This window comes from Apteryx rowi, unplaced genomic scaffold (genome assembly GCF_003343035.1).
Source record: "Apteryx rowi isolate R43461 unplaced genomic scaffold, aptRow1 scaffold_283, whole genome shotgun sequence".
Classification (NCBI taxonomy): Eukaryota; Metazoa; Chordata; class Aves; order Apterygiformes; family Apterygidae; genus Apteryx; species Apteryx rowi.
In genome coordinates, this window is record NW_020449230.1 from 253,200 (window position 1) to 324,417 (window position 71,218).

At 40.3% G+C, this 71,218-nt stretch overlaps 2 protein-coding genes and 1 long non-coding RNA gene across 6 annotated transcripts in view; 2 read left to right on the forward strand and 1 right to left on the reverse strand.

The window, feature by feature from the left end:
* The first annotated feature begins 3,161 nt into the window (after positions 1-3,161).
* ELAVL1 (ELAV like RNA binding protein 1) lies at positions 3,162-40,210 on the forward strand. Of its 4 annotated transcripts, none has more exons than XM_026069002.1 (7): positions 3,162-3,393; positions 9,239-9,422; positions 20,443-20,546; positions 21,383-21,536; positions 24,998-25,223; positions 31,678-31,791; positions 33,082-40,210. In XM_026069002.1, exons 2-7 carry the CDS (start codon positions 9,251-9,253, stop codon positions 33,404-33,406), a joined length of 1,095 nt encoding a protein of 364 aa, XP_025924787.1. In that variant the 5' UTR covers positions 3,162-3,393; positions 9,239-9,250; the 3' UTR covers positions 33,407-40,210. The 4 variants fall into 4 exon arrangements, with proteins under 4 accessions (XP_025924787.1, XP_025924791.1, XP_025924788.1 ...); XM_026069003.1 differs by lacking the exon at positions 3,162-3,393 and adding an exon at positions 3,418-3,634; XM_026069005.1 differs by lacking the exon at positions 3,162-3,393 and adding an exon at positions 6,850-7,094.
* Positions 40,211-51,578: 11,368 nt separating this feature from the next.
* The window catches only part of LOC112967623 (excitatory amino acid transporter 5-like), a 20,391-nt gene continuing 751 nt past the window's right edge, over positions 51,579-71,218 (reverse strand). The window contains exons 2-11 of the mRNA XM_026068974.1: positions 69,231-69,310; positions 68,580-68,792; positions 67,534-67,576; positions 66,516-66,738; positions 62,581-62,680; positions 61,735-61,968; positions 59,313-59,507; positions 57,690-57,824; positions 55,509-55,608; positions 51,579-55,395 (exon numbers count right to left, since the gene is read on the reverse strand). Coding sequence (XP_025924759.1) covers positions 55,258-55,395; positions 55,509-55,608; positions 57,690-57,824; positions 59,313-59,507; positions 61,735-61,968; positions 62,581-62,680; positions 66,516-66,738; positions 67,534-67,576; positions 68,580-68,792; positions 69,231-69,310 — 1,461 coding nt within the window. The 3' untranslated portion in view covers positions 51,579-55,257. The remainder of the gene's footprint in view (positions 55,396-55,508; positions 55,609-57,689; positions 57,825-59,312; positions 59,508-61,734; positions 61,969-62,580; positions 62,681-66,515; positions 66,739-67,533; positions 67,577-68,579; positions 68,793-69,230; positions 69,311-71,218) is intronic.
* LOC112967625 lies at positions 55,523-61,033 on the forward strand. The gene is made up of 4 exons (XR_003254033.1): positions 55,523-56,197; positions 58,181-58,337; positions 59,474-59,524; positions 60,053-61,033. It is a non-coding gene; the product is annotated as an uncharacterized LOC112967625 (long non-coding RNA).

Consider the following 71,218-nt stretch of genomic DNA (forward strand, 5'->3'; position numbering starts at 1 on the left):
TAGTCCCAGCATAAGAGATGTGTTAAATTTTGCCTTCTACTAAAAACTAGTCAGGGCATTTCTCCTGTTTGAACTGCAGTTCTGTGATCTAGGCACCTGCAAGCTTCAAACTGCTGGCCTAAATGATGCATTTGATTATACAACCTTATTATACGTAGGTGATGTATGCAAAAAATAGTTTTTAAGCTTTTGTTTTTGTTTCTCTTTTTTTGAGGGGGAGTAGGGTGGAAATAAGCTATGCCAAGAAGACAGAGGATTTCCTTGTGTGTGTGCATACGCACAATTTTGTTTTTCTTTTTTGTTTTATTCATGTTGCTAGTAGCAGTGGCATAGTGAATATAAGTTATAATTTCCCTCTTACCCAGCAATTCCTTGGCCTCCTTGTAGGAGAGCAGCAGCAGGTTTTGGTCCCTCAGCAAGCCTTCAGAGAGAGATTTCCAGCTATTTGTGCTGTGCTGGTGCTACCAGTTTGATGCTGTCTCCTGCTTCCATTACTTCTCTTGCCTTCCTGTTCCATCAAAGTGGAAGTACCAGCTGCTAATCCAAGGATGGGTTGAATGGCAGTGGGGGAGGCCAGAATTTGTCTGGAAACCATAGTTCTCATGCCCTCTTCTTCTCATCTTCCACAAATATCCTGTGCATAGGAAAGGAGTTTTTCCCCAAGTGTTTTCTTTCCAGCACGGTTCTTGGTCTCCAGATTTTTTTGGAGGCAAAAAAACTAGCCAGAGGCAATGACTGAACAAACAGTCTGATGCTGTCTAGAACAAGGAAGGTGATTGTTTGCTTTTGTTTATATCAGTTTGTAGTAAAGCTGTCCTTTTTAAATACTGATAGAGAAGATAAGGTAGTCTCAGCCAGCAATAGTTGTCCAGCTCTCTTTTCTGCTCAAGAACTCCTTTATGTTAACTGTCAGCATCTTTGACCCGGTGACAGAACTGTGGAAAGTATTGAAGTGAAGCTCTGAGCATAGTTTTATAGCCTACTCTCTCTGTCATGTCTAACTATTAACCTTGAAAGATGGGGAAATCTCAGATCTAGCTGCAGTTTGTTTAGTATCTTAGTTGCATAATTTCAAGTTGGCCCTTGTTCACAGACATCAAGCAGAGATGATTTGGGAGGCCCTGAGCCTCCCCTTCGTGTTTAAGCAGAAGCGGCTGGTAATTATGGCCAGTTCTTATCTGAGTTCTGGCAGCACCCTAAATATGATTAATTTTTATTCCTCTGAATTGAGCACAGTTCATCAGACTGATGGTAAAATGGGGTCGTTCTTCAGCAAATGGTTCTAGCTTTCCAAACTGCAGTTTATTTTTTTGGCCTTGAATGCTTATATCTCTGAACAGCAGTATAAAGTGTTGACAAAAACACTTACCTTGATGTTGTCAGTTTCYGGACATGACTTTAAACACTTGTCTCCAATTTTTTTTTAAACTCTTTTAGAAACAATCTGATTGTTAAAAAATATGTAAAACTACTTTGTTAAAAATATTAAAATGATGGTAGTTATGATTTATTAGATAACTAATASATTTATTTCCGAAGTTATATATATTTWAAAAAAACCCTTAGTTTGTTGTAGTAGAAATTGTGCAGTTAGCATATGGAGATAAAGTTTGTTGACATTACACTAAATGATATATTTTAGTAGTAGCCTTTTCTGAGATTGCGGAGGCCCCTCCCTCCCCCTGGAACTGAGAAAACTCTTGGGACCTTAAACTTGGTCAGTCTAAGGGGAAAAAGGGAAATGTCTTTATCCCAGGAGCACAAAGGGGGAACAGAACTGATAAAAGATGAGATTCATTAATTCAAATTTTGAAGGATCGCCAAGTGGAAACAATCTATTCAGTTGCCTGATTCACAAACAGAACTTAAACATTAGTTAAAAGGAACATAACGTATACGTGCAAGTTAATATAAGCAACTATGTGGCTTAATACTTGGAATTTTAGTATACAAAAACCATTCTGGCTAGGGCAAATGCCAAAGTTATTTTAAAAAGGTGACCTATTTCAGGAGGCTGATCTTTATGATTTGGTTTATTTTCCCAAAGAATGAAAAAATACACGCCAAAGGAATAAAAGGGAATATTTAATTCCAGTTTTTCCTGGTTGCTGATTTAAAGTAATGCRGCTCAGGAGGAGAAGAGTTCAGATGAAACAGTTATCCAGGACAGAATAYTGCCCTTACTGAGCACTGTGGGACAATAAAAGGAGAATAAGGTAACTACAACTTGGGAAAGAAAGGACTTCACAATACCTTTCTTTACTTTTAACTTCTCATGTGTATGCAAACATGATTCAAAAGTCAGGAAAATGACTATCCCAAAGAAACATACGATTCATGCTCATTAAATGCAATGGCTGCTAATCGGCCTAAGCATTAGAAGTGAGAAAATGTGAGGTCTGGATTCTTTCTTAGTGATCATGGATTTTGCTTTTTAGTAACGGCATCAGGCATCTCTCAAACATAGGCACACAGTATCTCATTTCTAAATTACTTTTATTTTGACATATACATGACAAAAGCAGGGCATCAGGCTTAAGTTTTCCATATGAATAATCTGATAAGACTGAAGCATGTAACAGATCCAAGTTGAGGTTTTGAAGTTTGTGGCCCCCTCTCCATGTGCAAAGGAGATGGGTCTAGATCAAGAAATTGGAAGAGAGGTGTTCAGGCTGTGGAGCATTGGGAAACTTTTTTTCTTTTCTGGGAGATATGTAGGCCTAAAAGTTGTGTTTTACTGGTGTGGCTTCTGAGGTGAAAATTATTCTATTCCTTACAGTGATTTCTAAGGATACAACATGTTTTTTTTTCTCCAGTCTGTCTCTTTGCCTCTCAGTCTGTCCTGTTCTTGCTTCTCAGTCCTGTCCTGACAACTGGCTGTGAAACAGTCTTGCCATGCTAAAACTTGTTGGATTGTTCTTGCAAACAGTCTCCTGAAATAGTTAAAATGAGTAGAGGCTTTCTGAAGGCCTTTTAGGAAGGAAGGGCTTCAGCTGAAGTTACTATAATTGAGGCTTTTATTTCTTTTAGAATGTCTTGTCTTTTTTCTTTTAGTGTGTGCATGTGGCATTGCTTTTGGCATGTGTTCAAACCCGGGCATCTCAGCAGCTCTGCCTCTGGCAGCTGTGTGGATTGGTTTGGCACTTACCTGGATGTAGTGGTGTCCTCTTTGTTCCATTTCAGGTATGATCTCCAAGGAATACTGCTCAGCAGCCTCAAAACTTGACTGGTAGAACAGTGTCCAAGACAGATAGCCAAGTTTGTTGTTTGCTTCTGAGTCAACCATAACTTGTGGCATGTCAACAAATATCATCCATGCTTTGAAGAAACAAGAGGAGGTCTCTTTGTAGAGCCCTGAAGTTCTCCTTGAAGCACCTCAGCAAGATCCTTGAGGTCAGACAGTGTATTTAAAAACAAACACTTGAAACTGAAGTACAAGCTGGTCAAGACAGCTCACCAGCAGAACTCTGCCAGCATCATTTGTTGCAGTGGAGGATACCTTTCCACTCAGCAGTGTTAAATCTAATGGGCGACTTCATCAGTTTAGGGACTTTGCTAGACACTGTCTCTTGAGTGTTGTATGTCCTAAGTGATGCTAACCTGTACCTCATGGAAAAGAGAAGCTGAGGCATTGGTCAGTAATCTTTGCATCTTTCAGCTGTGTTTTGGGAACCATGCTGTACTCGCTGTGGTCTATTCCTGGTTTTCCAGGCATTCATCTGACTCTTTTTGGCCAAGTGTCAAACACTGGTGTAGTCTTTGTACTTCTGAATCCAAGTCAAGAAATATGTTCAGGGTAGCTCTGACCTTCTTGCATTCAGCACAGCCAGTGTTAGTGCTTACCTGTGCACCTGCAGTGCTGTATGGTCTTCCTCCAAGGCCAAGTTGTCTATATTGTTCTATATGTCTATATAGTTGTCTAACTACATTGCGTGAATGAGGATAGGTCAGTTGCTGGAGTGATTAAGATTTTAATGAAGCTGATAACTCCTGGCATGAAGGAGCACTGAGCTCATGACTCTTGAGAGAATTTCCTCTCCTCTTAGGTTCTGCAGTAGCTGAAGTGCTTGTATTTTCATCTATAATCTGTTCAGGTGTCTGCATTCTGGTTTGTGCCATCCCAGTAGTGGTCTAGTGCCTTTGAAGACCTATAGAGAAGGTGCTTGGTCTTGAGGGCAGGCAGTTATCTTTCTTGAGGACATTCCTATTTTGGGTTATTGCCTAAGGATCTTGTAGGAAGAAGAAAACATCTCACAATGAAAGACATTAATGGTACTGTATCCTAGAATCCTAGATGGAGCTGCTGAGTTTCATCTGGAAATAGCAGTTACAGGTCTGAAAGAACAATTTGTATCATTTCCTTTTAAACCTTCTGGACTAGRGATTTTGTGAAGCTTTGAGATGGTGATCTTCATGGTAAATGTAATGTTCCCTAAGAAAAGCACAGGGGAGCTTTTGAATCCAGTCCCTGACAATACAGACCCTGCTATTGAATGGGCGGTCTTTGCAGCAGGTAATGAAGTGCTGAGCTATGCGAGTTTGAGGACCTCCAAAATAATGGAATATATGGTTCCTGTTGGCTGCTGTATGCATTCTTGGCCTCTTAAGTTTGTGGGCATCTCGCATAAGGAAGAAAAAGAAAGCTGCCCTTTAAAACAAACTTCTAAGGGTTTGTTTTTTGTAGATRAATTCTCATTTTAGGAACTTTACCATGATAGAAGTTAGTTGTAAGATTTCCTATTTTTCAGGACCTGKAACAGAAGGTGTTTTTGGAAAGGTTATGAAGTACTTAGGCAACCTCATTACAAGTAGCCTTTCTAAATGGGGGTGTTAAACCTTCTTTCCTTCCCTGTCCCACCACTGAGAATGTAAGTGYATTCAGGCTTCTGATTTACCTGAAAGTGGATTGACAGATTTCATTTAATGAAGTTATAGGTGGAAGTTAGTTTCAAGGCTTGATTCTGAACTCTCTGGCATATCTATTGACCCTGTTTGATTATTCCTTCTTTGACAGATTAAGAAAGATCAGGAGGTTCCCTATATTTCACCCCTTAACATATTTTAGTGGGAGCAGAACTAAAAAATTGAGATTTCTATTGTAATTTTGCTGATTTTAGCCATACTGACCATTTGATACTCCCTTTTTCTTTTGGGGAATTCTTTTTAGTATGTAAATGATAGTAGTTCTTTAGGGGCTGTTTCTATTCTCACTGGCACAAGGTCTGTTAACCACCAGTGGAGGAAGTGGTGTCCCACTAACTTCCAGGATGACCAGAAAATGTGTCTATTCATCTTATAGTAGCTTCTCTAAGTGTTTGGTGAAAGAGGAGGAAGCAAGGAACATCTTCTCTTTCAGTGCTCTGTTCTTTTTCCTCTTCTCTACTACTCCTTTATCATTCCTCCATGCTTTGTTACTGGTATCCCACAAAAATGTTTGCCAGGCCTTTATGCAAGGGCTTCCTGTAATTTTTCTAATGTCTGAAGAAAAGCAGATGGAAGGCTTCCTTCACAGTTCTAATTGCTTCTGAATCAACAATGCCTTAGGCACTCCTTGTTTATCACAGGGAAATATAGATGGCAAGTATTGCAGACGGCTGAGATTAGAAACTGTGGTAAAATGATTTAAAGTTGATAGCCACTTGCCAAACTCCTGTCAATTTTGCTTAATGCCAGATGCAAGTCTGATAGCTTGCCATTATGGTGTGCCTTGGAATTTTCTATGCTTGGTATCTATGTGCGGTGCCGCCTCTTCCAGGCAGCTGTTGTGGATACCTTGTACTTGGAGGATAAGGAAAATAGATTTGAAAGTCTTTGTTTTTGGAAGAAATTAATATGTATAGCAACTTTAAACTTGGCAGGAAAAGAATCTTGGCATCAGCAAGGATTTGTGTTGAATCTTGGGCAAACTTGGTTGWGTGTGAAAGAAATTTGAGCCTTCATTATGCAGAGTTAGGAAAAAAAATCATCTTCCTTTGCTTACTAAATATTCTTACTGTACAGTTTTCAGACTCATCAGCCTGTTGGCCTATTGCACATATAGGGCTTGAGTCTTGCACAGAACAAGGGCAAAGTTGCTTTCCATTAAAACATTTTTGAGAACTTAAGTTGTGTGGTTTTATACCTCAGGTATGTTGAACAAAAAAAAGACTCAGCTGTTTGAGTGTTATTTAACAAAACAGGCGACTTTTTTTTTTGAGCTTGTGCTCAGACAGTTCTGACAGAGCTGGAAGGGAACCTGTATTTAATGGTGTAACTTCACAATACAGCTGAGTCAAGTTGACAGGTTGAAATTATCAAAATGGGGGAGTCTTCCTCTGCTCTTAACTTTGCAGTTTCTTCTCTTGCTCTCGTCTGGCATTAGCTCTGGTGCTTATCTTGCTGCAAGGTAAGCAGATTAAAACTGCTGACACATCAAAAAGTGATTCCCTCCCAGGGTAGTTTTTCCACTGCTTTCATGGTTCAAATTGGTTATCCTGTGGGCAGAAAGGCATGGGAGATTGTTTGCGTTGACACTTGGAACACCGAAATGGGGGGCAGAAGGCTAATTGGCAATGAGGGGGGAGCAAGACCTCTCCTTCCTCGAGCTGCCAGCTCTTAGTTTGAATCAAACCATATCCAAAACCAATAGATTCAGTTTAAGTCTATACTGTACAAAACCTCAAACAAAATAAGTCTAGTACTACTTTATTCTGAAACAATGTACTCTGGTATTTCCACTAATAAAAAATATTTGACATTCACAAAAAGAAAGTATTAAACAAATGTGAAACAATAGCTGCTGATGAAGGGACTAAAAGCTGGCATCCTAACTAAGGGCAGAATTCCCTTTCCAGAGTTAGGATTTCTAGTTGCTTTTTCTGACTTTCCATTATTCGGCTTCTAGGTGTCAGTAGTGGTGCAATCTCTGGCGAAGATTTATCCTCTAACAGGTCCTAACCCTCAAAAGAAAGCAGTATACTGTTGCTGCTCAGGCCCTTAGCATAGGGGACAGCGGAGGCTGTAGTTTCACGAAAATCTGCAGGCTGGTGCTGTACACTGCACTTGTGGTGTTACTGGTTGTACCTCAAAATCACCTTATTTAAGAAGCATACCTGGTAAGTGTGAATGCTTCCAGCCAGTCTTAATGCAAAACTAAACTGTCAAATGTAACTACTATTAACCACAAATGGTACTGTAAGGCTTGCTGGCTCACTCTGCATTGAAATGAGCTAGAAGCTTTTGCATATGCTGAACACCTCTTCTGATGTCATGCTTTTTTGGAAGCTGAGAAGCAGTAACATCTTAAACTGTTCTAATTCAGCTGGGGCTGATTGTTTCCTCAGGAGAGATCAACACTGACAGTGATACCTAGGTTAGATAGTCTTGTCAGCAAACTAAAACTAGAGGAATGTTAATAATAGTTGCTTAGTTATAGCATCTTACCTTATTCTTTTGGCCAAGTGAGTACATTGGAATCCTGTTAAAATAAATACAAAATGTCATCTTTGGGCCTATGGTAATTAATGCTTCTGTGGTGGCTTTGAGAGGCTCAACCAGAATCAGATTTTCTGTTGAACTTGAAAGGTTGACACTAATTTTTTTTAGAACTGTGTTAAGCAGTTGTAAGCCTGCTGCTTGAATTCATCATTAGGCTGAATGTATTTAATATTTTTCTTGTATATTAATGGATCAGTATACTTAACATTTGGATCTCTTGCATCAGGTGAAGCCTTCATTTACTTTTATTCTGGAAATATAGTGGTATGAATCTGAACTTGCAGAGTTGGTAAATGGARTTTAGCGAGCACTATCAATTTAGCTATATGCAGCCAAACTTCTCTGCATACTTCTGGATGATGTTCCTAGAGTGACCACTCTGGATTACAAAAAGATTTGGATTCTCTCAGGGATTAGCTTTAAAAATGAAAAGAAGAAAAAATATATCAGAAAAAATAAGTCTTCATAACATGAATGTAAAAAAGAAGAGACATTAAAATATCTGTTAAATAACCATCAATAGGAAGCAGCTGTGCTATGAGAGTTGCACTGGTTACACCATAAAAGGAGGAGTTCTGAACTGATCATCAGGATGGCCTGAATTCACTTCAGGTTTTTAGCAGCTTTTCTGTTGATTCTGTGCACTTCACAGCTGTTCTTAATGTAGCTTTGTTTAATGAATCTTGGTTTGGAGCAGGAGATGTTTAACCCTCTCTAAGTGAGAGGATGAACAAATCTGCTCTAAAAAACTTGAGAAGCAGAGTCTAGTACAACAYGTCAAATTAGATTCTTAATGGTGATGGTTTCCATAAAAAATATGCCAGCCTGGGCTTCCTGAATCTGCTAGACTTTATTTTTTTCCTCCCACAGGAATAAGGTTTAGGGATCCTGCTTTTGAATATTTCTAAGTGGTTGTAAAAGCACTTTAACGTCCCTACCATTCTGGCAGACCATGAAGAAAGAGCAGCTTGGGTCTGTTATGATTGAGATGAAATTGTAAATGTTCCGTGGATATGAAACTTCAGGATTTGGTCAGTGCTGATGGTTAATGCAGAGAGTATCTCCATGTGATGAGATTTCTGGATATTTTTTCAAGGCTTTCTTTAAAAAGGTGCTAAAATAAAAGTGGTAAGAAATACTCAGTAAGCACCAAAGTTAATGTTCGCTGCAGCTTGATCTGTTTCATCTATACAATTAAGTAGTCACTCAAAGACTACCATTTAACAGCAATGCCTTAAGTTGCAGAATAAGCAATGTGGAAAGGAGAAAACATTTGGAAAATAAATGGTCTGCAGTTGAGGTACTGAACTGGGTCAAGCAGATCTGGCTGCTGCTCCTCATTCTGCCTTTTAAGAGTTTTGAGCAGAAGGTCAGAATTAAGGTTGGGATGGCAATTTCAGTTCTGGCATTTGTCAAATCAAATGCTCAGGAATTGGAAACCTGATTTTTAGCTCGGCTCTTGTGAATACTTTGGTGTTTATGGGAATGTTACAAAATCTGTCTTGATTCTTCCTATTTACGTAAAAACTTGAGCTCTTTAACGGTACATGATTTTGTAAAATACCATGCTTGTTAGCTTGAAAGAGTGAATTGTTCTGGGATTTTCACAAACAATGTTTTGTTTTACAAGTGGAAAAATACATGCAGTTGAAATTCTTGTTCTCGGTTTTCTAAAATAAACATTCAAACTTATTTCAGGTGGAGAAAGTTTGGCTTACTGAAACAAAGATCTAGAACTTATTTGGGATTTTTCTCTTTGCAGATATAATATAAAATGTCTAATGGTTATGAAGATCACATGGCTGAAGATTGCAGGGATGATATTGGTAGAACAAATTTAATTGTGAACTACCTCCCTCAGAACATGACGCAAGATGAGTTACGGAGTCTATTTAGCAGTATTGGCGAAGTTGAATCTGCAAAACTTATTCGGGACAAAGTTGCAGGTATAATCTAGTATATAAGAAATTGTTTACTTTGTGGTAGACTACTCAACCAAACACTTGATTGTATGCAATTTAATGTAGAGTTATTCAATATTTATGTATGTGTAATCGAACTATTGATGAGAATGCATGTAACTAGAGTAATGTTAAGACTAGAAATCGAGTACCAGGAAGACAGGATACATAAGGTTGAATTCATGGCTCTTTTTGTCTGTGCTTAAGAAGTACAATAAGTAAATTTCTAAATTTGAACATCTGTATGCATGTTTAAATTAGTCTGAATTTGGTCCCCAACTGACTTATTTTTCCTGCAGCCTGAGCTTTTTTTGACACTACATAATCTCTGAATGTTCAAAAAAAATAAAATCCTTTGATCAGTAAAATAAATGTGTAGCATGTGTCTGAGATTGTTGTAGGCCTTATCATGCTTCAGGAATTTAACTTGTAAGCTCTTCAAACAGGACTGTTAGTAGTAGCATTAAAAATGAGGAATGAAGTCTTTAAGTTTGTGAAACTTAATGTTTCCTTGAAAACAAGCGCTGGTAGAGCGGGAGCTTTCATGAACTAAATGTATTTAGCAGTAGAAGCTTTTTATTTGCTCTGTAAAGGTGCTTTAATCCTTGCATTGTTAAAATCTTAAGTTACAGTTTCTTCTTGTTATTGTTCAGAATTCAGTGACCCTGGTTTAGCGGGACAGCATGGTTATTCCTGTAACTAAAAGTGTTTGCGCTGCTGTGCGTGCTTGTTTGTCCTGAGTGTGCAGGCAATTGCCTTGTGAAATCTTCTCCTGCATGTGCTCAATCTTGTATTTCAGAATCTAGCAATACTGATTGAGATCATTATCTAATCTATAATGAACAGGTCTGAAGCTACCTTAATGTCTGGGAAGAAAAAAAAAAGGCATGAAATTTGATGACCCATGTAAGAATTCTTTGTGTGTTATCTTTAGCGACTTTTGTAATTTTATTTTATATGTTTGAAGGTAGAAGTGAGAAGAGAGTAACCAAAAACTTTGAAATTTACTTCCAGGATGGCTTCTCCGATTCACATCTTTAGTTTTCTTCTCAAAGTTCTTTTGCTGAAGCTTCCCATAATAGCGCTCTAACTAAACATGCTTGTGGGCTGTGTGTATAAAATCATGATGAAATAGTTCCATAAAATACTGATTTGTTTCTGAGTGTTTTGATAGCTGAGTATTCAGCCGAGATATTGTTGTACAGTTTGAAATGCTTAAAGTAGAGGCTTCCTTTGGAGGCAACTTTTGCAAGTAAGTAAGGCCACCTGTTTTAATGACAGCAAACCATTCATCGAATGACACTGCTGATCCACACCTTAGACTTTCAGATAAGCATATAATTTTCTGTGTATGGTGGGGTGAAGATATTTTAAATGGGAAGCAAGACGCATCACTACCTGAAGTCTGTCCCCTGTGGCATCGTATACTCTGGTAAAGTTTGCCTAACTCTACTTAAAACTTGACAGAGCTGAGTAGTTTAAAGCCAAAATATGTGCCTGTGTACTTCAGGTTTTTCTTAACAACCCTCTGAAGAGTCAGAAGTAAAATTCCTGTTACGGTGTTGCCTACAAGTCTTGAGTGCGGTGTAAACTCTTTTCATGAAAGTGATCGGAAATTAGACCACTTAACATTTTATATTCTGCCTCACTAACTTTTCATTCACTTGCAACACTATTAGCAGCAATTCCCAGTCGTCTTCATGCTCGCTGGTAGTTTTGAAGTATCAGCAACTGAGAATCAGCTTCCACAGAAATCTTCTAAAAATACCAATTTACTGTTTTTTCCTTCATGATTGCATTAAGATATACCTGTACTGTAAAGCTGCATTCCAAGCCAATCCAATGTCTGGCTGCCTCTGGGAAAAAAACAGTCTTGTTGCAGAGTTCTGCTTTCCTCGTGCCACCAGTTGCATTTGTTTGACCCCATGGAGAGCCATGACAGGCTAGCAGGAAACAAAAACTAAGAAAAAATCTGTTTAGCTCCCTGACCTAGTTTTTGGTGAGGTCAGAAAGTTGTAGTATTAGCACATGGCGATAGTAGGACTGAGTGGCCTGGGCAGGAGGGAGGTAACCTCTCTTTTTGTTGGAATCAAGTTTTTAGATCAGTTTAATTCTTCTCAGACTGCAGCCTTGGAACCACTGTGATGTTTCAGTAAGTAAAAGTAGCCTGTCTTTGGAGTTGCCTTTATTGACTGTATTTGTAGAGATAAAGAACAATGTCATTTGATAATTCCTATTTTTCATGGAAAAAGTGACTGTGATTTTTCTTAATTCCCTATTAACAGAAAATGTAGAGCAGAGAATGTCATCTTCCTGGAATAGAGATTTTAACGATTTATTGAATTAACCTCTGCTTTCTGGAGACTGATCACATAGCTTTCAAGCAAGCGCTTGAATCAAAGTTCTTTCTGGAGCAAAATATTTCATTATAATTAAGAGATATATGCAGTCAGGTTTTGTTTTGAATACAGCATGACTACTGAACAATCTAATGTTCCATGACTGTCTTTATAAAATTCAGAGAAGGTATTTGAAAGTGCTAGATTCTGTATCCTTTACTGTGCTATTGATAATCAGTGAAGGAAATGAAAGCAGCAGCAAACTAGTGTCAGTTTGCATTCCTTACTATGAATTTTCTTTGTGTAAACATGAATGATAGCAGTTGGCAAAAGTTTGATTTATGTATTTGTTTTATTGTTTGAGACAGGATAACTCTTATTTTTGCAGAATCTATACAGAGAAGCTTGGGCACAGTAGCTGAACACTAGACAGGGTGCAGTGTTCCTGCTGCAGTTTCAGTTCTTCCTGATCGTACTGAAAGGACAGGGTGCTGTTCGCTTCATTCTCCAATTTATGTATTGCATTCCTAAGCGTTTTCAGACGTGGCTGTGCTTAACTTGTGGTGAGCGAGTCCTTTCAGCTGCATCTAGTAATTGGTGTATTCCCAGTGGCAGTAGGCAAATCCTGCACTGCTGCTCTGTTTGTGGGTCATTGTGCTTGTATTCATGGTAAGTCTGTCTTGAATATCTAGAACTTTCATATGAAGAAAGCTGTAAAACTGATACTGGATATTGTTCTTTCTGTCAGATCTTAAGACTAGCACCAGCCATATCTTAGGGCTCTGAGCCCCAGGGAAATGTTAGAAGGTCATTTCCCAATATAGTATGGCCCAGTGTCAAGTCTGAGATTTTGCTCTTCACTATTTCATCTCCTGTCCTTTTGCGGTAATCACTGAGGCTTGTGAGTAGCCATCAACCCAATTCAATCGATGAAATCTCCCTTCCTGTGATTCTGGCTCATGAGTCTGAGAGCAAGCAAAAGGACTGCGGTTTGTCTGATCTGTCTGCACTGACTTCAAACAGACACTGATGCTAAACTTGTGCTCTCCACTGATCTCCTACCCAGCAATGTTTATGGTGTTAAATGTCCTCTTTGTTGGAGCTATTGTCTCCTATCATAGAGTGAAAAGAAGAAACATGTCTTGTACCATATTGTGTGTCAAGGATGCTTGACTTCAGTGCTGGGATATAAAAACTCTGGGGTCTGGTTTTCCAGCATGTCTGCTGGGCTGGACTCCTCTTACAGGCCAAATGTTTTTGGGTGATTTTCCTCCTTCAGGATCTTCTGATACAGAACTCCAGTCTTGCTGAATTTCTCACAGCGTGGATGCAGGTGGTTCATTGCATCAGTATATCCGATCTTCCACGATGTGGATGCTTCTAATCTATACCTGGAAAGCTTCTGAAAGAACCTGGTCGTCTTTAGTGGTCTTCTGTTCATGGGGGTGTATTCAGACTTCAGTGCTAGTCCTCCTGGACTAACTGCTAAAGCTGAAAACTAGTCTCTCCTGAGTGTAAATTTTATTAAGAACATAACGTAACATGTATTTAGAACACTGTTCTATGATATGGCAGTTCCTTTTATAAGAGGTCTCCAAGTTTTTGAGGTTTCTTGTTCCCTTCCTCACCCCTTTTATAACGCTTGACAAGGGAATAGGGTATCCCTGTGATAACCATGCCAAATTATTTGGTTTTCTACTCTAGAAGATCTATCTGTCTTTATAACTGGCTGAATGTACCTGTTCCTAGTGGGGTTCTTCCTTCCACTGAAAGGATGTTATCCTTCAGACTCTGCCAGAGGCTCTTTCTGTAGCAAAAGGCTACAAAAATATGGCCATCTCTATGCAGAGACTGGAAGGAAGTAGAGGGCTGCCTCTCAGCTGCCTGAATATAGGGTCTTTTTTTTTAATTTACTTGTGTAAGTTTTGACCTTTGGAGCTCACTAACATTGATCTTGATCAGCAGGTATCAGGAAGAGAGATATCACTCCRCCATTGTTGGCAAATATGGAACAGATTGGATATTTTGGGGTGACTTCTTGTGCTTGTGCAGAAATCTGGGACCCACCTCAAATGAATGCTGCTGTTCTGCCTCATTCCCCCACACTGCGAGTGTGCATGTGGGGTGTTGCTTGCAGGTCCAAAAAGCAGCAACTTCTAGGTAGTTGGAGTTCTTCAGGAATCAATATGTATGTTTGCGTTTTACTGTCTTTTCCTTTCCATGAGATCTTCTCTAGAAGATCCTTTCACAGAAATTCTGCAGCTGAAAAAAAATGAATGGCTGTGTTTCCCTCTAAATTTTTAAACCATAAGCAGAAGGAAGACTTTATTGCACACCCTTCAGGTCCTGAAAGGTGGTAAATGGCGCTCTGGCTCACATGAGAGTATCTTTGTTCATTCCACTGGTGCAGTGGCCTCTGTTCTAGTAACAGAACTCTAAGTATTCTTATTTTGTGGAAAGCATTCAAGTATTCTCTCTTGCTGAAATGATTTCCTTGAAATTGCTTATACAGTTATTTGCTAACCATGTAATTGGAATGCATTGTTACCACTGACTTTTTAAAGCTTTTTTTTAATTACATTTGCTTGTACTTAATTCCTTTAAATGTGCATTCAAGGATACCTAGCAACAATTGTTAACTTAATGAAAAGTGCAAACAGTTTGCAGGCAAATTARCGGAATACTGAGAAAGTTAACACCCTTGTAGCTTTCCCAATTTCATTTATGTTCCTTTATCATAAAGGTTGGTCATATAAACTACCTCAGAGATAATAGAGGTTTAGCAAGAGCATGGAAATACACTTAATATAAAGGTGGTTGTTTGACTTTTTAAATTAATTGATTAATAATTCTGTGATTCTGTGATTAATTGTAGCTTCAAGAAGTTATTCAGGCCAAAAAATGTTTCCATTTTCCAAAACCTGTGTGGAGAGGAAAAAAACTAGAATTTTTTTGTTGTTGAGCAATAGGAAAGAAAGTGATTTGCAAGATCAGGATGCTACTTCGGGACCTGTACTAAAACATGCTGCTTCAGATGGAAATAAGTTCCACAGTTTTCTAGTGACATACAGGGCTTACTGTGGTCACCACAGTATAAATGGGAAAGAATGGGCATATTTCAGAGAAGCAAAGCTAATTCTCAGTATCACTGATGAAGCCAAATGTAGAGATAGTGCTGGAGAATGGAGAACTGGGTATTTGGGGAATGGGGTCAGGACAATAGTTTTGGTTCAGACTCTGGGCTTTTAGCCTCAGATGCATTTGTTTCCAGAGCAGCTGGGCTGTATCATCTGTATCTTCAGTGGAGGGCTGGAGCAGGGGAGAGATGTTTTAAGAAAAGTTCCTGTATTTCCAAACTACACTGGGAGCTTTGTGGTAAACAAATAATAAATATAATCACGTCATGATAGGGTTTGACCAGCATGGATTTGCAGGGGAGAATCATGCCCTCCTAATGTTAGAACTTTGAATGTTTATCGTAAAATACTTGGCTTGTTTGCTTCCAAAGGAAACTGTATGCTGTGTGCTTTTTTCTTTAACAGTAGGAATTGGCACACACCTTTCTCGTATTAAAAAGTTGCTATATGCATAACATGGATTCGTCTCAGGTGTTTGGTTTACAGCCTTTTCATCACTTGCTCTGCCAGTCCTGGGTTGCTGTACTTCCGCACTGGCAGAGCCCCTCTTTAGGGGTTTGATGCAAGACTGCTTGTATTTTTCCTGGTGTTGACATGTTTATGCATCCCCAGCTATACRGTAGCGTAACTGTACTAAAGCAAGTTCACACAATTCACATCTGAGCACTTATCTCTTCTCATCCTTTGAAATTACAGCAACCACTTAGAATTCTGCCTTCTCAGCACATCGATCTTTGGTATTTGTATGTGGTACTTTGTGATGCATTCGTATGTGTTTAAGCTATTAGCTTATCATTCACAGCACATTTTGCACAAAAAAAGACTCCTCAAGGCACTGCATTCTCCCTTGAGTGACACTTGGGGAGATTTATTCCATCCTTCTGTATTATTTACCTGTCTGTCTGCCTCTGTTTTCTATTTTATTTTATTTAATCTCAAAACACTGCATCAGTTAGCAGTAGTTTTTTCAGTGCAGAAAACACATTCTGAACTAAAATGTCTTCATGTTGAGGTACTCTGACATAACAGGAGCTTGTGAGCAGCCAGGTTTAAATCTAGGTTTTCTTGAAAGGGATAGGATGGGGAGGATCTGAGTTAGCTGCTTTTAGAAGGGCAACTAGTCTATAGTGGAGAAGAAAATAAGTACTGGCTCTGTTCTCCTGCTAGACTCTTCAATGAAACTAGAGTTGTCAGTCAGTGGCAGGAGAGGAATAAGAAATGATCTACTAACTGAAGCAGTACGTCTAAGGAAACAGAGAAGGGAAGCAAGGGCATGGGTAGAAAACCAAGTGATGCACAGAAAGAAAATGAGTGCCCTCTTTCATGAAAGGGCTTTTTATTGTGGAAACAAAACTAGATTCTTTCTGTTGAAGGAGTATAATAGTTTGTTTAAAACTACGTTTCATGATCATTTTGTTAATTATTCACCCAGATAAAAGCTTACTTGTGTGTGGTGGGTTTTTTTATTTTTGTCTCTTGAGTAGATTTGCATTTATATATAAGCAAACTTTTTTTCCAAGTTCGTATTGCCTACTTTAATTACTATCCACTGAAAATAGATTGAAAACTGTTGCAGAATTAACAGTCCTGCTTTCTTGTCCCTCATAGGTTTCTGGCAGGCTCTTACATCATGATAAAGCAAATGACATGTCTCCAACTCCTTCTTGCTTGAGATAAGCACTTGATATTACTCATAATGTTTCATAAATTTAGATCCCTTACCTATTTTCTGGCATGCCCACAAGGGAAAGTAGTTTGCGCTGTTTAGGAGTGGTGAAGGTGGCGTAAATTGTGAAGCAAAGAAGATTCCCAAAGTGTCATCTGTCAGGGGAGCTGTGGAACATGCCYGTACCAGTGACAGGACTGTCATGTATTAGATGTCCTACCCTGTTTAGAGATCAAAGCTAATAACTGAAAGTCAAGAGATGGTGAGACTGATAATAGCATTAAATATTCAGAGCAAGATAAGTTAATTTTGTCAATTTTGGGTGGTTTCCTGTTTTTAACATGACTTTACAGTCCTTAACTGTTATAGTGACTTAATTTAAAGGTCATAAGGATAGACTGAAGTGGCAAGGCCTGTATTTCAGTTCTTATAGGGAAAGATATGTAATTGTTGTTTTCTTACCTAGTAACAGCTAAAAAGCAAATGGGACTATAATTACTGGGTTTTAGTAGAAACTTACTGTCACATACCTGCGGAGAATATAAGAAAATGTTAACTGCTGGAATCTCGCCATCCTGTAGATGACTTTTCAGATCCTGCTTTTTTTTTAAATGCATGTTTGTGTCTGTCAACTCCAGTACATCTTTGCTGTCCCTTTTTCCCAAGGCATTCAAACTAGACCTGGAAAAGGTACAAAATTTCACTCAGATGAAAAAAAAATAAAGAAAGAAGGCCAAACAGATGTGATCACTGCTTATGTATACTTTGGGGAACATATACCTGGAAGGGTGAGAATGTGTGAGCTAAAGGACAATATTTGCACAAGAACAAGTGGATATAAGGTAGATGTGAATAAAGTGAGACCTGCTTTTAGAAAAGGATGGCATTGGAAGGGGGGATTTCCAGAATATACTTTGAATGCTCAGGACAAAAATTCTAGCTCCTTTTAAATGGARCTCGGTTACATTTAAGAAAAGGGAATATGTAGGGTTTGCGATCACAGGGACCCAGATCCTGTGGTCCCTTTTGCTCATGTGTGTCAATGAGCGCTGTTACTGATACGTTGGGTGGGGGGAGCCTAAGTACCTTAATCTTCCTTGTCACTGATCATAAGGGTGCATAACGTAAGCTCTCTGCTTCTGCGAGAGAGCTGTTGTGTAAAAACCACTTGCTTACCCCCTGTGTTCTCTGGGAACTTGTTGCARGAAAATAGGGAGGAATATCCACTTCCACTAGCCAGAGGCTGAGCCCCTGATCTTTGTTATCCTGAGTGCTAAAGGTAGTTTAATAAATGCAATACTATGTGGAATCCTGCTCTTGTTGCCCTGCCAGGAGGACGTAGTCAAACCCCGCCACAGCGCAGTCTCCACCAAGGCTGTAACAGCCCTGACTGATGGGGCTCAATGATTCAGACATTGGGAGATGAGTTTTGCTGAAGTCTTATTTCCATAATCTGTATTTGGACCTGGTGCTATTTCGTAGTTTGCCAGACTGTTTGTGTTGTCAGTTAGTTCTGAAAGCCATGCTAGTATTTATAAAGGTGGTATTCTGCGCCTTCACAGAAGGCACTGACATGCTGTACCTGTAAGGAGTACCTTACTCTCCCCATCCTCTTTGGAGGGACTGAGCCATAACCTATCTGCACGATATTAGTTCCCTCTTAGATTCATCTCTGTTTTCTTGGTCAGATTCTGGAGAAATAAGCCAAGTTCCAATTGTTGTACATTTTTCTAATTGTTAAATTATTCGTTTCCTTAATCAGGGAAAAATCTCAGTAGAGAAGCAATTGTGGACTAACCAGATTTGTCCTAGATGACTGACTATATCTAATTGGGACTTTGCAGACATTGGGGCGGAGAATTATTTATTTTACATGTACACACAGCATGTTTTTTGTTGTTTTCTCTTTAATGTTCATTTTCTGTTTTGTTAGTTGATGTTATCTGTAGATCTTTAAAGGATATAGGTGAAGCCGCAGAAGCTGCTGTCTTAAGATTTTGCCATTATTGCCTTTATCTGTTTCTTACTCCTTGCTAAATCCTACTTGGCTATCGAAGAGCGATCTGCCATTACTATTGCACAGAACTGTCCGGTGTCATAAGAGTCTGGGCAGCGCTAGTGGAGATGTTATAGCACCATGCCTGTAAGAGAACAGGATATTGTTCGCTCCTCGTACAGGAACATGAAGGAGTTGCTTCTTTAAGAGCTTTAGCAGACTGCAAAAATTCAATGAGACTGCTGTTTACGCAGTGAGGGTGTTAGGAAACGTACAGTGACAGTGTTTAGGTTTAGATGAGTTATTGGCCTATTGTGTTTTCACAACATAGCAGATAATTCCCTGGCATGTTTTCTGTGTTTCTGCTGTTGCAGTTGTTCTGCAGTCAATCTGTGTCATGTATGCTATTAATAATAGCAATCTGAGGAATATGGGTTATTTGGAGCTTCCTTCTGTCCCTTGCTGCATTTAGTCTAGTAGGTCTCAACTTCTTCAGTAGACTGGTGATATTTTTTTCAGTGGAGGGAGTTACCTTCAGTGTCTGATAGAGTTCTTTTCTTTAGAACATCTGATACTTGATGCTAGGATGTCAGCACTGACGTTTTGGTGTATTTGATTTTTCTAAAATACTGGTAGCTTTACTCTGTCTAAAATGTCTGGAAACCTTGGCAGCTGAGTACTATTGTGGAGCCACCCTGTGTGACAAAAAAAAGGCTCTATTTCAGGAGAGAATCCTCTTCTGAAACTTTTAGCCRTGACTTCTAGTGTTCTCAAGCCTAATAATGGAGCTTAATAATAACTTAACAATAGTGTATTGTTAAAGTAAAATAGCATATTCTCCTATACAAACATACAATTTTCTTTTGAGCATCCCATGGATCTGACTGCGAGACAAGGAGAAAGCATCTGAAAAAGGAGCAGCTTTTATTGGATGGGAGTTGCTTTATTGCAGTCAGACAATCTGAAAGGATTTTGGATATTTTTAGGTCTACAGAGATAAGAGCCTCTAATTGTTAGAAAGTTGCAACCTGAAATGATCTTAATATGCAGTGTTATAATTGATACTGGCATTGAGGGAGGTTGGAGATAGAAGCAGAACAAATAAATCACATATCCTTTGTCTTAGATGATTTAAAGCTTTGTATTATTATTATTCTAAAATTCCTTCTGTAAGAGCTAAGAGTAAACTTAAAAAGATACATCAATAGCTGAATATGCCTGCTGAGAAGCAGGGCTTTGCATAAAGTAATAGCGCATGAATTGTCTGCACTGAAGATAATTTTCCACTCCTCAGTTTCATCCTGTGTTTGAGAGACTTATTGCTCATTAGTCATATGACTGTATGAAGGACTGAAGGCTTTTTTTCCTCGTTTCCAGGAGTGAAGGATGGAATAGCCGCATAGAAATGGGTAGCCTGATGACTTCTTGCCCGGGGTTCATTTGCCAACATTTTTTCACTTTCTGCTATTATTCTTCAAGTGTTCGTACTTACAGACTTAGCTGAATGCTTCCTTTTGTTTTTCTTTTCCCCCGCATTAAGTTTATAAGACTGTTCAGAGTTAGTATTTCAAACTTGAGTTTCTTGTTGTTGATAGATGCGTTGTGTCTGCGAGAGATGCATTAGCCTCGGGGACAAACGGATGTCCAAAGTGGCAAATGAAAGAGTTTTGAGTTACTTGATGTGATATATTCCAGCCTTGAGAAACTTACTTGGCCTGTCTAAATACTCTGCTCTGCAGATTGTTTTTTGAGTTCATTGTTCTCATTAAGTAATTAATATGTTTTGCCTGTTGCATTTCATTTAATTTTGAAGGTGATAACTTTATCTTTTCTTTGGATTAATTAAAAAAAATGTTCTTCCATGTAGGACACAGCTTAGGCTATGGCTTTGTGAACTATGTGACTGCAAAAGATGCTGAAAGAGCAATAAACACACTGAATGGTCTCAGACTCCAGTCAAAAACCATCAAGGTAGGACATACCGATTCTTTAGTCTTCTCTGAAAATGGCATTATAAGAAACTTGTAATGTATTTTGAATGCTAATTCATTCTGGTGATAAGCATTTTGCTCTTCAACTAGAAGAAAAGCTGAATGTGAAAGACAAATAATGAAATGAACTGTTAAGCTGCTCAGGTTTTGTAACAGCTTTGTATTCAAAGATTCCTTTTTTCTTTTCCACCATTTGTAGAGCAGTAGGTAAGATTATTCCAAATTGTTGCCCAGCTTTGGAACTCATGTACTTCTCGGATACTTGACAATTTCTGTGCTTTAAATCATGGAAAGGGAGTGCATGTGTATTACTAACATATCAATGAGTACTTCGTGTCCTGGAAATCACTGATGCTTGCATCTTTCTCTAATAGCACAAATTAAGATAGAAAATTGCACTCTGGCTTGTAAATTCTCTTCAGTGGGTTTTTAAAAATATTTAAAATACACAAGTTTTTGGTGTGACCTGTAGTCACTAATAGGTCTGGTATCCAATTCAGAACTTCAGACCGGGGTTCTTCAGCATGTTTGTTTGTTGGAAACATCAGTATTGTCTATTGCTGTCCCTTCATAGCAATGCCCCTGTCTGTCAGCTAAGCCCAAAATGAATGGAATTTATATAGGGACATGTTTCTCATTCCTTGTTCTGGCAATTTTCACCTATGGAGTTCAGAAGAGGGGAAGAGGTAGACCAATAGGAAAATTGCCTGCATTGTTTAGCAGGGAAGGAATGTGAGTCACTCATGACAAAATAAGTTACTTTTTCTATCTGCACTCTGAAAATACCTTTTTTTTTTCCTTCCTTTTTTTTTTAAGGTTTCTTATGCTCGTCCAAGTTCTGAAGTTATCAAAGATGCTAACTTATACATTAGTGGACTACCGAGGTCAATGACACAAAAAGATGTAGAAGATATGTTTTCACGTTTTGGACGCATCATCAACTCGCGTGTGCTTGTGGATCAAACTACAGGTGAGTACTGTTGCATTAGCAACATAAGACTGTACTATATAGCATGTATATGTTTTTTCATAGGCTGGTAGTGTCCTAAACTAATTAAAGACTTTCACAAACTAATCATGACATCTGATGTTAACCACTGAATAATGGGATATGTTTTTCTAATGTTTTTTTGAAACAGTGACCTGCACAGCCTCCTTTGCTAGCTTATGGTCTAAACCTCATAACGTATTCTGTTGTTAGGTTTTATCAGGCTAAGCTGCTGATTTCCAAATCTACTCTTTTGCTCTGAAGCTTGATGTCAGTATAGCGACTAAGTACTGCAGTGCTTGCCTCTGGGCAATCAGTTTGCAATCTGGAGGGCTAAAGTTAACTTCACAGTACACAAATACAGCTATTATTCACAGGCAAATTCCAGTCCATATTTACATAAAAAATACCAATGTGTTTGTCTTTTGTGCCAACTTGAAATTCATTCACACAATTTCTTGATATTTTAAAACATTTGAAGCCTTTCTGTTTACTGAACTGTTACTTACAGTCCTTTCTGGTTACTGCTAACCAAAAGAACGAACTTCATACTCTTAGCACTTCCCTACTGAGTTTTCTGAATGTATTTTATTTTAAAAAACTGGGGGGGGRAAAAAAGGTCAAAGTTGCTTAGTTAAGCACTCAGCTCAGGAGAGACCAAAGTTGAGGATTTCCTTTGTAATGTTAATTCTGACTCAGTGTTGCAATGTGTTTTCAGAGTTTTAATTTTCTTTTTCTTCAAACTGTATAACTGAATAGCATGGCTTATCCTGCAACCTGAGGTGTTCTGTTTTCAACAGCCCATAAGTCATCTATAAATTTGGAAAGGACTTTTACAAATACACTTTTTTGTGATTAGGCACATGCTATATTAGAACAGATGATGATCTAATTCTAAAAATTTCACACTTATCACTCCTATACAGTAGTATATAAATTTATATGTAGTACGCAGACAGCTGCTTTCATGCTTTTTGAGGACTCTACCTTAATATAGAATAGGCCATCAGCAACTCTTGGTGGGATTTATCTGACTGAATGTTCAGGTCTACAACATTAAGTTTCTATATCAGAGCTAGTCCCCTGGTGTAGGCATCTACTTGAGTGTTTTGATTTGGTCAAATGGATTGTACTGTAAATGTCATTGCACATAAAATGAATTTCAGGTGACTAGATAGGATCTAGATAACAACATTGTGCACAGCCTAAAGCTGAGTGCAATAAATCCTATCCTTTGCTCTCTAGATGGAGAGGGATTCATTTTGTGTAACTTAACTATCCATACGGGTCTAGTTATCTAGGTCCCAACTATGGTCAGAATCAAGAAAAAAGAACTCCTAGAGCACAGTGAATAGATATTAAAATAAGTGTCCAAAATAATCTTTCTCTGCTGGCTGCTAGCGGAGTCTGGACAGCTAGCATCTGTCCTTATGACAGAGCTGTAAAATGAGATGGCAGAAGTCATGCAATTAAAGTCTCTCCAGGAATAATTTAGTTTTCATTGAGTGTGCTTGACACATGATGCTGTCTAATTCAGTGTCAGCTGTGGAAGTGACAACTCGGAATATAGAGCTTGCTTTCAGTTAAACTTAATTATGTATTGTTTGAACATATTCTGTTTACATTGTGAAGTTTAATCATGCATGTATAGCCTAGCTTTCCCTTTCCTTCAAGTATGTCTCCAGGCCTTTGCTTTAAAACAAGCTTCATATCAAGGTCTTGGTCCAACTGGGACACATTTTCATTTGTGCTTTTGAACGTTCCCCCCTCAGCAGAGGTTCTCTAGCTTTTTGAGAACTAGTCTGTCAAAATACACACATTCTTCAATATTTATATTTTAAATGAACGCTACAGTAGGTCAAGTGAAAAGTGCTGTGATCAACAGCGTGGGAAGTGGGGAAGTACCAGTATGCTGGGCATGCACTTCCTCCCTGGCAAAGAGTGGCTAACCTCGATGGCATTGGAGCACGTAAGAGAATTAGAGTGGATTGGACTGGTTGATCTGGTCCAGCCTCCTGCTCTGCAAGTAACCAGCAAGAAGTACAAAATGGAATAACTTATTCACAGGTGGACCCCTTCTCAGGAAACACCAGTTTCAGAGCTGGTGCTAGCCACACAGGGTCTTCTGCTCAGTAAAGAATACATCTCAAAGCTCTGCAGTTCTTTTCTTTGAAAGATGTGGTGGCTTAGGAAACGGGCTTTCTCTGACTCCTCATACTTAACAACATGTGATAAACAAGACAAGTTGTCATTTATGGAAGTTGTCCCAGTGCCCCAAATGGAAATGTGTATTTCCTATAGACAATTTTAGGGGGCAAAATATAAGTTGTATTCCCTTCTGTTTGCTCACTTCATAACCAGGAATATGTTATCTTGTGTTTCCTCCTGTAAAATACAGGAAATGACATTCCTTTCTTCTATAAACAACTCTGCTTTACGATAACTTTTTCAAAACTTTCTTTGAATGTTTCCCTGTGTTGGGTGTATAATACAGACAACCCAAAAGTACAGGAAAGGATCCTTTCTGAAGTAGCAGAGTTAGAAACCTGGAATTACTCTATCCATAATATCTACTTTAGAATGCAATTTAAATAAAATGTACCCCTTCAGGTTTCACTGTGATGAGCAGTATTTCCAGACTGATCAAGTCAAACAGATGTGAAGGAAAAAAATTCTGATAAGGGATATCTTTTACCTCAGTCAAAAGGATAACAAAATCCAGTGGCTGGGATCTGGAACTAGAAACAAGATACAGATGTTTAATTATTTCAGGTGTGTAGGTGTGTAATTGTTTCAATACAGTTACCAAGGGAAGAGGCAATTTTTAATCAGTACTTAATGAATTAAAAATAAGGTACCAGACAGCCAGAAATAATGGGCATGATGCAGCTGAAATTGATATCTTCATTACACAGGGTTAAATTAGGTTATGAGAATTATCCCTTCTTGTCTTAATCTATGAACCAGAGTGTGCCATCAGCATGAATCCATCTTATGTTTGGAAAATCAGTGTCAATTTTATGTTTACAGATGTTTTCAGGGATAAAATAATCAAAGCTGAGGGGTTTTGTTTTTTAACTGAGTGAAACTTGAGATTTTTTTTGAGATTTCATTTATTATGTTTTTTGTTAATGGCGATGTCAATCATTGATGGTTTTCCTGGAATTCTACTGCATTGGATTTTTTATTTAACTACATTATAATAAGTGTTTTAGTCACTGTGGTTGTTGTAGCTGAAATGAATGTGTTAATTTGTCTTTTGTTTCTTAATTTTGTGCTTTATCCTCTAGCTGCTGAAGAACCATTAGTAAATGTAGAGAACTTGAAAGCTGTGACCATAGATATATTTAACTTTTTGGGTTTTTTTGCTTTCAAAATTATTTTGATTTTATCCTGAACTTCATTTTTTATTTATTTATTTTTTTTATTGGTTTGGTTAAAAGGTTTGTCCAGAGGGGTCGCATTTATCCGGTTTGACAAAAGGTCAGAAGCAGAAGAGGCAATTACAAATTTCAATGGTCACAAACCCCCAGGTTCCTCCGAACCCATTACAGTGAAGTTTGCAGCCAATCCTAACCAGAACAAAAATGTGGCACTGTTATCGCAGCTGTGTCATTCACCAGCTAGACGATTTGGAGGGCCAGTTCATCACCAGGCGCAAAGATTCAGGTAGGTTAGGAAGAATAATCCATTTAAGGCTGTACTGCTATTCCCATGTCCATGTGGGAAATTGTACTGTTGCAGCTGTGCAGTAATATCTTCATTGCAGCATGTGTGAATGAATACGTAGTGCACTGTATGTCCTACAGTGTTATGTAAATAAATTGTTGAATTAAAAGACAATTAAAGCAAAATTTTACTTGTAAAATTTATATTGAAGTTAATCATGTAAAGGTACACTACAGTGTCTATTTCTACAATTCAGTATATCACGAGATGGTAGGAAGTAGCAGATTCCAGATGGGTACTCATAGATGCCTGTCTCAACAGATCCCCATTCTGTAGTCCATATATCTGAATGCAGATATAATTTGGCAACTTTAATTAAAGCTCTGACCCATTGGTTCCAGCAGGGGGGTGTCATAGTAAGTTAGGAAAACCATATGTCTGATTAAGAGTTTCCATGGGATTTCTGTCTCCATCTTCAGCTGTACAATGCTCTTTCCTAGAGTCCTTATAAGTTCAGTGAGTTTATTGGGTAATTATTACACATTCTTTGCTTCCAGAGCTGTGTATTTTGCCTTTTGAGAATTGCCTTAGTTGCTTTGAATTTGAATTGCCTGAATTTGAATTGCCTTAGTTGCTTAAAGAAAGATGTTGAAGCTAGTTGAACTGTGCCTCTGAACAGTGCAGTGTCTTTCTGTCTTGCAAATAAGTAATTGGCTTTGTTATGAGGTGAGTACATAAGAGCTTCTGAGAGTAGTGGTACCCTGTTGAGAATTGACATTTATTTTGGTCTCCTCTGAGGTATTCAGTTAGCTCGGCATAAACTGGACTAAAAACCCAAGCTAGAATTTTCAGTCTTTGCAGTGCCACTGCTCCAGTATTGCCATGACCATACCATATTGCTTTAGTTTAACATTTTAAAGACAGATAAGCATAACATGTCTTCGATAAGAATGAGAACTTTATACAGTCATCTCTTTTACAGTAAACATAAAAAAAATACTGTAAAGGTTGTTGAATACTGAAACAGGTTGCTAAGAGAGGTTATGGAGTCTCCATCCTTGGACATAACCTGGCTGGACATGGTACTGAGTGATCTGCTCTAGTTGAATGTACTCAGAGTTGGGGGTTGGATTAGGTGATCTCCAAAGGTCCCTGCCAACCCCAACTACTCTGAGTGTATGATGCTATTCTGCTGTTGTCCAGCCATATTTAATGCAGGCAGCTCCTCAGACAAGATCTTGTTTCCTTGAAGCACTCACCCAGATCTCTGTGCCCAAACCTTCTAAGGCACACTAAGAAATGAACTTTTGGCGTTAGAGGTATGAGATTTTAAATAGTTCACCTATCTTCTGTGTCAGCTAGAGGCTTTCTTAATGTGTCCCAGCCCTAATAAAATCTTGAGGGTAATGTCTCTCATATTTTCTTTCTTAATGTAACTGGATGTTCTCATTATCACTCCTCCCCTTAAAATTTTCAGCAGAATTAGGGTTCATCGTAATAAGCAGTATAGTGTTCACATTCATAATTAAGATACCAAATAACTTTAATTCTGTCCTGTAATGATTGCTAAGTTAAAGTAAAAATATGATTAATATATATTAATGTTTATAGTTGCAGATTAAACTAAATTTTAATGACAGATTTGTTCATAGTTCTTTTCTTGTACCATTAAGAGCAGTATTAAGGTTATTTGTGTGCTCTCACTGTTTCTGTGGATGTGAGTTTTCACAAGTGGGAATAGTAGAGTATATGTTCTCTCTTTCTGCCCTGTTCTCTTTTGTTTAGCAATGATGTCCCCTCAAATTCTGATCCCAATGCTCATTTACCAACACTTTTTTGGCCAACTTCTGCTCCTAGCTGAGAAGTGCACAGCTACAGGTTTGCTAATGAAGAAGGAGCTGAAGATTTTTAGGTACCAGAGCCTGGTAGAGGTAATAGCAGCAGAATTCTGGGTTAAGCCATGCTGTTATGAATATATTATGGAGCTGGGGTTAGGCTGTAGCAATTGATCTGAAGATGAAAACGGTCTGTCCCCCCTGGCATCTTGTCCGATTCACAAGGATTTTAACCCTTTTAAGACTTTCTCTCTTCAGTCACACACATACACACATGTATGCACATGCATGTGCAACACGCAGCATCCCACAACCCTTTTTCTTCCCTTCCCCCATTTGATGTTAACTGCAAATTTTGCTAGTGGGTCTGTCTTAAAGGATGCTGAACTTAATGAGTTGTGAGCACTTACACTGTGGTAGAGCTTAGGAACCTTGGCTTGGACCAGGTCTTGTTTGTTCTACATAGTGAACAAAACATAATGAAAGGGTAAGCTGCTTCCAAAGAGCTCACAGTCTATACGAATTACAGTTGTGGTCACTGCTACGTAGAGGTTGAACTACTTAAACTGGTATTTTGATTACTCTCCATCTAGTTCCATCATCTCCCTATAAGTCCAGGATTAAGCCTTTAGTATCTCTAATTTGTAATTATTAATTTCCCACAGCTATGACTCAAACCCTTTCTTCAGTATTGTGTTAATCCTCTCCTGTTCCCGTGGTATTTATGGTTTATGCTTCACATCAGGAGCTGGTCTTAATGTCCTGCCCCACTGAAACACAGAGCTGGCCTGCTGATTCTCATACATGATGGTCTGAAATGGTACTGGAATTCCCTGCTTTCATCTGTAAGGAATGACACTGCAACATGGGACTGTTTGGAGGATAGATGAAAACATCTGGGGCAAGGGTATCTTTTGAAACTAAAATTTCTTCACTGCAAAACAGGCAAATCTTTAGGTGCTGAACTCCACTGAAATTAGAGAGTTAGGCTTGTAAAACTTGAAAATCTGGCCCAAGGACCCTAGAAGTCCAGTACTTTTACAGTTCACTGAGAATGTTATGCTAGAAGTAGTTTTTTCAAATCTTGAAAGTATTCCCAGTTCAGCTGGTTTTGCTTTCAGACTTATTCAGAGTTGGATCCTCTTCCTGCCTTCATTAATGGGCAAGAGTCTATGAATTAGCTCCAGAATGTGTGAAGGGGAAGGTGTTATTTATTGATAATTCTTTGATCAAGGGGAAATGTGAGAAGAGTCTAGAGTATGTAACCTTATGGTGCTAGGTAACACGGAAGATTTTGCAGGTTCAAGGGTCTTAAACCACTGAGGTGAAACTGTTAGGAACATTGGTTCTGAGCTGGTATTTACATATAGCCTGCAAACTCCGTGGAAACCCTTGAACTGCCAAAGGTATTAATATTTGGACAACTCCCAAAGATCTGTTTTGTTTCACTCCAGTGAAATTATGTTTACATTTTTATCTTTCAAGCCAATTTGTAATTATTTTGGATGCAGCTTGTCTGGATTGGGGAGCTGATAGAAGAGAACATTACTTCATCCAAAGCAGTATTTCATCAAAGCTCAAGAAGAGTATGGTAGTGCATGCTCTTATTTCATTTGCTGGTACTCTCTGATATGTGGCAGTTTGATTAAATGCACTGTTATTTCAGGCCTAAAGTTTGCATCCATTATTTCTCAACAAGCCCTGCCTGATAAACAGTAATTGTTCCTGTCTGTATCTGGGTATGAAAAAACAGCAACTTTGTAGGAGAATAGTGGACGTGACCGGTGTCAGCTTAGTTGAACTCCTTTTCTTTGTGGATCCATTTCAAAAGAAAAAAGATGCCAAGCTCATGAGAAAAGGCAACATAGGCTAATATTAAACATCTCATTAGTGCTTATTAGCATTACATAAGCTGTGGGATTGCTCCCACCCATGATGCTGTATATAGTTGTTCTCAGACTGCAGTGAAGAATTCTGCAAAAAAGAACTTATAGGATTTCCATAGAACTAAAAATAAATTGTTTTAGGAATGTAGCTTCTGAGATGAGGTGCTCTGGTATGTCAAAATAATCCCCCAAATCTATTAAATGAAGCAATAATAGTCTGTCTCTAATGGGTAGAGCAAAGGGCATTCATATAAATGAAAAGCTTACAAATAAAAAATTGTTTACTCTGTATTGCCAATGTCACAAGATGTTGGAGCTTTCAGGTTAGTGTGACTTAAAAGAACCACCCACAAATAAAATCTTCTACAGATGCTTAATGAGTATTGAAAAAGCAGGGGTGAGGGAGACAATAAAATACAAGTACACCAAAAACGAGGATACCAGCAATAAGTGTAATGAGGCTGAGATTATCCTAATTGCAATATTCATGGCATGTTTTCTAATTTTTTCTGAAGTATCTTGCATCTGTGTGGGTTTTAGTGTTGTTGGCCCAAGTCAAAAACAAGTCTTTTAAACATCCTGTATAAGCACAGCTTTCCAAAGGCCAGCTTAAATTTGCCTGTTCAAAAAAATAAATAGAATCTCGTGCTGGCAGGCAATAAGGTATTGTGTGTCAGCCACTCCATGTGCCTGGCTATGTGCAGGCTGTTCCTCCAAGCTAACTGAGAGACCTTATGTCCCTCCGCTTATGAAAGCTGTCAGTCCAGGATAAGCACAGAGGATATGTGTCAGATCTGCAGCTTTGCCATAGGAGGTTGCTGTACTTGTCATATGGGTGTTCTCATGCCAGAGCTCTGCAACGGCGTCCTAAGTGATGCTTCCGGGTGGGTGCAAGTCTAAACCTAAATCTAGCCTTCCACATAGTCCTAATTCTGCAGCAAGTTTACTGGCACTTTTGCAAGTTGTTTTTTTATTATTGCTTTTTAACCAAACAAGCCTTCATGAGAGGCAGCTTTTTCATATAAACTTGCAAAATATAGTTTCATTTTAGAATCACATTAGATCTGGGTAAATACTGTGTGTGATAAGGTAATTCCCATGCAAGTATGCTAGGAAAGCAAACCACTGGACTGCTTACGTATAGGAATTCTGTAAGGCAAGTATGGGGAACTTGTACATGTATCTATCAATGTTGTTGGTCTTATTTTTCTATAGCAGGGCTTGTTTGCTTCTGTATTTCAAAATGTCTTTTCTAGCCTTTTAGGAGTGTCTTTACCCTGTGCTGTGTTTTTGCAAACCTCTCTTTCCCGGTTGGTTTCCACAGAAYATTAGTTTCACTTGCTTCTGTGTAGTCAGTGTCATGGCATAATTGTAAGCATTTTTAATCTGAGGGGCTCTGACACGGATAAATGAGAAACAGAACAGGTGGTATGTAGCAATTTGTTTCTATTAGCAGCATATATGGTAACTGGTATGCTGCAGAGAAAACATGAAGTAATCTGAAATAATTTCCTCAAAAAGAGGAGTGACCCTGCCTGCATTGGGGCAGGGTAGAGCACGAATATAGACAATTAGAATTATGAAGCACTAGTATGGGATGAATAACATTTTTGTGATCAAAGTGAGGAGAAAGGGCAATCTGTTTGAAAACTAGTGTTTTCAGAGAACAGAGGTATTTGCTGTTTTAAATCATTGTGCCTCTAATAGGCATTTTAAATTTGTTGCCCTTCTGCCTTCCACCCCCGCCTCCTCTTCTACAAGTGTTTTCAGCCCTTGATGCACTGCGTATCTGGGCTTGTGGGTAGAGCCTGAGGCTTTATGGCAAGCAGGTTCAGCACCACACTGACTGCTGGAACCAACATCACGCAATTCTGAGCTTAGTGATTTTCTGCTACCCATACATGTGAGCAGGAACCAAGACTGGTGATCTGTTGAGATGAAAATCTTCAAAGTATGAATTACGATAAATGGATCTTATTGGATCATTACTCAAAGGAAGGAATTAAAAAGCTGGTGTCTGTCAGAAGAAACAAGCATATAAAGCATGCAAACACAAGAACATTTGATTTAAATGCAAAATAAATAATAAATAAGACATCACAGAATCATCAGATCACATGGGTCAGTGCGTTTCATTCACATTCTGATACTCTTAACTGCTTTTTCAGTTTTACTATAGTACAAGGATTCCCAAACTTGGATTTGCTTGGGGCTGGCCATCAGTGGCAGCAGCAGTGAGTATGTGCAGCATGAGCTCAGGTGTGTCTGCACTGTGCTCTCCAAACGCCGGGGTCGATAGTCAGGCTGACTCCAGCCTGGCTGAGCCAGGCTCTGGCTGACTCCAGGCAGAGCGCGATGGAGGGGAAGGTGTCTGTACCACCAGGCTCCCCTGCCCTGGGTACAGGAGGGTTTATCAGGTCAGGTATCCATGGAAATGAGCTCTCTTGGAGCACCRGAGAGCCTGGGGTGGGGGAGACGAGGACTGAGTGATTCTCTGGTGTGAGTGCGTTTACCCACGTTCCCCACTGAGCCTGAGCTGACTTCCCTGTGTGCGTGTGTGCTGCCGCAGCCTGCTCCCTTCCCTCCTCATACACTTTGCCTTTAACCCTCACATCTCTGGAAAGACAACAGCAGCTCCTAGCTTTAGGCAGGGCAGGAAAAAGTCACAGTGGGAAGTGTTTGGCGCTTAATGCAGTGTTCACTGCCCAGACATCCGTTCCCTGTTTTCTCCAGGTCAGCAGAGAATCAGGAACTGCCACCGCCATGTTCTTGGCAGAGAGCAGCACGTGTACCGCTTTTAAGTGGTTTGCATATCACCAGTGGTACACCACAGTTTGGGAACCCCTGGTATAGTATAATTATATTTCTACAATCATGTGACCTCACATTTTTAAATAATACATAAGCACAAGGGATCAAGTTGAGCTTTTTTTAACCTTAACTTTCACATTTCCTGATCTTTGAGTGCTTAGCTTGTGCAACCRTAATATTGCATTAAAATATTCTAAAGCTTTGAATTTCTAGGACAGAGCCCACAAATAGGATAATAAAGGGGAATTAGAAATGTGGGTTACAGGAGAAAAACAAATAATACAAAGCAAGACATAAAAAGTAAAACTTTTGGGTTTTGTTATTCAGAAATATTGCTGGGGTACTATKGCTGGAGGCTGGATTTGGGAAGAGTGGGTAGGCGATTTAAAAAAAACGACCTAGTTCAGTAAAGTCAGATGAGTTTTTCCTAGTATAAAGGTGGTGTAAAAAGGATAAAAAGAACACTGCACCTGCTTAAATTATAAAACTGGGTACTTAAATGTGTTTTGCTATTCTTATATTTGAAAGTTACTGCAGTTAGAATATCTGCATAACAGGTATTTTAGGCAAAATAAACTAAAACTTAAATTCTGTAGGTAGAGTTATGGGGCATCCTGGCTACAGAGTTTTTACTGAGGAAGTGCTAATATTTCCTGAGCTACCTAGTAGCCGAGGGTACGCCTGCCTGTGGCCGATTTAGTAGCCTGCTGGTACTGGGAGCGTTTGCCTGCACCTGCTGCTGGATGGTAGGAAAGGGGGTCAGTGTTGTTCTGTTCTGCCAAAAAAAAAAAAAAAAAGGCACAAAATTACTCCCTGCAAAACAAAAAACAAAAACCCCTTTGACTTAAGAGTCCCCCGTGCAGGATGAGGAGGATATTGGATGAAAACTCCTTGAGAGAAGTAAGTGGGAGATGCCTGAGGGTGGCTCGAAGCAAGCTAGGGGCCTCTGGGCAGGGGTGTCTGTTACTCTGCTCTCGAATAATTGTGTGTTGATGCCAGGGAGCGTTCTTAACAGTGTAGCCGAGTTTCAGAGATCGATCCGTGTCCCATGTGATGGTGATTACATAATCTTGCCTTGCAACTGTTCTGTTGCCTACCTATTTCTAATTATAGTTCCCTATCGATAAAGAAAAGTACTTGGAATATTTAACTTTTTTTTTTTCCTGGCAGCTGTCAATTTGATTGTCAATTTGAATGGGGAAACATTTCTTTCTGGCGGTTTTGTGTCCATGTAGAAAATATTCATTCTCAGTTGCTTCCCATTCAAGTTAATTTGCTTAACTGAATTGAACTTTTACATGAAATATTGTGCTTTTTATTTGCTAGGTTCTCTCCTATGGGTGTAGATCACATGAGTGGGCTTTCTGGTGTAAATGTTCCAGGAAACGCATCTTCTGGCTGGTGTATCTTCATCTACAACCTTGGTCAAGATGCTGATGAGGGAATCCTCTGGCAGATGTTTGGCCCCTTTGGTGCGGTTACCAATGTGAAAGTTATTCGAGATTTCAACACCAACAAGTGCAAAGGTTTTGGTTTTGTGACCATGACAAACTATGAAGAAGCTGCAATGGCCATAGCAAGTCTTAATGGCTACCGCCTGGGGGACAAAATCTTACAGGTTTCCTTCAAAACCAACAAGTCCCACAAATAACTTGCTCGTGCTTTTTGTATGGAATAGATAATTGAGTGACAGAAGTTGAAACATTTTTGTTAGTGTAAAACTCATTTTGCGCCAATTTTCACAAGTGTTTGTCTTAGTCTAAATGAGAAGTGAAAAAGGTTTTATATTCTGGGATGCAACTGACATGTTCAAATGTTTGAAATCCCACAATGTTAGACCAATTTTAAGTTCCTTTAAGTTATTTCATTTAAAACATATTAAAAATCCCCTGAAATCTTAAGTAGATTGCATTAATTAGACCCTCTGGATGGTGGTAAAATTGAAGCATGCTTTCACTTATGAGACTAACATTTGTTCCATTGAATGTTGTCTGCAAAAACTGGAATTTTTTAAAACTATCAGGCTGAATCCATTAGTTTTCTTGTTTTTTATGTTGTTGTTTTTTCTTCCCCATTCCCTTGATCTTCTCCTCTATCCCAGACTCAGTAGTATGGAAGAAAAGTTGAGAAATACTAATGTTTTAGTTGAGAGTAAAATGCTTTATCAATTAATATTCATTGCTACGTATAGTTGAGGATTAGGCTTTATAAAGTCAAGGTCTTGTAAGTAGTAGCATGCCAGCATAACTTTTAACACCATTGATGAGGTAAGTTGCACACTGAACAGTGGCCAAGTTGTCAAATTAAAAGGTTTTAGAAATATTACTTTTAAAGCCCACTTTGTAATAGGAATGGACCAAAGAGTTTCAAAGAAACTCCGGGAAGATTTCAGAGTCAAAATGAAACTCCAAAAAAGTGTGAATATATGTTGCTACTTTATCAAACTGAATCTCTTCTGTCCAAATATTTAATGCATGGTGCACTACTTACTGGTACATTATAATGCAGCAAGATACTTACTCATTTTCAAAGATCATTATAGTTTGAATTCCTTTGGTAGTTCTATTTTGTAAAGAAAAAAACAGTTATAAACATTTGAGCATTGTATTTCTCGCATCCCTTCTAATGAGTGCTAGATTTTTCTATTTTAATAGGATTTTGTTTTGACAACTAGCTTTACTTATTGAACACTCAGCAGAAAAGTACTTACTTCTTGCAAGTTAGATATTAACAAAAAAAACCTTTGATTTGTAGATTTAAAGATTAATCCCCCAAGTTTTCTGCAGACTGCCTTGAAACTTTGAGTTGTTCTGTTTCTGTTAATTTTCTTTTGCTTTTTTGTGTTTTTTGTTTGTTTTTACTTTTGCATTTAAGAACATTAAATTTGATTTTGTTTTGCTCAAATTTTGTTTTGTTTTTTATTTTCTGTTATTTTTTTGCTAAGTATTGCACAAAGTGTCCAGCTTTCAATGAGTGTTGTTTTAAAGAACTGTAGTTCCTCTTTCAAAGTTTTAAGTTACTGCTTTGACAGATGAGCAGAAGAARAAGGTTTGTGAAACAAGAGCTCTGCAACAAATCTGTCACGTAGAAACTATGTGCCACAGAGTGACTTAACCCTACAGGTGTTCTTAGGTAGGAAGCCTGAAAAGGATTACTTTATCAGATAAAGGCTGTGTAAGGATACTGTGCTTGACTAGAGGCTTGACCTGGGCAACTTCCATGTCTCTTATTTATGTTCAGTTGCCAGAAGTTAGAGCAAATGCAAAAATTGGGTCAGTTACATTGCAGTGTTTCTTTTTGGAGTGAACCTCTGCCAGTCCCAAAGAGCCAGCAAGCAGTTAAGTTTTAATTTCCAATTTCCAGAGGCTCTTCCGTAACAGTTTGCATCCCATCCATCACTAGGTGACCTTGCCTTGTGATCACCATCATTTCTGCTCTTCCTGCAATAGGAGCTGCAGTCTTATGCTGCCCAGAGAGCTCTGCCTGCATCAGCATCTCTGCACAGCAGCTGAGAGTTGCTAAACAAGCTGCCCATCTCCATTAAGTGCCTTCAGGACTGTCTAGGAAGTGCTGTTGCTGATAGTCCTGGAACTGTCTATGGCAGAGATGGGAGTCTGTGCCAGGGCCCATCTGTACTGCCACTGTGTGCAGCCTCCCACTAGTTTAGAGCTCATGTACAGTGAATTTAAGTGTTTTTCTGCTGTTAGTATATTCAACCTTGCATTTCCAGCTGTTCCTATTCACTTTATCTACTTCTGAGAAGCCCAGCCAGCCTGAAAGAGGTGGTGTGGTGGTGTTTTCTAAAACAGTAGCTCTTACTAAAAAAGAAGAAAGTGAGCTGTCTGCCAGCCACTTTATAAGCAAGTGTCTTTTTCTGATGTTTCCACCACGTTGTCATTGTTCATTTATCACTTCCAATGAATCCTTCTTTTCTGGTGTCCGATGAGATTCAGAGGTGTTACTGGGACTTCTCCCATGATAAAACTGAGTAGTGTAGGAGAAGTCCTCTTACCTTGTCCCATTGCTTCTCTTTCTTAACCTCAACACTTGACCATTCCACTGGAAGGAATCTGCAGTGATTTCCCATTTCCTGTAACTGTCTCTCTTGCCTTGTTTCATGCAAGATTAATTTTCTAACTAAATGGGAGCTGCTGCTTTACCAGAGCATTTTAGATTGGGGTCCAGACTTCCAGTGAATGACACCCTAAATATGAGTTTGTTGATAACCATTAAAAGCATGCTGGCCAGTGCAGCCCTATCAGCAGCTCACTACTGTGAATTCACTGTCACTTCATTCCTTTATTTTTAAACCCATCTGGAAGGCTTTGTCTCAGCACAGTTGTCTTTGACTCCTTCCCCATTTTTCCATCTTTTATTCTTTGCTTTGCAGCATATTTTTTCACCAGTGGTATGAAGGTGTTTTTAAGAAACATCTGATTCAGGCTTCCTTTGATTGCTCTGAAAACAGTTAATGTGCTGTTTACCTGAGCCAGGCACTGCTCCTTGAGTCAGGAAAAGAAGAAAAAAAGAGTACTAGTAAGTCATCAAGAGCTGATGCTGGAAGAAGTGTTGTATGTTTTGTTCATTGCTCTGATTCTGAGAGTCAATGAATACTTGGCATAAATAGCAGAAGCCCTCTTTTGTCACATTAGCACCACTTACCTGCTCCTGAAATTAAGGAAAAAATTGTGCACATATTGATGATGCCTTTGTTCCTAAACAATAATCCACCCATCCTACTAATAAAGACCAAAAGGTTGAGGATGGAAAAATGAAATCCTAATAAAGAAATTCATCAGCACTTCTTCTGCTTGAAAGATGTGAATGATCTATACTTCCTTAGCATGTCATCCAGCATACCATTCTCTGAAGCTCTACCTTGAACTTATGCATTTCCAATGTTATTTTGGCCTTTTGATCCTCAGGGAGTTTAGAAAAAAGCAGAATGTGTTTGCTGATTCATCCCTTAATTTCATGATGAAATAAATTCCTTTCAGGTGCTACTTCTGCCTTAGTCTTTGCTTACAGCTTCAAGATTTTTGTCATATAAAAGGCCTATTTCAAACCAAATGTCTGTTACCTTTCTCCTTAAACATAATAGATTCAATAAGGTAGAGAATCTAGAAAGTCTTGACTGCTAATTAGGACATTATGATCAGACCAGATTTTAAACGACTAGATTTGATGGTCTGTGCTGGAGATGTGCTACAGAGAGCAGCTGCTGTGAGAGTGTTTTTGAGTCCTTTTGAATATGTTAGAAGTATTGCAGGACACCTCTAGCTTCTTGCTGTTGAGGGGTCAGGCATTATTCCAGTAACCTTGGATGAAAATGCATAGCTACAGCCATGCTGCTATTGTAGTGTTTTGGGTGTAGATGTCAGAGAATTATGGTGTCTCAGAGGACTGTGCATGTACTTTGTGCTGGAGTTTCTGAAGGGGTTAATCTGGACTTCATGGACCTGTAATCTGAGGGACACCATTTCCTTGTACACTCTCTGATCAGGCTGGCAAGTGTGATGATAAAATGAGAGGTTATCTATATCTGAAAGGGTACTTTTTTCATTGGCCTGCTTATGGTCAAGGTAGCCTCACTATGGAAGGACTGCCAGTTGAGCATACGAAGGGGAGCATCAGTGATCCTACTGTCCCACTTCAGCTGGTGTCTATTTTCAAATGGACCTGTTTGCTTTGTGTTCAAAACTCAGTTGTTCCCACATTGCTCTAAGCAAAGAGAGAACTTGTTTTGGATGTGGATGCTTATCGCTTCTGCAAAAACTTGCCTTTACTCTGTAGATTTCTTTTTTATTCTTTTGGTGGCTTTTCCCAAACTTGAGTCAGACTGATTTTTCACTTCACTGGAAGTGAGCCGTCTGGACTATAAAGTGCTCCGCAGACCAGTCACCTTTGAGCCTTGGCCTTTGTGGCARTGTAAAGGCTTACTACATGAGAGCAGGACTGTACATCTGAACTTGAACAACCTTTCAGGACTTTGGATACTAATACAGTTATCTTTTCAAGACCTCTGGAAATTTTACCAGCTGTTGAATGACTGGTATTATTTTAATTACTGCCTTGTCACCTTTAGTTTTAGAATCCCAAACTGGGATTGGACTGCTTCCCAAATGCCACGTGAGCTGTTTTCACATTTCTTTGCAAGACTGTGGAGTTTCACTCTAAAATGAGACAATGTGCAGTTAATAGCAAAACTGTCCTAATCATGGTTGAAGACCCCCCTTCAATCTTCTCTACAGGTACTCTGGGCTTTAGTTATATTGTACAGAACTAAAAAAATATATATAATTTCTTTTTAATATGGTAAAAAATTGAGTATTGTCAAAATTAAAATTCCTTGAAGGCTTTATTCAAGCTTGGTCTTTTCCAGTCCCAGCTTTCTACTATGAATGGAATTGACCCCTGTGCAGAAAGCTAGCCACAAACCTGTTCACCGTTTAAACCTCCTGTTAACCATTTGCACGTAGGGAGATTTCACAGTGACCACAGAAAAAGAAATTCTAATGTTGCTTTGTGCTTTATATAAGCTGACAAAGGCAAATACGATTCCCTCGCTTGAGGAGGCAGCAACATCAGAAAAGCTATAAGCGTCAGCTGAATCAAAGCAGCCTAGTGTTTTTAGTTTGTTCTCCTATGATTCTCTTTTAGATGGTGTCTCTACCCTAAAGCGTTGAACTTATTTTGTTCTTCAAGCTACTTCACCATAAAATTTGGTTTACCTAAGTTTCTGTGCTCCACTCCTCTGCATGGAGGGAGGGGAACTGAGCTAACGCAGTTATGTTGCCTGCTGTGCTGAGCTTGTGACAATCCCGTCGCTGCTGCTCTAGGTTTGGGACTGTGAAGGACTTGAGCCATCTTTTAGGGTGGAAGGAGAAGTCAGGAGAAATCACTGTGCTGAGCAGTGTCCCCATAGCAATGTATGTCCACATGTTCTTTTCCTTCCCTTTGGTTGGTCATGTTTTTTCAGTACATCTGTATCATGACAGCATGAAAACCACTGAAAGCTCGGAGGCATCCAAGTCACTGAAATAAGATAAATTTCTCACTGCGGTGAATAATTGGTCAGTTTATGGTCATTTACATTGTTGCAGATGACCGAAGGATTTCAGTGTCTTTTGCTACTAAAAGTTTGGAGAGACCATCTGTATTTCTAGGGGTATTGAACATTACTGCAATGTTGTTTATACAAAGCATTTAAAAAATCTTGAAATAAATTGGCATAGTTGCATCTATAGAAAGAACGTTCAACAGTTTCAACTAAAATGATTAAATAATTGGAAAGGTTATTCGATATTTTGAATGTTAAGTTTTGAAAATGAGTAGTCCTAAGGTCTTCAAACAATTATTATAATTTTGTGTTGGTTAATGTTCTGGGTAAGGGCAATATTGTAGTGATTCTTCAAATATTTCAGAAGAGATTTTTTTAAATTATTCCAGTTTAGAATACTGAAAGTTACTTTTTGGATAGTTTATAGTTACATATGTGCTTTAAAAAAAAAAAAATGTTGAGAATATCCCCGAATATACTTTTCTAACAAAATAAACAGGTCTAACAATAAAATCAGCTGTTTATTGAAATTAGGTCTTCTCATATTTACCTGCAAAATGCTAGGATCTGTGGGAACTTTTTTTTTAACATACAGCTTTTTGTGAACTACTGGTGGCGATCTCATGGTTTAATCACAAAAGTCAAATATAGAGCTGTTTGTCCTAATGCTACCTCTATGATAAGGTTACCATGTTTTGACTTCCGGACTGGGGAAATGTGTTCTTTGTAAAACTGTCAATGAAGCACCTTATTGTAAAACATTTCTACTTTTAGGCTCCTCAGAATAGCTTTAGAGTGAAGGGACCAAATTCACAGTTAGTGTAAGTAAACACAGCTCCCTCTTAGCACCCATGGTGGAGCTGCATTTATATATATATTTTTTTTCCCCGGGAACTGAATTTGTCACCCTAGGTACTTTAATCTCTGTATTTGGAAGCAGAAGAATCTTCTTCTGTGTCCTGGGCAAGTTCCTCTGATGTAGCTCTGCACTTCTTGTCAGTGTTGGATACTCAACACAATAGAACTGATAAAGCCTAGTCTTTTGATCAATTTATTTATTTTATATGTTTATTACACCTTACTGGATTTCTACTTCATAATAAAAAGTGGATTTCATAAAAAGGGACTCTGTTACCTCACTCTTGCAAGTAAGAGGTGGTACCTGTGTATTGTACATCTCCATGACACAGCCAGCGCAGAGGTGAAAATTGCAGTTAATTTCTAAAAGTGTATACTCTTAGTTTAATCAGGTACAGCTTAATTTTTCTGTATGCTTTTTTTGTAGTAATTCTAAGTAGTAAAGCTGAATAAACCCATAGGTGTTGCTTTCTCTTTCTGCATGATTTAAAAAAAAAAAAAAAAAAAGTTAAAGCCTTTATGATCTCTAAAGCGAAATACAACACCCAGTGAGTGGCTTTGACTTTAAAACCTGTTATTGTTTTCTTCAGTCTTGCTGCAGTTATTTGTTATATATCACACTTGGTAAAAGATTTACAAAGTTTTAACTAGAGATATTTTTCTGTTGAGTGGAATTTTCAGCACTAAATTCTTTTGTTGATAATGATAGAAATTCAGTAAAAGTAGAATTGCCACCTGAAACCTTGAAAACTTGCTACTGTGTTCACATTTTAGAACCTTTATTCTCATAGTAATTATTGTTCATTACTTTTAAACATTTTGAGCAACTTTTCAGTGATACAGCTGAACTTTTTCACTTGGTCATTGAGAAGAAAATGACTTGAGATATTTGAAACATAAGTTGGGATAAACCTTTATTTGACCAGTAGCTTTGAATAATACTGTACTTCTAGTCTTTTTATTGATTTAATTTCCCTTAACTTATGTAATCTTTTGTTTATAAATTAATCTGTTTGTGGGACAGAAGGTTTTATCAATTGTTTTCCATACTGTACAGTATATGGTTAAACATTTTGTATATTTAGTGTGTTTTTAAGTTATTGATTTGTTTTATATCAAATAATTTATTTTTCAGGTACCATTTTCATTTAAACTTTGTTTTTACATGGGTTTATTTTAAATAAAGTATGACACTGCTTTCCAAATGTCTAAAATGAAGTTGAATCCCATTGTGTTATTTTGAGAGTACTTATGTAAATTAACTTATTTTAGAAATAATTGCAAAAATGTACCAAGTCCATATTTTGGTTGTGTTGCAATTCAAATGCTTGGAAATTCTCTGCAATGATTTTTAAGCAAATTGAAAAATTGGAATTTTGATATTGAAACAGTTCAAAGATTTGATGAATGAAGCTGCAGCTTTGTAGAATCCTGTGGATGGAATTATGAGCATTGTTTTCTGTTATTGTCAAAATTAAATGAAACAAAGCTTAGATATTTTACACTAGTTTTAATACTTAAATTATCTGTGAATAGTGCAAAGGATTTTTGTTATTTTTGCCACATGCTCATTACTGTTTTTGTTAAGTACTTGTTTGGAACATACTCATAGTGTTTCTAAATGATCCATGATGGGAGTTGATGTAGTTCAGAATAGAATTAGGCTTTTACTTAATTATTCATGTTTTCTTTTTTCTACAGGAATTGGGTTATTATTGTGCAATTTGGGATTTGACATTTTTTCAGAAGAATCTGAACTGTGTTCATGAATAGGCTAATCAAGTTTACACCACTAAAGATTATAATATTTCTAACATTATTAGAAAGATGGAATTAAAATAAGGCACATGACTTATTTTTCAGAAAAAATGTTGTTCTCTCCCATCTTATGATGGTGTTTATCCTGATTTAAGATGGGGGGGGAAAAACAAACAAACACCTATACTTCTACCCATAAATCTGGTTTGAAATTTTCGAAGAGTTGTCGAAAGCAAGAAATCCTTCACGGATCCGGCAGGGTATTTTGGTTCCTCTTTTCCCATTTCAGTTCTGATGATTTGAGGCAAGATAGACACCATGTTTTGACTGACTCGGGAAAGGCTGTATAAGTGACCTTTTAAGAAATGCTCATGAAACTGTGTCCTTTTAGTCAGAAGAAAGGCATTTGAATCCTAATACTACTACTGTTGTCTTTAAGCAGGTTGCATTAAAGTACTACTCCCTTGTTACTTCACCAACACAACATTTTACTGTATTTTGATGAAGTTGACTCCTCTTGAGTTTCAGGAGGTGCCTTGCTGTGTTCTTTAGTCACAGAAATCATCCTTCTGTCTTGGAGCTGGGATAATTAYGCCTTTGAGACCTTGGCTTTGACTTTTTTTTGCTGAACTCTTAGTGACTTTAGCTGAGAAAAGGAATGGGGGGGGGAATCATATAGTGCATCGTGTATGATAGCATATGATGCATGGCAGTGCCAAGTCAGATCAGGCATCTTGATACTGTGGAAAACCAGTTTTCCAAATAAGGTTTTTTCCTGTTATGAAAATTGCTCAGTACAGCGCTTGTTCGCCAAGTTGGAGCCACCTGCTGTGCTGAATTGGTGAAGAGCAGAAATCAGCATTTTTCTGTTGCTATCAGTATAACAACACATTACTGAATGTGCAGCATCCATTATAATCAGAAATGTTTAATTAACAGCATAGAACTTTAGATCTTTCATAGCTTCTTTTTTTGGGTGGACCTAGGCCAACTTTCCATGTTCTTCATCCCATAGAATGTTAGTCCTGTGTTATTCCTTTTCCATAGGTTCATGCAAGCTTTGTATTTTTCTGTTCTTCTGATATGAAAAATCATGAGGAGATAAGGCATGTCTTAACCACAAAGCTTAATAACAAAATATGCCCAAGTGAAGTATGGGCCCCCTCTCAGAAAGGGCAGTTTTATTCAAAAGCAAAAGAAAAAAATGAGTCTAGACACATTAACCCCTGAATGGGTATTCTCTTTTTGCAGGATTCCCCAGAGACTTGGAGCAAGTGTTTTGTAAAAGTCTAATGTGGGGTCTGTTGGGGCTTCCTACTATTAAATTTCACATACTTAATTTTCAGAATATTCTGAAATAAAGGAGTTAAACTGTATTGAAATCCAACTCACTGGTACTTCAGGAGACAAACTGGAGAAAAAAAAATCCTATGCTCCTTTGTGTTTTTGTTCTCTCTATATCTGCTTGTAAAATGTGATGTTTTCTTCTTGTAAAGAGAAACACAGCTGCCTTCCATGTCTTGCCTCGATTCCCATTCTGTTAAAAAAAATAATAATATCCACACACCATTGAAAAATATTAATATTTAGAAATGTTCTCCTGGGTCATGTTACTGGTGCGTCCAGCTCAGGATTCTGTCTCCGGCAGTGGCGGTAGGAAAAGCTATTTAAGGAAAGCACATGAGCCTGGGCACCAATCTCGTCTTCATTCCCCTCATGCTTCCCCAGCGCACACAGCCGTTGATGTCAGATGGGACCTGCCTATTCCCATAATAGTCCTTCTCCTTTCGCGCTTTTTTTTTTAATTTTTAAAAAAATTTTTGAGGCTACCTTTTGTGGCTTTAACTTGCCTTCTACTTTCATCACTTGCTGCTAGCAGGATGCTGAAAAGAAAACTGTCATGACAGAGGTTGCGTTTTACACGTTTGTCAAAAATATAAGTGAATGAAGATGAGCAGTATATGTTTCTCTCTTTGCTCCTTGACATACTTTTTTTTTGTATTTCTGTGTAGAAGCAGTGAATTTAGCAAAATGGGTATCTGAGTCTAGCTTGTCAGAACAGTTCTGCCAACATCCTATTGGCAAATATTTTTTCTTTATAATAAAATTAATTTTAATTAGGCACAGTTAAAATGCAGATTTTTTTTAGTTTGAATTATATAGTATATAATGCTGTGAATGTTAAACTCTTCAAAATTGATTTTGTTTTTTCTCTGCAGAGTCATAGCTGGAGTGCTGATTAAAGAGGGTTCTCTCAACTTAAACTAGAACTTATAGAAACCTTCTTATGCTGAGTTTAATAAAAATGGGTCTGGGGCTTCCTGAATTCTTTGAATGTCTATCAGTGGACTTTTAAAATTTATTTTAACTGAAATTCTGTTTGAATGTGTTGGAACAGATTCTGTCCCAAGTCCAGCCTGTGCATGCTACAAAGAAAGATCATAAAGGAGAGCAAAGCAGAAATTGTTTGGCATAGGAGCAGTGTTGAGTCTGTATAAACAGTGCTGAGCTGCTTCCTTTTCATAGACTTCTGTAGGCTCCAGCTCAGGTGTCATGGAAGGAGTGTGCACTCACCCTTGCAGGATTTCAAGGCTGTATTATAGCCTACGTAAGGCTGTGGTAAGTAAGCCCGTGTGCTTTTCTAGAGTCATGGTACAAATGGTTTTGGTCTCTGTCAAACCAGACTTGTAAAATTTGGGATGAAACCATTTTTTTTTTTTTTTGTGACTCTATAGGCTACTTCACCTACTTGTCCCAGACTGTTCATTCTCCTTTGCATCTTTCAAGAGACACAGTATACATATACACTTGTATATACATATATATTTATATATACATATGTGTTCCTGTTTGTGTATGTATATATTAAAATGTGTATAGACTATATTTTGTTTATCTATAATGTATGTATATTTATATCACTAAATTATATGTACTGAATAACGTGTATCTCATATGTGCACATATGTTATTCCACACACAAATGCAGTATAGAAATATTTCATACAAAGGTGTTTGTCTTTAAACATCCAAGTTTATTTCTGTAACTTAATAGTCATGGTTGTTTTGACTGTAATACAGTAATACAATGTGCAAGATATAGAAGTTTAAAAAAATTAATCTCCAGCTGGATAAAAACTTAACTGTCAAATTTCCCCAAAACTTCTCTTGAAATAGTTTCAGAAAACTGTCATTTTATATACTTCCATGTCTTGATATTTCTCAACAGCGGTTCTGCAATGCACAATATTGCTGCTTTCCAGGGAGCATCTCACATTTGCTTCTCCCTACAAGGCAAAGTACTGTCACTTGTTTGGGAATCAGCAATTTAAAAAATTATTTTCATTTCTTTTTTTGGGGTCTTTTTTTTAACCCTTTCTGGTTTTACCATACGTCATAGGCCTTAATGTTTTAATCCTTTCTTACTGCAGGAATGGAGGAAGGAAGACAACTCAGCCTCAAGACTGACTGTGAATCTAATGAAATGGCAGTGATTGACCTCGTATGCCATGGCACACAACATGATTGCCTGGGGTGCACCATCTGACCCCTTACTCCCCCCACCCCATCACTGGATCCCAGAGCAGACATCCTGGCTGCTTGTGCTGACTTAGATAAAATGTATTGAGGTCTTGCCCGAGTGTCTTAAGTGCTTCTCTTCTGAACAAGGCAAGATTAAGGTTTATAGCCAGGTGCTGATGTACTGCATACTTTGATGTCTTTGTGCCTTCTTCTGTCACTCAGGTGGCTTAGGAGAACTTGCCTTGCCATGTCTCTGGGCATGCACCAGTTGTTTTATTCCTGGGCAATGCTGTCTCCGCACTGTGACAGTTACTAGGGAGCGTTCCGATTTGTGTGTTTTGTTATTTGAGCAATTCTTAGGGGCAACACAAGAGGTGCTGTATCTTGTTGGAGTGTTGCTTTGAAGCTTTGTGCTTTCCTCCTGGTYTCAAAGTACGGGCGGTCTCAGCTGGGCAAGTTTGAGCCTTGTGTACTGTTGGACTGCCAGTGGCCTTGATAAAGGAGTGTTTGACCTGGATTCAGCCTCTCCATATTCATGTCACAAATACTGACCTTAGCAGAATAACAGCTCTATTATCCGCTGCAGTGGTATCAGATTTCCCAGCTCCTGCGCTGTGCTATGTACATTCTCATTTTGGGTGAGGCAATAATGCCAGCTAGGGACTTCTGATTCTTTTAAGGCCACATCCAAGAAGAATAAAAAGGGAAAAGGACAGACATTTTCTTTTGAATTTGTTGAATTAAGGTAGCCTGACATAATTTGTGGAGCACATCTTCTGCAAAGAATAACTTGATGACGCTCTCATAGCTGCTGGGGTGTTAAGTGCAACAAATGGGACACATCTCTGTAGGAGTGTTAGCAGCAGTACTCTGTATCAGTTACTGGGGGGTACGGTCTTGATCGAATGGGAGATCTAATCCATTTTATCGCTTTGCTCGGTGAGGAAAGTGAGTGTCATCCAATCCTAAGAACATTCTTTTTGTTGCAGGAACCAAAGGAAGAAAAGATGGGTGCCACCCTAATTTGAACAGGGATTAAATGTTCTTGCTCAGAAATGTTACAGTCCTCTGTAGTATGCACGCTGGATTGGGATCTTCTCACCTCCTGGCCAATGCTACTCTAACAGCTGCTACTACTGTAGCCTTCCTCGGCCTGTTCCTCTCCCCTTCCTTACTGGGGTTAGCTGAATGAGAAATTCCTTACAACCACTGCAGTTTTATGCTGTTGACATTCATATCTGTGTGAAAGCTTAATAGGTATTAAAGAAATGTGATGTGATACTGCTTCAAAACTTGTTTTGAACGATGAGAAGATCTTAGAAGTGCAAGCCCTAAAAAAAAAAATCAAGTGTTTGTGAGCAGAAATAAAAATCTAAAGCTGTATTTTGTATATGGGTTTAGACGACAGTGCCACTACGAACACTCCAATCTCCAGCTTCTTGTACCTACCCTCAACTGTCATCTTATTTGTGTAGGTATAACTGTTGGTGTAGGTGCATAAAGAACAGACTAATGAACTAATCAAATTTTAAAAAGCCCTATAACAGTGGTTACTTTTAACCTAGTTCTGTTCTTGGATCTGTTTGCCATTTAGTCCCATGGATACTTATTCCAGCACTATTGAAGGGGCAGTTCAAAGATGGGATCAAACAGCTGAGCCTGGGGCTGCTTAAAGTGGCATTGCCCTCAGAACATATATTCAGACATATTTTGAGTGCTTAATGTCAGCTGGGTGCCTTGATTAAACTAAAGGAACTATTAAGAGAAACCAGCTAGACTGGAAGGCTGGGGTATATGGATGTGAGAGTTAGAGTTGCTTTTTAGCTGGAATTGCCTGTACTATCATCAATCTATATTCCTGGAAAAGCAAAAGACTGCATTGAAAAAACAAAAAACAAAAAAATACCAACCCCAAACCATAAAGAGAATTAAGAGAAAACGGAAAGCTAGTAGGTAATTGCAGGTGGAGCAGGACTGGTTAGTAATGTAAGATATGCATAAAAGATCTGGATATGAAGGGGTTGTGATATTGTGAGGTAGGATAGAGACTTAATTTTCAGCTAAGTTGGGAATGTTGTGCATGTTGGCAGAAAAAGAATAGATGATGATAATGAGGGTACCTAGATAGAAATTACTGTAAAATAGTATCAGGCACACGCGTATTAGAGGAATGTGACATGGGCAATTATAACCTCATTAATTTGATCCCAGTACTACACAGGGCTTTAGAACTATGCTTCTCAATACGCAAGACGCTTACCCTTGCGAAGCACTAAGATCAGGAAATGAAGACTATGGCAACTGCTTTCAAGGGGCTGTGCACTGTGATGCGGCTTTTTGATCCAAGTGAAGCATAGCCTAAAAAACTATTCTGAAGCCTTATACTTCAAATTTTGATTAAGAGATTTAAAGATATGAAGGTAAATAGAAATGGTTCAAAGACAGCTTGGGTTTATCACAGATAGTGTTATTAATTTGATGGGTTTCTTTGAGAAGAAGAAATTATTTATAGAAATTCAGTGCAGTACCTCCATTCATCCTAGACTTCTGTAAAGTGCTTGATACAGTATCACATAAAGCATTAAATAAACTTGAATAATTACTATAACTACAGGAATTTTAGGGTGGGACCTGCTTTAAAAGAAGACAGCAGTGGAGAAAGTTGAGTAGGAGATACCCAGCTGGGAGGATGCTATTAATTTCTTAGCTTTCTGGGAGGCATTTTTAACATTTGCTTATGTTGAAATATCACTTACATGCTATGAAATTCTCAGCTGGAAATTGCTGAGAGATGCTGTAGCTCTCAGCTCATCTTCYCTAATCTTCCTCCCAGTCTTTAGTGAGTGTGAGGAGAGAGGTGATTAGTAGGCATGAGAAGTATTAATGTTCCTTCACRAGGCACAGGTGCTATGTGATCAGATAGAGTATAAACATGCATCTTCAGGACTCCGGTGCAGTGAAGTGCTACCAGGGTGAGGACAGGCATGGAGCATATTTATTCTGAGAGAAAACTGAGTGTAAATTGTTTGGGCACCTGAGAGAGGATGGGATTTATCCTTTGGAAGTACAGAAGGGGATTAGAAGCACGATACTAAAATAGTGAGGCTGTGTTGTCGCTAAAACTCAAGGTAGAATTAAAACAGTTTCTAACCAGCATAGCAGGCTGTTTCTGCAGCAGCTTTTCAATTGGAGTAGTATGAACAACCATCCACTCCCCTCTTCTCTCCTTTTCAGGTGGAATATGATAGGTAGGTTGGATGGAAGGGTGCCTGTAGCAGTAGGAGAGCTCATTTGATGAGCCGGACAGGTCCAGTCATGTGCTTCATGGTATCTTGTGACACGCAGGACTGAAGCGTTCAAGAAGGTAATAATGTGAGGAGTCTCATTTTCACCTATTACTGCTGTTGGTCTGCCTATATCCTTCRGATAGGAGATGTACTAGGTGGGGAATTAGAAAGTCATTTATGTGATGCACAGAATCTGGCAATCAACAATCTACCTTGTTGCATCTCTGCATGAGAACGTAGTGAAAGACTCTTGGTGAGAACTTGGAAATCTAGGTTCATCTGGTGGTTTTGATTTCATCCTGAGCATAGAGCTGGTTTTGTTGCATAGACTGCATGAAAGGGAGGCTCAAAATGGCCATTTAGTGTTTTCACTTACTAACAGACTGGAGTGAGCACTCTGAGAATCACTCTGGATATCCTGTTCCCAAGTGCAGCGTGTGACAGTGCGCCATTGAGTTGTGAGCTCTTAAGCAGGAATGAATAGAAAGGCAGAAGCCTTTCAACATGCTGCTAATTTTGAACTGCACCAACTTGCTTTCCTTATTTTGACAATGAACCAATTGAGCAGTTTGGTTGTTTTCTAGCTGGGGATGGGGCACAAGTGGAAGTGAGGGCTATTATGTAGGTTGAGGAAGAACTCGAGGGATGTGGTGAAATGAATGATTCATGCACACACGTGAAGATTGTGATGGACTGCCAAATTTTCTTCAGCCAGCTTGATACCTCTCCCAAGTAAAGTTAGGCGATCACATTACGGCAAAAACAGAGGCAGTTGTTTACTGTCCAAAGCCAGCCAAGGAGCGTGAGGCTTGTCGCTGAGTTAATGTCCTTGTCAGAAATATCTTTGTAATATTAGGTTCATGTAATGTGTTCCTAATTGAGTTGCAGATTAGAGCCAACAGGAGGCTGTATTTGGTGAGGAATGCAGCGGCTTGCTTAGTAAACGAGCATCTTGCTGCGTGCGGCTGCCAGGGAGCGTCAGGCGTTCATTCATACGGCCCCATATGGCCCGAGACCTGCTTGCCCAAGACATTTTTTTCTCCTCCGTGGTTCATTGCCATAGCTGTCGTCAGTAGAGGCACCTAAGCCTGGATTCTTTGTTACAAAACAGGGTGTTGCTAAGAGACTATTTTCTTTGTTTAGGCACCAGGATGCTGGCATTTCTTTTCCCCCTCTCCAACCCGGTTCAGAATAGTCTGAATTGTATGGCCATGAGCAGCCAGCAGCATGCATTCTTGACAAGTGTGAGGGAGGCTACAGTCCTTTTAAAATTTCCTCGTTTGTTGTTGGTGATGTTTTTTCGCCTTCTCTTATGATCATTTTTCTCCTGGCTCAAGTATCACAGTTAAACTCTTTGTATAAATGATGGTGAGCGGTAATTGTAAATCCAGCTGTCAGGACTTTCCAGACCTCTTTCTATGTGTGCTCTTTTTTAAATAAATACGTTTGCTGCAGAAGTGTAAGTGCTGTGCCATTCAAATTCCTCATTGAGCTCATCCTCATTATACTAGAGTTTACAGAAACTCAGAAAAATCAGAACTTCAAGCAGAGTCAAGGTTTCTTCTTTGGATTGCACTAATTCTTAAAGAGTGTGCCAGACTTCTGTGTATTTTTGTAAAATGAGGCTACCTCTTATGTAGTTACTCTGCTTCTGCTTCACCCATTTTCATTACATCCTTTGCTCAGCTTCCAGAAGTTTATGCTGCAGTTTTGAAAGCCAGGACTGCAGGGCACAAGATTTTTTTTTTTTTCTTAAACTCTTTTTATTAAAACAAGAACCCACACTTTAATTAAGAAACATCTTAGTTACAAAGCCATCACTCATAGGAACCAATAGAATTCAGCAGGCTGTATAACTGAAATGGTGAGCACTTGCGTTGGGCATTATAAATAACTCTGCATATTCATAGACTAATTTTTTCCATAGCAACTTTGCATCACTTGAATTCTGTGCTCAAGAAATTTTCTGTTCAATAAGGATGTTATAGACTTAAGTCCAAGGGCTGTAAGCAAGGAGTTAACTAAAGCATATATTTTGATTTTGACTCTGGGCTTTAGAGTACAGGAAAGTAGTGCTCTTTGTACACGAGTGAGTTTGGATAGTGAATTGATGACATTAAGCTTGTATCACGCACTCTTTATGTCTTATAGGGCCAGCTACTCTCTTGATTTCCCCCCCCCCTTTCCCTTTTAGGTATTACTGTCTGATTATTTTTTCCCCCTATCTTCCAGGTGTGTGGGTTAATTATGTTTGAAGCMCTAAAGAGACTGTAATAATATTTTAGTTAACATAATGGTTGGAAGTTAGAATTCCAAGCAGTGAAGAGGAGAGACTGGGGACAAATGATTTCCAAACTGCTAAGCCAGTGTATACTACACTATATATCTAACTTGTGTATGCCCACTTCTTAGCCAAGGTGTTTTGTATGCAGTAAGCAGATGTATCTTCAATTTCTGCAACAATACAGACTGAAAATGGAGTGCTGAAGATGCAAGTATTTGAGAAGTTTGAGGGGATTTATGACTTTTTTTCTTTCAGACGGTGCTTGTGTCTGACTTAAACATTTCTTTGTGCAGTGAGAATAAACCTCAAAGAAAACAGGCAGGATCTTGAAAGGGCTCTTACATTTTTAATAGATTTGGTAACTTTATTTTAGTTACACTGAACAGATTTTTTTGGAATTTGAACTCCTTCCAGACTCCAAGCCTGAGGAGCTTGGTCATATATAGGTCACTTATTTGTGAGTAACAGTAGCCTCCCAGGCTTTAAAATGGTATCTATCCTTTTTCACCCATCCTCTCCTGAGATGGAGGGGAGCTCACCGCTGCTCAGTCATGCTAATCTTGCAAGTGCAGTTGATATTCCTGGTGGGGATGTGCTAAGGAGAAATAGTCAGCAGCCTAGAGCTTCTACTTCCATACTGAAAGGTGAGAAAAGAAGAAGGTCTTGGGAGAATACCTCTTCCATGGGGACTTATTAAAAGAGCCGTGTATTTGGATGAGACCTGCTTTGGGGAAGGGGTGGGGGAAGGAGGAGAGGAACAGGTTGTTTTGTATTTGCCTGTTCACGAGGTTCTTGCACCTTTCTTTGTAACATCTGGTCTGGCACTGTCAAGGCAAGAACTGGCAGACTGAAAATGCCCCAGTCCAACTACTTGAGGAGCTCATGTTGTTCCACCCTAAACAGCATGACTGAGCTGAATATTACTATAGTCTGATGCCCAGCTGTGTCCAGCTAGAGAATTAACTCTGCTCTTGCTCACTGAGCTGCTGCTTTTGCTAGATCATGAGGTGAAAAGGGAAAGAATATGGAGGTTTTATGGCTGCAGTTACAAAAGATGAGATTGTTCAGGTCATAGGTGGACAAACATCCTTACTAGTTCCCTGAATGCAGGTTTTTTTCTGTTTTTGAGTTAATAGCCATGTTTGGTGCTCAGTTCCATTTCCTGCTTCCTCAACAGAACCAGAGGTGGTCAGAAATATTATCATACCTACCTGGAAAAGCAATGATATTCATGAATACAAAGATAGAATTAGTTTCTGCTTTTGTGACTCTGATTATGAGCAAGTGAATAATTACTGTTACTTGCAGAGTATRTGTGTGAATGTTTTATTTCCTACTTAAGACTTCCTGTATAGGGAATACTGGTGCCCAGGCTGGAAGAAAATACTTATGATCTTGAAGAGCAACTAATAACTCTAAGATAGCTGACTGGATTTCAGGTATCATCATCTGAAGAAGAGGATGAATTGCCAATATATGAGAAACTAGCAAGTAAAGGTCAGGGTTGTTATTTATGGCCATTGGGAGGAGAATCACAAAGAATTCTACCTGACTAGAAATGCRAAATCACTATCAGATGTCTAATAGGATGCAAGTGTAAAGAATATTCATTCTGGCTGTATCCAACAATTGCTGCCTGCCAAAGCAAACAGCTTTATTTAGGATTCTGCAGACAAAAAGACAGCAAAATGGAGTTAAAATGTCTTTAAAAAAAAAAGACAGTTCTCTGAAGATAGTGGGCATGATGCTGCTGCTGTTAACATTTTAGCAACAGAATGTGGTTTGAGGTCATGCTTTGCAGATAGTTGAAGACTTCGGCAGGAATGTTGGAGGGGAATCGAGGAGAACGGTCCAATATCTGTTTTGTTGTGGTTCTGCTCAAGGACAGTGAGTAGAAGATTTTTGAGGTGAGATTGCCAGGTAAGTGATTCAGCAAGTTCGGGCTGGGTATAATGTTTCTCCACTGTCACTTGTTCCTGTTTGTATTGGCACATGGTTTGGGTAGTCTGTGTCTCAAAATCAAACCCAAAATCTGGTCTTACAAAATGGACTCTAAAGGCTCAGCTTTCTAAAAATAAATATCTCTGCTCAAACATGTAATTCAGAGTGGGATTCATCCAACTAACTCGAGCAATTAAAAGTCTTAGCACTCAGTCCAAGCCTGTCAGTAAGAACCTTCAGGAGACAATTCATCTGATCCTAAAATACAGGATGTGTTTAGGAATCTGATTGTAAAATACAGATGAACTGCTCTTAAAGATGCCTGTCTCTCACTGTTGGCTGCAGGGCACCTCATTTGTCTGGTTTAAATGAGACACTTTACTTACCTTCGTTTTCTAAAAATTTAGGTTGCACACCTAAGGTCTGGGACCTCTGCAGTTTACACAATGCTAGCTGATTCTTTCAGATGTGGATTTTGGAGTGTCCTATACAAGGATGTTTTTGCTTCCTCCCCTTTTGAAAACGTTTGGAAATGGACAGAATGTCAACACAGTGAAATGAAACATGGAGCAGAATTGGCCAGACTAGTAGAGATCTGAGCTAAGGCATCTGTGTGGCATCTCTACCCTTTTTGTGGCTTACACCTGCTTGGGTAGTCACAAAGGCTGTGCTTAGTTGAGGACTAATGCGCTCAGCAGAGTGCTCGTTATGATGGTCACTTATCTGAACGTAACTTCTGGGAGCCCAGCAAAGCTGCAGATGCATTTGAACCCTACATGCAGAATTTATGAAGTATATCTGAACCTTTGTTATGAAATCCAGCAGTTTGCAAACGATGGTACTGTGAACATTGACCTTACTGTGCTGTAAGCCATGTCTTACTATGCTCTCATATACACTACATCTGCAACAGGATCTCAACTAAGTTGTATGGAGGGGATGTAATTGTGTGTGGTGGTTCATGAGGTGAGGAGCATCTGCACAAAGTTTTGTGATGGAGGTGAGCTTGAGTGTGAAGTTATGGGAGGTGCACCTCAGAATTTTCTAGGAAGCGGGGGACATGCCTGAGCTGCCCCTGGTGAATGCTGCTTTTGGCAGGTTCCCTCACTTGTATGCATGTTACAGGAGCATGAGGTTCTGAGGACAGAAGCACAGAATCATTTAAGGTCTTGTTTATGCAAACTTCCATCACAAGATGTTCTTAGGTCAGTTTAGGTAATTCTTTAAGTAGTTTGTTTGCAGAAAAGGAGAAAAAAAATACTGCTTCTTGTTTAGAGCTTGGAAGCACATGATTGAGTAGGGCTATGTTCTGCCCTAAGCAGTAAGGACTAAAATGATGCATTCATTTTCTGTAGAAAATTTGTTATCGCATCAGACAAAATTAGAAATTCCTTAAGCAAATATGAGCAGCAACTTAACAGAAGGGAAGGGGCAAAGACACAGCTCCCACCCCATATTCACTAGGGAGCGTAAAACTTTTTTCACTCTAGCATAAAACTTTTATGTACAGGAATAAAAAAAAGTGTCTTTAAGCCACTATTTTCTGCGTGTGCAATTGCAGAATGCTTTTGAGATAATCTGTGAGAGAAAAAGGCCAGTAGTACACCCTCAAAAACAGGCATTCTTCCTCCTCTGTAGACAGTACGAACTTATTTGTATATGTTGTAAAGAATACATGCTGTGCATACCCCCAGATCCTCCTCAACTCATTAGTCACTCTCTCAGGTTCTGATCCAACGTCATCGGAATAATAGGATCCATATTAATTGATTTCCCTGTGAGTTGGGTCAGGAGTATCTCCTTTTGGAGAAAGCAAGTGATGTTAGTGGGAATTTAAGCTACTTCCAGATGTCTTACGCTGTGGCATACCAATGCGGGGGAAAGGAGATATCATTTTGAGAGAGAAATGAATTCAGCTATGTGAATCATTTGTGTAAAAGGCCTTTGTGGAGAAGGCTGTGTTTGGAAACCTATATTTTAAGGCTATAATTGGAACAAGAATTTAAACTTAAGGACAGATCCTTAGCTGGGAAAATCAATGCAATTGCAATTGGACCTGGTAGTTTACTTTTACTGTGATAAAACAACCTGTAAACTTCCATGTAAAGCAGATCTTTCCATCCCTCCAGTTAGTTAAAATGATTCTTGCTATTCATACTGACCATCATTACGAGAAACATTTCAACCAACTGTCCTTCTATTTTTGTGTAATGACTGGAAAATCCAGTTGTGTCCAAATTTAATTTTGAGCTATAGACAAAAAATATACTTGAAATTTTAGTTTTTAGATGAGATCCCACTATAAAAAAGCAATGGCTTTAAAAAAACCCTCTGTATTAAAGAAAATAAAACCTTACAGAATGCAGTCTGGACAGTAGAGACAGGTTGCTGACATAAGGTGTCAGATTTTTGTCCCATCTCTGCTGCTTTTTAATCTCATCCAGTTCAAATTTTCTGATATCTGCTGATTTCTCTGACCTTAGAAAGAGCTATGCTTGAAAAAACTAGTGGCGTAAAACCTTCAAATCCCAGCTGCTTCAGACAGGGCAGCAAGTTTGCAGATGTATCCTCAGTTTACAACAAGCAGTTGGCTCCGTTTCCCCCTTTGGCTCTGCTGTTCAGTTGTTCTATGCTATCCGTGTGCTCTTTGGGGCATCTGAGTCTTCAAAGGATGGGATTTTTCTGCTTTTTGTGCCAAGTAAGGCTTTCATCTTGCAGAGCATCCATATATGACATTCAGAATGTCAGTGTTTTAGCACCAAGATCCCTTTCCTGGGAGTGAGAACACTGACCTACACCTGACAGATGTTATAATGAACTCCTGTCTGTTCGGTCAAGGTTTCTTCAGTCATTTCAATCACGTTGTCTTTGGGCTGCAGAAGTGAGGTCTCTATAGAAGGAAACTTGTCTGTGTTGCTTACTGGATCTTGCTGCAAAAAGAAAAAATGTAATTTTAATTTCTTCAGTGAGTCCATCCCTTGTTTCTGTGTATAATCTTAATCTGTTCTCTGTTCCACTGCTCTCCCAGACAAGCTATACATACTTTTGGGGGTTTGGGAGCAAAGTCTTTCTCACAGATGTGTGCTATGATGCCAGCAGCCAGTGCATCACCAAGGACGTTGGTCATGGTTCGAAATCGGTCCCTAGAAGAAAGAGAGCCATGAGATGGAGGTGGCCCTGATCTTTATGGCTTTGGAACAGGTGAACCTTTGTCCCTAATGTCTCTATCACTGTTTTTGCTAACAGCAAGCTAAGTACAGTAGTGCTCTCAGCCCTGGGCAAATACGGACAGATGGTACCGTGTCTGCTTGAACCCAGTACTGTTAAGGCAAGGCATGCTCGTCTTTTTAGTACACAGAGGTGACTGCGCCACTACCAAAACTGATGCATCRTGTATTTTGCTTCAGTGTGTGGGTGAGCTGCCCTGGTGCATCACAACACTCCCCAAGATGCCTTTTGGGGGAGGAAGTCTTGCATTTATCCAGCCATAGCCCAAGCGCCTCTTCACATCAGTAGAAAGTACCAGGAGTACTATAGCAGGTAGTATTATTGCATACCTGTGGTACTCAACAGTTTAACTTGTGTTGTGTTTTAGTCTTACAAATTTCATCTGAAAAGTTCAACTTTCTTTTATGTGAAAGAATGAGAAAAGCAGCCATGATACTTGATGCTGTTTCCCACTCTCTCTAGGATGGCTGTGAAGATCAACTCTGCAACCCACGTGTCAGTTAGGTAACTATCGGTCAGTATTTACTGTGTATGTTCTCTTCAGCAAGCTGATTTGCTTCATTTCTATTGTAGTACTTTAAAATGGTGCATTTCACAAACAGCATATGTTTGGATTTTTATTCTGTTTGTCTATGACAAATGTAATCAACTATCATTTTTTGTCTCAAGATCAGTCTGGTCTTCAACTATCAAGATAGGTGTTATCTCCTTAGAATATAGRCTTCCTCAGTGTTGGATGCAATACTTTTAAAATGTCATCCATACTTTTAGAAAAGCTAATGATATTTTAGTTCTGGTGGCATATGTCTTTGAGACAGAAGTTCTCTCTCATATGCAGGTTTTTTGCTACATCTGTTCAAAAACTGGCCATCTGATTTTCTGCTGTGATTTGGTGTAGCAACCAATTCATACTTCAATTAGTTACTGATCTGATATGACATTAATCCATAAGCATTTCCTTTTGTGTTTTAATCTCTCCCTCCTTTTTTATCCCTTTTCCAGTTAGGAGACAAGAATGGTTCTTTCTAATCATGAAAATTCCCACATTAACAGGAACAGCAAAGTAGATGAGCATATATTCTGAGTATTTGTCAGTGTTTAGCATTGGTTTATGTTTTATATTGACTTATCTGATTGATTTTTAATCTGGAGATCTTGCTTTCATACTCAAGTTTCTTTACACCTATTTTTTCTCTCTTTCTTGGTTGACATCCTCCTGGCTGGCTAGCTTTTCTCCTTGCAGGAAGCCAGAGACCTTTCACACTGTCTTCACATCTTGTTCATCTTCCAGGGAGAATATTCCACCAAGGCAAATACTTTACCTTCCAACACTTACCTATGCAGCAAATCACTTTCAGAGCCTTATGCTGTCCACTCTCCTTTGCTCACAAAATGGACAGCTTGGAGAAGATTGGGACTTGAGGCATTTCTAGGGAATACAGTAACTAGCAGCCTTATGTGGTAATGTTTCATGAAGACAAGAATACACTTCTKCTTTCCTCCCTCCTTTCTACTTCTCACTTCTCAGTCCTTTTGATCTCTTAAAAGCATACGTGTGCATTTCAGAAAGATGGAATTGTTTTGTACTATTTGAGACCTCCAACAAAAACATGATACACAATCAGGTAGGAATTTGGATTAAAAAAAGCCACACAAGCTCCCCCCAAATCTGGGACCTTACTTGAGGCAGTGCTTGAGTTTCATCACCACTTATTCCAAATACAGTCCATATGAGGCTCTAGACAGTGGTGGACACCCCAGAATGGAAATGCCTCAAATCAGCAGTCATTTAGGAGACTATTGGCCTATAGCTATCCTAGGCTATTTCAAGAAAATGATAGCTAAATGAAGTCTTACACTTGATTTTTGGCCTTGCTGTGTGATCCCTTCATCTCTGTTTATCTTTGTTAGAACTGCTTCAGGAAATCAAAGTACATAAGCATTAATAGCTGGCACTTAGCACCCAACCTTAACATTGTAYATGGCAAATACTTACAAAGCCCAGTCTACAGCAATGATGAGTGTAATATCCTCRGTTGGCAGCCCAACAGAAGTTAGCACGATGACCATCGTAACAAGTCCTGACTGGGGGATCCCAGCTGCACCTATGCTGGCTGCTGTTGCTGTTATGCTGCAGGGATGAGAAGGTCACAGCATTATTGTCACAAAGTTTTTCAGTGGGTTTGTTTGCGTGACAAAAGTTATTAATAAATTTCATTACGTTGATCTAATATCCAACAGTTAGGTGACATGGAGTGCTTTGCTGACCTGGAAGGATTTCTCTAAAGTATAGTGAAATCTCACTGCTCACTGTAAAAGTTCATGCTTCTTAGGCTTTCTGTCGCTTGCTTAGCTGCCTCCTTGTCTGCAGACCTACCATTTTAGATCATGAGAGGCCGCTAAACTGTTAAATAASTTAGCTCCCCAATCCTGATCTGCACTGTATGTATGTTTGCTCCCACCTCTCTTTTGGAATGGACCAACAAGATCTCTGAAGTAAAGTCCGGTGTTGGGGATAGTTCACTTTTGGGAGCAACCCCTGATGGAGAATCGGATCAGGTCTGGCTTCCTCCATCCCTCCTGGTCCTCTTGCTATCCGAACAGACCTTGTGCCCCCAAGTACCTGCGCACATCATGGCCTAAGGTATGCAATAGGTATTCTTGGCTTTGTGCTGAGAAAACACCATTCTGTTGGCTGCACATTGGGCCCTGGGGCAATTTTTTTCTCTTCTTGCATCATTTTTAACTGGTCAGTTCTGTCTGGTTTCACACCCACRCTCACAAAACACTTGTGCAAGCACTGTTCAGGGAACACAGCAAAGGCAAGAACAAGCAGTCAAAGGCAGATTTGGATGTCGGGGTTACCAAGGGGTGTCTGTGGAACTAAACTTACGGAATGAATGACCTGTCGAGTGTTTCAGGGCAGAGACTGTATGATGTATAGCAGGTAAATGAAAAAAATGGATGCAGGGGGAAAAACAGCTGGCCATATGGACAAACAGCAAAGAATCAAATTCTGTTCTGTGTTTCGCTGCAAACGGCCTGAGGGAGTTTGGGGTGGATACTTGGCCAAAATTCTCAAAGAAGTTTTTCCAACCTCAAAGAGGGTTTTCTGGTTTTTGGATGCAGAGTTTGAGATTTTCAGTGTTCCAGGTTAGGTAGCTACCACTCAAAGTTACTAAATATTTGAAATATTATTTACATATTTTTATCTAGATGGGTGCTTTATTTTTCTGTTCATAAAATGARGATATTCCATTCTTGAAGAGGAATAAATTATACCAGTATAAATGCTACTGTGCTAATATAATTCCTCCATACTGTGGGTGTTGACCTTTTTAGCTGTGCTGTTTTAGTTAGCAGTCTACTTTTTAACTACAGGCAAAGTCTTAGATTATGCAGCAAATTCTATAGGTGCAGAACCAAAGCTTTCCCTAGCATATGGTATAAAAGAGCTCATATTACACTGCTACCTTCCCTATTATTCAGCTTTCCAGCAAAGTTAACTTTGAATATGCTGTAGAAAGATCTCGGCTAAATGGGAATTTGTGAGATACTGTAATAATGTCTGTCAACATGAATAGAGAAAAATAATTCAGATACTGCAAAAAAAAATTACCTTATAGTTATAATTTGTCCCAAATCCAAATCATATTCATTAACCTGAGCAATAAAGATAGCAGCGACCGCTTCATACAGCGCAGTGCCATCCATGTTTATGGTCGCACCAACGGGAAGGACAAATCGTGCCACTCGTCTGTCTATTCCGTTGTTTTCCAGAAGACACTTCAGTGTGATGGGCAAGGTCGCTGAGCTGCAGGACAAGAAATGGTGAGTATTTCTCCCCTGTATCTTTTGTGTTGAGCAACTCTACCAGCTGTATTAATAGWCATCAACCTAACAGTATAGAAATACAGGTCCTCCTGGGGGTTAAATGCAGCAGCAATGTTATAAAAGTTGCTATAGCAAAGAAAGGAAGGATATGTTTCTTCAACTGATGCTACCTGGGGAACATATGTAATTAGCCAAGCAATCAGTTGTTAGAAACTCTGTGTAATAAGCCTGCTTTTGTCTGTTATACCTACAAGATAAATGTCCAGAATGTCAYGTCAGCATTCAAAGAGATCACTCCATATGGAGAACTTCATGTGACAGTTAGTTGTTTGTTGTACATCCCTGTTCCCCAAGCTAATCTGGCAACACCTTGAATATTGGCACAAGGCAGAATTTGCCAGCATTGGCAATACTGGTGTTCCAGCCAGACTCCTTTACTTCTGGTTTGTCTCCTGCATACTACAAGCAGGTAGTAGTAGCTGCCTCCATTCTAGTACCCCACTGACCTTTCTTGTTTCTTTCTAGTGAGAAGATATATGAGATGTAACATGGGAGTTGGGATAAGGAAATGGAAGGACCAAGACAGAATGGAAGACAGGAAAAGAGCACAGAAAAGAAGTTGATGGGATTATGAGCACTTAAACTGTAAACTCTTTGAGAGAGGGACCCTCTTCTCATTTTATTGCGTGCAGTGAATGAAACAACAGCCCACAATCRCTGAGTGGGGTCTGTCAGCAGACTGCAGGACTGTAACAAGGCGAACAGTTTTCCCACCATCCTCTACACTAGCAGCTCTTCAGCTCGCCTAGCTGGCTCTAAAGCAGCAGCTGTCCTCTGGACAGCATGCTGAAATAGAGAAACCTTCTACCATTATGGTGGTGGCRCTGCAGAAATCCATATTAACCTCTGGGTTTTGCCAGAAGGCCCAGGAGCTCTGTGCTTTGCAGAGCAGTTATGTTCTGAAAAGGTTGTTCCTAGAGAAACTGTGCAGCAAGCTGGGCCTGCTCTATCYTCTCTCCTAGGAGCAGAGAGGAAGAAAAAAGTCTCCAAGGCAAGCAGGGAGCTGATGATTGTGGTTAAATGGCAGAGAAGAAGAAGCAGGGATGGATCCATTTTTCATGAAGGGCAGAGGGAGGATAGAAGAACATGTGCAGTGCTCTTCCCTCTTTGGGGGTAATCYAAAGAGCAGTGGGCTCTTCTGTTTTCTGATAAATCTGACTTCATACACTTGAAAAATGCGAGGGCACTGGTTTAACACAATACYTGTGTCTCTCTGCAAGGCCCTTCTGCTTCAGAGGTATGGAGATGGAGACCCAAGTTTGGGAAAAGATCAGATAGTAATATTAGCAGAAGAGTCCTGCAGAGGTGTGTTTGTGTGGGGGGCGAACCTGTATGGTTTTACTGGGATTATGTAGAGAAAAAGCATTACTTTAGAGAGGCCAGAAAGACCCTTTAGCTGGTCAAATATTTTCTAAGAAAACTATTTTAACTTGTCTGTCAGAAAGAGTGATAGTTTCTAATGTAAAGTTTCTTCATTGTTTTAAAGAATGTCTTTCAATAAAAACTATATATAGAAAAAAAAACCAAATTATCAAACATTATCAAAATGGTTGTGGTTAGAAAAAGATAGACAAAACTTCTCCTTGGGGGAGCTTGGGATACACAGTAGTTAAGAGTTTCATTAAGGTGTGCAGTAGATGTTTTGATGTTTTCAATTAAAATGCAGAATCATAACAGCAAACTTTTTAAAGCACATATAAAAGTCCTATTTTCAATTCTTTGAAAGAAAACTAACTGCAATAATTGAAAACAAGCACACATGCAAACGCTGTTGCTTTGCTCTGGGAAAACACCAGGAGAGAGCGAGCAGGAGAGAACAAGGGGAGCTGGATGGATCTGAAGATGCACGGGGGCTCTTCCCACCGGGGCCACGCCAAACATCCCATTTCCTACTAAGATCATTTGATAGCAGTCTCACTTAAAATAGTGTTGKTTTTTTTTTTTTTTTAAATGTCTAAGGTACATCTATTCTGCAGCTCAGCTGGCCRGAAGGAATTTGCATAAGCATTTGCTTTTGTAATTCGAACCTTTCTGAAAAACTATAGCTAATGTGCTGCTTAGCAGATATTTGTCTCTCTAACTGCTAGAGCTAAACCGGATTCATTCTCAGGTGTATATTTAGTAAACGGAGGCCACTTTTTTCATACCTAGAAGATGTAGCGAAGGCAATCAGCAAGGCTTGCAGTATCCCCCGGATGAAAGCAAAGGGATTTTTCTTGGTGATGAGCAGGAAAAGCAAAGGTAAGAGAACAAGTCCGTGGATGACTAGCCCTGACACTACTGTCACGGCGTACAGTCCCAGCTTCTTTCCTATAACAGATGGATCTTCCATCTCCAAGATCTTCCCAGCAATGAGAAATACAATGCCAAAAGGGAAGTACCTGCAAAGTAGAATAAAAAAATCATTTCTGAGGATGCAGCARTCATTTAAGCACTATATGGAAGTTCTTGCGGTCTTTGGTGCAGTGTGATGAAGTCATGCTAAAATAAATCCAGTGTTCAAAATAGATATTATAAGGTTGCATACCTTAAGTGTCTCTAGTCAATCAAAATACACTGTTTTAAAAGAATATACAAGTTGCAAAGTCAAGCACTCAGAGTTTAGGAATTCTAGAATTAGGTTGCTCTTTGCAAGTTTTATTCAGCCCTGTGCCTGCAAGCACCAGGATGAAGGCTTTGATTACGTGGTCCTATCTCATTCTTTCCCCCCCCACAAAAACCTGTCTTCTTCAGGAYGCGCAATAGATGGCCGGCACGTCCTGGCTCACATGCCCACATGCAGGTTTTCTCTGCAGTTAATGAGCATCACCATGCATAGGCAACTCAGCTAAGAATCATCACATTTTGTTAATGTTATGTTGATTGCAGAAAGGGGAATATTTTATCCTCCAGAGTTTTAATCCTCCAACACTTCTTTGTAGGCATATGACTGGCATTACCATTAATTAGCAGGTAAGAAACTACTCAGTTGAATCAATTAAGAACAGATTTACCAGACTGCCATTGAGACAATTTTCATAACTGCTTCATTCAGACACTGGCACACGTTAACTAGCGGAGCTCCTCGCTCGCCCATTTTTCCCAAGAGAAGTCCTGCAACCAAACACATTGATTTATATTATTAAATAGTGGGAAATAACAGTGYGTAACATGCTAAGCATCTTGCAAACTCACAGAAGGTCAGACTGAATACAAATTTCCACAAATGCCTTATGAATCGTGGCAATTACAGCAGTGTCGAGGCAGCAGCCAGCCCCACTGTACAAAGATGGAGAAGAAGATAGTCCTCACCAATGAGGAGTTTATAAATGTGTTYGTGTCACCCCTGGTTAAATTAATTCCTTTTAAACCCAACTTTCAGAATGAGACTAACCGACCTGCCAAACAACAACTGAGCTTCAAAGAATGATTTTACTAACAGCACAGAGTTGTTGCTTCCTCGCTGCTTTATGCTTAAATATCAATAGCTCTCAGTGCTCCAAACACTATTCCCTGATGGTCTAGATAGCTCTAAGTTTGAACAGCCCCTAGTCTGGCTTAAAGATTTTGGTGGATAAAAGCTGGTGTAAGGGCAACACTCAAGTTCTGTGAATTGTATTAACTCCAGTGAAGACAACCCACRAACAAAAAGAAGAGGAATTCAGTAAAATTTGGGGGAGATCAAACTGACTCCAGTGGCCGCCTTTGCTCCAAGCCAAATGGAAGCATCTGGTCTTTTCTCCAAAAAAAACAAATCTAGGGTCCAGACTATTCTTTGGACAGATAGCTGATAAACTCCTCACTGCTGCTAAATACTGAAACAGTCACTTCTAGGGGTGGCTAAGCTGTCTTTTTGCTGTGCTTTAGTAATGCTRGAATAATCCAGTTCTGGAAACAAAAATTAACTTTTTAAAGGACAAAGCTCTGTGGGATAGCTGAGGACGTGATATGCTGCATCCCTGCCCTTGCTCTGGAGTGAAAAGGACTGGACTTTGTTTCTGCCACTGAGATGTACTTATTCATAAGGGCTTTGGTTTGCCTGATCTCCACGGATAAGTACATGCTGGCATTTCTCAGTGTCCTCCTAGAAAAGGCTACGCTGGCTGCCAACAAGCTATTTCATGGTGATGGCTTTGATGATGGCTCACAGATTGTACTGTGGTTGTGACAACACCTACAGTTGTGCAATACTATATAAGGAAGGATCCAACCATGTTGCTTAGATACAGTTGTTAACCTTCCTGTCTTAATTCCAAATTTTCTTTCGATGGTGTTGCATTAACCTAATTCCAAGTCTAATTTTATATTGAAGAAATACTAGAGCAGAAATACACAAATGGTTAGATGGGTTCTGGTATAGCATTCTGGTCTGCAAGCATAGAATTAGCCTTGCTAAATCCAGTGGCTTTCACTGGTGCAGAGGTTTCCCAGTTACCCATTAAGAAAAAGWAAAATGGGTCTTTAACTATTTGTCCATGTAATTTCCAGTCTGGTACGTATGCTTTCTGTGTGGTCCCTTCAGCTAAAATTGCTTCTGGAGCACCATATGAATGGCTGCTTTAGCTTGGAAAAGACGCGTATAGGCAGGACCTTGTCTTGTCCCCTTCATCCTCCCTTAGTCTTTGGGGCTGAGGACTCCAAGAGACCCTGCGCATTTGGTTGGATCTCTTGCCAGTTAAAGGCTTGCTCAGAGTGGAGACAAGATAGGGTCATCTTCACCAGGCCTTTCAGAAATGAGACAAGGGTTGACATATCTGTTCAGGCACTGCAGCCAAGGGGCAGACTGTAGCTGAAGATCTGGCCTTTCCTCAGCTCTGTGGATATTCATCCAGTATTTGGCAGTCATAACAGCTCACTTTAAAAAAAGCCATTTCTCTTCAGGCCCTGCTCGCTGCTGATTTGGAGATTATCACCCCAGCAAATGACCAGCTTATTTCAGGTAACTTTAAATCTCTGTCCTTTTCTGAATTTCAAAGGCAACAGAGGGGAATCTGAACATGCTCAGTCTCAGTGAAGAGGTCACTGGAGCTGCGGTAGCTGTGTGGGGTTACAATCCACAGCAAAATGTTGTGGACCAAACCAGCAGGCTTCAAGCTCACTGCAAGATGTGAGTGAGAGTACATCTCAGGTCCTGGGCCTTGTTCTCATGCCTCTGACGTGCTGCRGTTTGTCAGACTGTATCAGTAGTCTCTGTGCGCGTGGCTGCTCATGGTATCTGCATGGACACCTTGGTCTCAGTCCCACAAAATGTCTAATTTCAATCTTGGACACGAACCACCTTTGCTGAGGTCTTAACCAATTTCCACCTGGCCTCCCCACTACCRTTGCTGCAAAGAAGAGCTGATCCCCGTTTCCCATATAATGGGCATCTGATGCACAAAGCTTCATTACTGGAGCCTTCCTTGTTCATGCTTTCTGCTAGACAAACCCCCTTCCTTCATAGGTAATGCTTTCTGCGGCTATGCATGGATGCTCTTTTCCRAACTTGCCAATTGCTGGTGCAGGTGCTGCTCCAGCAGTCCACGGGAGCCCACTTTCCCAGAAGTGCCCTAATCCATTTTGGACAAAAGCAGGGGTGAGTTCAGCGTGGTGGCCTGGGCTAACTCAGGTGATTTTCTACTAAGTTAGGAAGCCCTGATCTCAACACCCACACTGGCAAGGCGGTGGGACGGTAATCTCAGAAGAGAAAAGCAGCTTCTCTTTGCTCGTTCAGCTGGGCCGGAGGAGGGCACGTGTTCTGCATCCAAGAGGTTTATATGTTCCCTGCAGACAGGGGACCACATGAAGTGAGTGGTCTACAGATGATACCTGTCATGGGGACAAGAGTTCACCACAGACAACTCTTTTCATCTTCAAGGATCTTTAAGTGGGTCTGTCTCTGCCCAGCCCCACTTCACCCGTCTCCTCCAGGCCAGTCACTGTATCATAGCCTTTAAAACTGGCCAGCCTCCTCTGCCTCTGATGGCAATCCCCTGTGTTCCATCGGTATTCTCCCTTGCTCTTCTGACTACACTGCCTCTACCCCCTAAATCCTCTAATTGGCTTTTTGGTTCCTCACGCACTGAGTTCAAGATCCTTGCCCTCACCTCTTAATCTTCACATAATCCTGCCCCCACAATAATCTCATTTCCTCCTACTCTTTTCTCTCCTGATTCCTCCATTCCTCTCTTACTCAGCTTTGCACCTAGTGTCATTTTATCTTGTGCTTTGAGTCATATCCAAGTTTTTGCTTCCAATAATTCTTTCTGTCCTGTAAGCCTATTTCATCCCTGTACCTTTCACTTGTTCTCTCCACCCAATCTCTGCTCCTTCTTCCTTAAATTTCTGCCCAACACCTTGCTCATGTAGTTTTGCAAGCTGTTCAATGCAGGGAGCTTTTCTTATTTTCTGCATAAAGAGCTGATATAAATGTCTGTGGATTTATAAGTGACATTCACTAAATTTGACTCAGTTTTCAAATGCCACCTGCTCAGTGAGTTTGAACACTATGCCAGTGTGAAGGATTTGGATTGTTTGTAGCTAGTGGTTTCCCAGGCAGAGTCTGCAAAAGTTACAGTTCACTTTAACAAACTTTATAAAATGGCCCATTCAACTTGTATTAACATTTTTAAACCCTCAGGAAATATGCTAAGACTATGAAGGCTCATAGTGAAAATCTGGAGAGGAAACAGCYTTCTCCATGCATAAAGATCCATTGTAACACCTTTCTGTGAGCTCCATTAATCACACCACCAATGAAGGTGTTATAAGCTCTGTGCTGTGCCCAGTTCTCAAAGGACACGCGCAGTTAGAACTGAAATAGCCAGTCCTCATACCTCTGAGCATCCCTGGCTCAATATACAGCCCAGTGACCACAGCGGTTATCACTCCGGGTTGCAACCACCATTAAGTATCCCTGCGAGTTTGGTCATGGCGTAGCGTGAAGACTGATTCTCTATTTAGCAAGTACCTATTGTTGCTGAGAAGATAACGATCCCCAAGACATTCATTTCATTGCTGGTCCCAGGCAGGGTTCTGTAGGTCATTTCAGGAGATGGCGTAATCTCAAGAAACACAGGCCGATGGATTTCTGGGTTTTCATCATCTGGTGCAAAGTAAATAAAACTGAGAGATTTCCCTGGGATCTTTGGAAGGCCTGGAGACTTCACGACCGGAACAAGAATGGTTCGATACTGGAACAAGAAAAAAGAAGTGAGGTCAGTGTCCTGCTGGCAATAGGCTCCATCTTGCTCTAAATTCAGCGGCAAAGCCAACGCTAGCTCAAGCGGTTGTGGAGGTTCAAAGCTTGCTTTTCAGGCAGGAAACTGATGTAAGAAAGAAAAGCAAGAAATGGGCCAGGGAAACAGCACAGCCATCTTCAAGCAAGAATACCCATCTCTAGGCACATGCATGKCATCTGCGAGTGAGGTCCCTGCAGGATTCCAGTGCAGGGCCTGGATGGAGAAAGCATTGTGGTTCCCACGGGAGAGGCAACCTTGAAGGCAAGGGTGAGCCAGCAGCTTCCCAGCTAGGAGGGACCAGCTTCAGCTTTGCATCTTAGTTGCTCTCCTCTCTTGTGGCTCTTATCTTTTCCCTCAGTTTTTTTCCCCCCCTTTTCTGGCTGTATGGGAAGAGATGTCATGTGGTTTTGTACAGCAGCCTTTCCAGATGGAGGGCAGGCAGGGGTGTCCCTGTGGCTCAGTGTCCCCCACCAGCAGCTATGCTAACATGACCAACAACCACCCGATCTGCCCGCCCTGTGTGCCCCCGCACCCTCAGGAAKGAGTGCCCACACTGGGGTGGGTGGAAACCGGCCAGGGCAGCAGGCAAGGCTGGAAGGGAGGTGGAGGGAAGGAAAGGGGCTCGTGGCCAGGCTGTGGCCAGGGAAGAGGCCCAGACCAGGGACAGCAGCCCCGTCTGGAGCTGAGTACCATCCCAGCATCTTCAGAACTTTGAGCTGACTGAGGCCCTGGAGCCAGGTGACTCACCTGCTGAAACGAAGCTTCGATGAGGTTAGAAGGAAACATGTTCCTGTAAGAGAGTAATTGTGCAGAGGTTAAAGCACCTTGTGAGCCCACAGGGAGCCTGGGAAGTTCCTCTGGTGGGTGAGAGGCCAAGAGGACCATTACGGCTGACACTTGCTTGATGTCTTCAGTGCAAACCAGGGGAAAGCGAGGCTGGTCTGTGAGCAGAGAACAGGGTTGTGGATCATGTATGTAAACTGGATTCACAGAAAGCCGGAGGCTGGGAAGGACGTCTGGCATCTCCAGCCCCCTGTTCAGAGCCGGGCCAGCTGCAAAGCTAGTACAGGTTGCTCAGAGCCTTGTCCAGTCGACCAAACGCCTCCAGAAAYGGAGATTCCCCCCAGGCCCAGTGCTGCACCACTTTTACCAGTTAACACTAGTTCACTTTTAGTGCTTTAATCAAACACTGGGCCAACTCCTGCTCGTTTTCACCTTGCAAAGCTCAAGGAGCTGCAGGGCTTGGTATGTCACAGCCAGGACTGCCAAAGGAAGAACCTCCAAACTTTGCATTTCAGTGCGAGCAGGGCACCGAAATCTTTCCGTTCACTGCTGCTCTGCCCCTCCTCACTGCTGGCTCGGGGAGGCTGGGATAGCGCCAGGAGGAGCTGTGCTATCCTGGAAGAGAGCAAGGGGAGTAACAGTGACCACAGGGACATGAGTGGGGAGAAACAACCCCAAGTTGCTGGACTTGGGGGTACAGGTTGCTCGGAGGACATTGGCTGTGTGGGGGACAGGAGCCATCTGAACCTCCTGTGCCAGGACCGTGTGTAGGGGAGGCCTATGGAGAGCACCCACCCCAAGGCAAATTCAGTCCTGCCGTGAGGATGTGCCCTTTGCTCGGTGGAGGAAGCAGTGCTACTCACTCCACACTCAATGTGGCCAATGTTTCTCACATCTCCCTTAAGATATCAATATTTCCTGGGAACTGACTGCCTTGTGAGAAGATCTTGGCTGTGAAACGCTATCAGAGCTTATAAAATCCAGGCTCCTTCTGAAATTCTGTGACGTACCTGATTAAATCCAGTAAAGCATCGGCAGAGCTGAGCACCACTTTCCCCACAGAATATTCCTCCTTCTGGGCTGCTGCGCCAGGGTGGATGCTGACCACGAGGATGATCCCGATGGTCACAGCCATGAAGGTTGTCCAGAGATAGTAGGTGATTGTGAGCGCTCCCATCTTCCCGCAAGCCTTGGAGTCCATGGTGGCCAGCCCRGACATGAGGCTGGAACAGAAAACATCATGGTCAGCATCTGCTCCCGTAACTGCACAAGACGCACCTGATGGACCAGATCTCCAACATGCAACAAGTTTCCATAGCTACTCCTTTTACCAATGCTTAAAGGTGTCACTGAGCTCTTGCACATTTGTGTGCCTGGGTGGCAGCTCTCTGCGGGATCTGGCTGGCTGCCAGATCATCTGGCCCCGATCCCCTTGCAACATCCCTTGCAAGGGCAGCACTTTCATGGGGTGCCACCCCAGTGGTTCAGGGCTGTTGCCACCTGCAGCGAACAGGCTGGCGCACCCACGGACCTCCTTCAAAACACTTTTGGTCCCTTGGTCCCTCGGTTGGGGTGTGGTGCAGGTTAGATCCTGGAGAAGGGGAGCAGGATCCATCCAACATGACAGCACGATGGTCCTTTTGAAGCAGAACATGTCTTACCTTGAGGTGATGAGGGGCAGGATCAGCATCTTTAACATCCTCATGAGGAGCTCTCCAGGAAAGGAAAAATACTGCTTCTCCTGTGCAGAAAACAGAGCAATTGCATCAGGCAGCAGCTGAGAATGACACTGATCTTGGGTTAAGGGCTCAAACCTGACAAATCTGCCTTTTTCATAGTATTCTTGGGCCCTCACATTCTTGGGAATGGTCCCCATGGCCCCACTGCTGGCCCCTCCTAGACATCACTACTCATTATTAAGGAGTGRAGACATATGCATATGCAAAACAGGCTGATGGCCTCATGTGCCCCAAAACTGTCAGGTACAGCCTGGCACTAGTGTCAAAAATGCAAATAGCTTGTGGCTCCAAAAGGAAAAGCAAAGCTCAGGGAGACCCCAGGAGTCCAACTGCACGTGTGGTCCAGCCCTTGAAATGCACTGAAGGAGGTTTCCATCACTGTGGCTTCCATCCACCCCCATAACTCTGAACAGGGGCGTAGGGAAGGGCTGCCCAGCGAGAGACCCCCGGTCTGCCCGGACGCCACAGCCATTACCGAGGGAAGAGCTGAGGGGTCTGCATTCTTGGGATGTCAGCAACACCAGCAGCCACATGGCCAGATGGTAGATGGATGGCGTTTACCATCCTCCCAACCCTCCATTCATCCTGCTTCTTCCATCTACTGAGATTCATCGATCAGTCCGTCCATCCATCCATGATGCTTCTTCCATCTACTGAGTGGGATTCACTCATCCCTCCATCCCTCTCTCCATCCATCTATCTGTGCCCCCCAGCCTTTCACTGTGGCCACCCTAGACGTGTCAGGGACATGACTTGAAATGTCCCCAGGTGAAGTGGGTACTTTCAGTCTACTGTAAAGTAACAAACATCACCGGGCTTTGAGGGATACCAAGGCAAACTATTAAAATAAATGCCCCGAGCCACTGTCCCTGCATTAAGCCACCCATGCAACCTCTTAAACTAGACTGAGGTTTCCAAGGGACACTTGTGCAGAGTGCAAGGGTGTACCCAAAGGTGTGGCAGGGGGCTGGGGCAGAGGATGGACAAACTCAGTGCACAGTAGGGCTGGAGGGAGCAAGGTGGCCTGAGTCACTGCACGCAGCAGGCACGCTTGAGGGGTTCGAACTGTGATGGCTGTAGGAAAGGGGCTGGCACAAGACAACTGCAAACCTGAGGCTTGGCTGGGGCCCAGTTCAGGGCCTGGAGAGTCCTCCCGGTCTGGACTGACCTAGCTCGGTGCAGCCTGAGAACGTGCTGGGCCAAGAGTCCCTGCCAAGTGCAGCAAGGTGTTTGGGGCAGGGAAATGGGAAGCGGCCGAGAATGAGAGCTTGGTGCATGCTGAGGAGCAGGATGCTGGGCCTGGCACAAGGCAGGGTATGAGGACAGGGAGATGGGGCAGGTGATGGCAGGAGCCCCATGGCTCTGCCAGCCCCATAGCTTGGTTCAGACCCAGAGGGGCCAGGAGCATCGCAGGAGACTTGGCCGGGTTCACATGGGCACACGCACCGGGACCCAGGGAGATTACGTCCTGCTTCCCTTAAAAAACAGAATCATCTCCGCTATGGGCAGTGATGCTGAAGCTCTTAATTGAAGTGACAAGACATTGCTAAATCCTCGCAGATTAAACAGGGATGTTCCAGCACTAGCCAAGCTCTGCGATGTAACAACGAGCACATGGAGCATCCTGCCTCCCGCGGCCGCGCCAGCCCCGGGCAAAGATCAGGAGTGAGCCACAGCCAAGACACTCAGYGTCGTTAAAGCCATATGGCTTTTAGTGCAGTGACATCTAACAGCGCAATGCTCCTAGGAAGTGCTGAGCAATTGGACCTTTTCAGCACATTTTTTCTCCAATGAATTAGTCTCCAAGGGCCTGGGGAAGGAGGTGACGCTGGAGCCCGCCAAACTCTCAGCTAGCCCCATATTTATTTTCTGCTCCTGTTCCGGGGGCGGTAATGGGTTTTCTTTATGTG

Bases quoted from the DNA above. Each gene is read 5' to 3' on its own strand.
- ELAVL1 (XM_026069002.1), top strand. From the start codon at position 9,251: ATGTCTAATGGTTATGAAGATCACATGGCTGAAGATTGCAGGGATGAT. The intron at 20,547-21,382 runs GTAGGACATACC...TTTTTTTTTAAG, and splicing joins TCCAGTCAAAAACCATCAAG to GTTTCTTATGCTCGTCCAAG. The intron at 31,792-33,081 runs GTATAGTATAAT...TTTATTTGCTAG, and splicing joins CCACAGTTTGGGAACCCCTG to GTTCTCTCCTATGGGTGTAG.